At 38.1% G+C, this 72089-nt stretch overlaps 3 protein-coding genes across 4 annotated transcripts in view; 1 reads left to right on the top strand and 2 right to left on the bottom strand.

Moving 5' to 3' along the window:
* Positions 1-5427, top strand: part of LOC133872014 (protein ROLLING AND ERECT LEAF 2-like) — a 6896-nt gene extending 1469 nt beyond the window's left edge. Inside the window, exons 2-5 of one of the 2 annotated variants that reach the window (XM_062309518.1) lie at positions 269-1462; positions 2254-2465; positions 3149-3372; positions 4429-5427. In XM_062309518.1, the coding sequence (XP_062165502.1) occupies positions 373-1462; positions 2254-2465; positions 3149-3372; positions 4429-5146 (2244 nt within the window). In that variant the 5' untranslated portion in view covers positions 269-372 and the 3' untranslated portion in view covers positions 5147-5427. Of the gene's footprint in view, positions 1463-2253; positions 2466-3148; positions 3373-4428 lie in introns of both variants that reach the window. The other variant, XM_062309516.1, reaches the window with a different exon arrangement.
* Positions 5428-32480: 27053 nt separating this feature from the next.
* Positions 32481-33323, bottom strand: LOC133871579 (uncharacterized). Its single transcript, XM_062309008.1, has one exon. The coding sequence runs from the start codon at positions 33321-33323 to the stop codon at positions 32481-32483; it is 843 nt and encodes a 280-aa protein (XP_062164992.1).
* Positions 33324-37112: 3789 nt separating this feature from the next.
* LOC133871801 (mitochondrial outer membrane import complex protein METAXIN) lies at positions 37113-52648 on the bottom strand. Its single transcript, XM_062309221.1, has 6 exons — positions 52329-52648; positions 50994-51328; positions 50666-50742; positions 50456-50516; positions 39140-39305; positions 37113-37625 (listed from the first exon to the last, which is right to left on the bottom strand). Exons 1-6 carry the CDS (start codon positions 52498-52500, stop codon positions 37444-37446), a joined length of 993 nt encoding a protein of 330 aa, XP_062165205.1. The 5' UTR covers positions 52501-52648; the 3' UTR covers positions 37113-37443.
* Positions 52649-72089: the final 19441 nt, after the last annotated feature.

Here is a 72089-nt window from a genome sequence, read left to right as displayed (position 1 = left end):
TTAAAGCTAGTTGAGTTCTTGGGTTTGTGGAGAATTTGTAGAGAAGGCTCAACAGAATCTCCGTTTCTTCATTCTGCTTTGTAAATTTCAAATCTTTTGAAGCCATCTCTATGACTTGGTAATTAAGAAAAGCACCCAAGCCTTTTGAAATTGTTCTTTTTGCATGTCAATTCAATCTCAAGATATCCTTTTCCTGTTCTGCTTTGTTGTTTTTTTTGCTTGCTCTCCACATTTTTTGAGTTACTAAACTTCATTTCCTTCCAAAAAGGCCTGGAAATAATCCTTATGAGTCTGGTGGGAAATTTCCATTTCAATTCAAGGCTGAAGAAAAATTTGTAGAGTGAAAAGGGAAACGGAAAGCAAAAGTGGGAGATGGGATGTTCCACATCAAAGCTAGATGATGAAGAGGCAATACAGCTTTGCAAAGATCGAAAGAGATTCATCAAACAAGCTGTTGAGCAGAGAAGACGATTGGCTTCTGGACACTTGGCTTATATCCAGTCCTTAAAAAGAGTTTCAGCTGCTCTTCGTGATTACATCGAAGGAGACGAGCCTCGTGAGTTCTTGTTAGATTCATTCATAACCCCACCTTTCACACCTGTAAAGAAAACCAGTCCCAGCTTCATCACAATTTCACCCAAATGTTTATCATCAACACCAATTCAGTCTCGGCCTAATTCACGTTTGAAAGTAAATTACCTTAGACCGAGTGGAGAGCCAGCTGTGTTGGTTGAGGAGAGACCTCAATCACCGGAGACTGTCCGAGTTGAAGCTTACTCTCCGGCGCACCATTTTGGGATTGATGGCTTCTTTGCAATGCAATCCTCACCTATGAGTTCTTCATTCTTCTCTTATTCCCCGAACAATAGGCCTAATATTCCTCCACCTTCACCTCAAACATCCCAATGGGATTTCTTCTGGAATCCTTTTTCATCACTAGACTACTATGGCTATGCAGCACGTAATAGTCTTGATGAGACAGCCATGGATGATGACATTGGGGGTATAAGGCAGGTCCGAGAAGAAGAAGGGATACCAGAATTAGAAGAAGAGACAGAACAAGAAGAATCTGATAATAAGGTAAATGTGACAGAAGAAAGAGCTAAAATTGATCTTAATTGCTCTGAAGAAGAAATTGTTGAAGACACCGATGAGGGCGAGGATGAGGAGGAAGAAACAGATAGTGGAACTGAAACTGAGCATCAGGTGAAAGGCTTTCAATCGCATTGTGCAAGCACAAAAATATCAAAAGCTCAAGAAATGGAGGTTGGTGATCAAGAAGAAGCCAAGGAAGAAACACCAGGTTTTACTGTTTATGTTAATCAGAGGCCAACAAGCATGGCAGAAGTTGTCAAGGATCTTGAAACTCAATTCATGATTATTTGCAATTCAGCCAATGAGGTTTCGGCATTATTAGAGGCTAGCAGAGCTCAGTATGCATCAACCTCGAATGAAATAACAGGTATGAAAGAAATAGTGGCTGAAATATTCTTCTTTACTCTGCCTGTAATTTGTTGAGATTCCTGTCTAGCCCTTTGCATCCATGCCCATCTTTTTTCCATTTGCAATCTAATATATCAGCAAGTCTTTAGTAGTTTGTTACAGGGATGTTTGCAATTGGCAAGCTAGGAGATATTGTGGTTCCAAATGTAGCTATAGAGTAAGTAGATAGATATAAGCTTATTGTTATTAAATCACTAGTTGTCCCAAAAGCTTAAGCTTATAGGAAATGGTGAATTTAATCATTTAATTAATCTTGTAATCATCCCCCTCATGTGTGGTTTCAAACTTTTTCTAAGTGATGCCCTAAGTGATGCCTAACATGTAGAATATTTAATATTCTTTTTGGCATGTGGAAGATTTAACTGAAATTGGAGGTGACTTACAGAGACACTATTTGAATTTAGGACTTCTGCTCTGATTCTATATTAAATCACCAGTTGTCAAAAAAACTTAAGCTTATAAGAAATTGTCAATTTAATTGTTTAATTAATATTCTAACAATTGTATTAGTTCTAATTAATTTCTTGTAAGCCTAAAATTCTCATGGAATAGGTGAATCATTATTAAATATTATAATTTCTTTTGGTTTTGCTTTATATGGATAGTCTCAATTGCTTTCTTGAATGCCAAAATGCACTTGTAGTAGCAGAATCTTCAACAAAATATTATACCTTTTACTGGTTTTGCTTTATGTTTCCTCAAATTCTCAGGATAGGAGCTTAGAGTATTTCTTTCTTTCTTTTTTTGCAGCCATGAAAATGTTGAACCCAGTAGCTTTGTTCCGATCAGCTTCATCTCGCTCTTCCTCATCAAGATTTTTAGTTAATTCTTCGAGCTCTAGAGATGAAGGTTATGAAAGCAGTAGTGACCTCTCAGAAGAACCCTGCATGTATTCAGGCAGTCACCAATCTACATTGGACAGATTATTTGCCTGGGAGAAGAAACTCTATGAGGAAGTAAAGGTAATACTTTTAACCTCCCACCAAAACTTTCAACAGTCACTAAGTTTCTGACTCTTGAGATGACATTTTATGAGATGAAACATGTGCAAAATACCCCACTTCAACAATACTTCATTTCAACGTACAAAATTGTCCTATATTTGTACATTCTCTAAATTAGTAAGCAGGTGCTATATGCCTCCTGTAGAAATCACTTCAGTTGCGAATATGCCCAATCGGTGGAAGACATGATTTGACACCTACTGTTTGAGTGTGCTTATTAACTTGAACCCCAAAATGAATAATTGTTCTGAAATTCATACATAAGGCTACTATTTTTCTCAACCTAATCTTCAAGATGATCTGAAGAAAGGTGGAACATCTAACTAACTCAAGAAAAAATAATGTTATAGTGTAATCCCTTGAATGAAATAAAGCAAGAAGAAACCAGAAGCCAAACCTGAATTTGGAATGATATTTAGCAATTTCTCTTTCAACTCGGAATCTTTTCTGACTTTTTACCAGATTGAAATTGCTTCATTGGGGAAACTGTTCAACTCTCTCAATCACTTTTTCATTAAAAATAGTTTTCTTTTGTTTTTTTTCAAGAATTGTTGGAAAGCAAATAGTTCACCATGTCAATAATTATGTTCTTGGAGCAACAATGGGAACCTGACCACTGTGTTTGTTACCTTCACTAACAGTCTGGAGAACGGGTTCGAATTTCCTATGAGAAGAAATGCAAGCAACTCAGGAACCAAGACGTGAAAGGAGATGACCCCTCTGCAGTTGATAAAACAAGGGCAGCCATTAGAGATCTGCATACCCAGATAAAGGTTTCAATACACTCTATTGAAGCAGTTTCAAAAAGGATCGAAACATTAAGGGATGAAGAATTGCAGCCTCAACTTCTTGAATTAGCAAAAGGGTATGTCACTCAACATCTCATTATCATTTTTTGTACGATATGACATTCTTCCCTGCTATGTGGAGAGACCGTTTAGCATTTTGGAGATACCAATAATTGCTCCTTGTGTTCTATATATCATGTGTTTGCTGAAATTATCATGAATTTATAGAAAATGCCAGTCATTATCACAAACAACAGTGACAAACAAAATTACTTGCATTTGTGAAACTCTAAAGATTATTCATGTATCATAATTCACAGTGATGGCTCCTATTTGTATCAAAGGCCTCTTCTTGTTGGTTGATGATATGTACAATCAAATTCATGTATCATAATTCACAGTGATGGCTCCTATTTTGTATCATAATTCACAGTGATGGCTCCTATTTTGTATCAAAGGCCTCTTCTTGTTGGTTGATGATATGAACAATCAAATTCCTTGTAAAGCACAGCAGAGCCTTCACATCCCTTGGATTAAGACATCCTCCTTGTGTGACATATCTGCGTAAATTCAGATATTAAATTCTGCACACATATTACAGAAATATAAACATTTTTTATTCATGATGATTTGATGAAATAATTTTGTGATTTTTACTTAGGCTTTTTTCCTACGCTCTGTCAACTTCAATTTTAATTTCTCCGCCCCAAAGTGATTCATTCTTGAATCCCTATAAGTTATTTTATAAACTCTTGCTAACTTATAGCATTGCCATTGGATATATACTACGAAAAATTGGTGGATGAGAAGAAATTTTTCACATTATTTGCTGATTATGATCCTGAAGCTTTGATCAGGCAATAATCTTGTTTAAATTGCAGTGTGTAACATGTGTGCTACCATTGTTCAAGGGGTATACTAAAATTCAACATTTTTATTAACTCCTTTCACTCCTAGTTTACCACTCCTAGGTATTCAATTTATACTGAGAATCCAACATTTTTAAATTCTGCATATTGACATTCCCATTGTAAAATTGTCCATTATTAACCCAAATATAAGCATTCTATTCCAGAAGAACATGTTTCTTTTTAATATTTCTGATAAGATGTATGTATATTGGTAAACAACAGGCTGGCAAGGATGTGGAAAGTAATGGCAGAGTGCCATCAGTCACAGAAGCGGACACTAGATGAAGCGAAGCTTTTACTAGCCGGAATGCCTTCAAAACTGGACGGCAAAAGACACTCCTCCATGTCAATAACCGAGCCACAGAGGGCAGCCCGTTCAGCTGCCAATCTTGAGACAGAACTCAGGAATTGGCGAGCCTGTTTCGAGTCATGGATCACTTCTCAACGATCCTATGTGCATGCACTGACTGGCTGGCTCCTCCGGTGTGTCCAGTCCGATCCCAACACTTCCCAAGTACTTTGCTCTCCTCCCCGGTCCAGTGGAACCCTTCCAATATTTGGACTTTGCATCCAATGGTCCAAGTTTCTTGATGCAATCCTTGAAATGCCAGTGCTTGACGGACTAGACTTTTTCGCGGCTGGGATGGGATCTCTCTACACTCAACAGGTAAGAGAGGATTCTCATCGTGCACCAGTTGGGTCAAAGAGATACGGAAGTGGATTACTGGAGGAATCCGGTGGGAATATGAAAATGGTGGAGGTTGGTCAGGTAGAAGAGGTAATAATGACTGCAGAGAAAATGGCTGAAGTTGCAATAAGGGTGCTTTGTGCTGGAATGTCAGTTGCTATGAGCTCACTCACAGAATTTGCTGTTGGTTCTGCTGAAGGATACGCTCTACTTGTTAATCAATGGGAGAACAGCACCAATGGGGCTGCTTGAACTACGGATATGTTACTTAACAGTATTTTGTTGGATACCTTAGGAATGGGTGTAATTTAGGAATGGGTGTAATTAAAAATATAACTTGTTAGCTGATGTACAAGGTGTAGTTTAGAGTAATTGGCATCCCCACCCCATCTCTCCTTTTTATTTTACTTTATTTAATTTTCCAAATGACCAAGGAGGAGAAGAGGAAATAGGTTGTAATATGTAAATTCCAGAAATTTTCATTTCTTTTTTGCGATCCACTTTTTCAAGTGATCAGAGGGAGTGATTGATAATTATGCTCGTTATCCTATTTTCTTCATACGTAGTTAATGTAAATGGCCTGGTTGATTAATTCTCATCCAGTGCAAGAACTCTATTTAATTGATGGCCAGAAGCTACTTCTTCACATTGATAATCGAACTTCCATTTAAATGCTTTTTCCAATGGCACTTTTTTTGCGGTATTTACAGTGAAATGAATGGATCAAGAATCTGTGAACAGAATTGTGAAAATTCACCTCTCCCAACAACCCGACGATGATCAAGATCTGGTCCCGGAAAGCAATAAGAGTAAGGGTGTGTTGGAGATTGCGATTTCATAGACAAAAAATATGATTTTAAACCAAATCGCAGAAAATAAATCGTTTAGAAATTGCGCTTTTAAAAATTGAGATTTGAAAACGCAGAAAATTACTTTTTCAAATCACAGCCAAGGGAGTGCTTTTTTGAAAACGCAGAATTTTAAAAACTAATTTACGATTTTAAAGGTCAAACTGCGATTTTGCCAAACGCTTAACTGCGTTTTTAAAAAATCATTTTTTAAAATAGCACATTTTAAAATCATTATTTTTAAATCACACTTTTTGAAATTGAAAACCCCAACGGACCCTAAACCTTTGAACCTGGCATGTGAGGCAAAACTTCTTGAAAGGTTAAAGCTCCATTTGTTTTGATGTAAAATGTTTTTTGGATAACGTCCTATTTTGCAATGTTTGGTAAGACTGAAAATAGTGGTCAAATTGAAAACATTTTCATTTGACCAAGAAAACCTTCTTTAATTTCCGTAAAATATTTTCATTTTTTGCTCCGTTTTTTTTTTGACGTAATATATTTTCCGTTGTAAAACATTTTCAACGAAATAATTTTTTAGAAGAAATGATTTCTTTGAAAATATTTTTCGGCGTTTGGCTCATACAAAAAAATCACCAACGGCCAAAAACCACTGATGACAAGATTCCATTACTAGTCGGCAGGATTTCGGCTACTGTTGCAAGATTCCAGCGATGGAGGTTGGAATCCGGCAGCAATGGCCAGATTCTGACCAGTTTTACCTGAATCTAAGTTAGCCAAATTCCAGCAAAGGTGGCCGGAATCTAGCACAAATGGCTAGATTCCAGCCAAACTGGCCGGAATCTGGAGACGGTGGCCGTACGTCGCCAGATTCCGGTAGTGGTCACTAGAATCCAGCCAGTGCTGCCAGATTCCAACAATCAGATACCAAAATTCGGGGACCTTCGGCGGTAGATTCAAACTACCAACAAAATCCAATGCCCAATTAGGGGTGTAGAAACGAAGCGGTTATTAACCAAAAATAACTGGTAACCGTTAATAACGGCCAATAACCGCTAACCAAAGAAACCGAAAAATAAAAAATAACCGCAACCGGATGACCGGGTATCCAGTTGTGGTTATCGGTTATTACATTCTAAAAAACGAGTTAATAACCGGTTAACCGCAACCGGTTTTTATCATTATATATAATTTATATATATATATACTAACACAACAAGCATCAGTCTATCAACGAGTTCATCGTCATCACTCATCAAAGGCAGAAACAATATGCGTTGGTCTATCACTTCTCAGCGAGTTGTATAAACGCATAGGAGACTTCTTAATCTGCAATTGACCCAACAAGCTCTTTCCCAAGGTCAACACCAGAAATGGGTAAACGGGTTGTTGGAAGGCTCCTTAAGGTACTTGGATGCATGTGGAAACACCAGGGATTCTGTTCTCTCAATGAAAGAAACTATTCAAGAGCTTCAATCTGCTCTTCGCCGGAGAAAGGTTGGAGACTTGAGCGTCGAAAGCGTTGACTCTGCTTACATTTGCTTGAGAAGAAAGATGATTTTTTTTTTTTGAAAAACTCAACATATATGAAAACCGGTTATCAGGTTAATAACCAGGTTAAAATAAAAGGATAACCGGTGGTTGGTAAAAACCACAACCGGCCTACCGGTTGCGGTTGCGGTTATTGAAATAAGAATAACCAGGGACCCCAGTTGCGGTTATGAGCTAATAATCGTTACCGCAACTGGTTGTACACCCCTATGTCCAGTGGTGACAGATTCTCACAAATGTGCGTGCAAGAATGAAGAGTTTAAATTCAAAATACGATTTTTAAAATTGTAAACCCTCTTCTCCCAATTGGAGCAACCCTGGGATCATTTTATTTTTCGCTCAGAACCCAAAATCCATGAGCATCATTTTCTGAACTGTCATTTCACCATAGTATTGTGGAAAAAACTTCGTGGTGGCCAAGAAGCCAGGCCCAAGAGCAAATCGGCTTTGGAATCCCTAGACATAAAAATTGTGATTGAGCAGTGGAAGAAAGAAAGAGCTTTTATCACAGGTGAGGAACAATTCTTGCCACTCTTGCCCTACGTTTTTCTATTCTCCATTATCCTTCACAAACATCATTTGACGTAAGCATCAAAGTTGTCCCATGCTAGCACACTTCCTGTGCTTACCCCCGTTCTTGTTGCAGGTATTCTCAACCAGAGCCTTGGGGTGCAGTCAATTGTATCAACAACTCGATGACCATCATTTTATGGGTTCTGATCTCTATCATCGAAATATTTTTATTTGGAGAACATCATTTTACGAGCTTTAATTTTTGTTTCGAGGATTCATATTCCCCAATTTCTTCTATCAAGGATTTTTAGGCCCCGATTTTTATTATCGAGGATTTTTGGGTGAATTATGGAGTTTTTTTTCCAAGTCTCGTTAAAACGATGGCTTGAACGAAGAGACTGTTCATCATATTCTTTGAACCACCATTCGCCCAAACTTTATAATTTTCTTCCATTTTTCACTCTCCAAACTCTTCAAAACCCTAAATTTAACCTCTTTTCTCCTCCTTACATGGTTATGAGCCCCAAAAACCTAACTTTACTTTCTACTTCCCAAGATTCAAACTTTTTCCTCTTAAATCCAATTTTCCTCCAACAGACACCTCAAGATAACCCCTAGCTCTAAGTATTTGGTCTCATAATCCTTAAAGCTCACACATTTACAATGCATGACCCGTTTGGTAGCCTAAACCTTTGAAACGTTTCACATTTTCTCCCAAAGTTTGGGTTTTTCTTACTAAAAACTCTTTATTTTCTCCATTTCATACCTTAACCAACACAAACTCAAACACTCAACGCACACATACAAAATATACTTTAAACACAACTCTCCTATACACACTAGCATACAAAAATAAAGAGAAAATTGTGAGTTTTTACCTCATTGTAGCTTCAGAAAACCTCCAAGTTCTCTCTCTCTCTCTCTCTCTCTCTCTCTCTCTCTCTCTCTCTCTCTCTCTCTCTCTCTCTCTCTCTCTCTCTCTCTCTCTCTCTCTCTCTCTCCCTGGCTATTAGAAAAACAAATGAAATGAAGGGTTAGGATTTCTCTAGAGCTTGTAAAGCTCTACAACTATTTTTGTAGCGTTTTGGACCTATTTAATTCGCATGCAGGCCATTCTCGTTCGAACGGTCCGTGTCTCGTTCAAATGGTAAATTCAAATCATTTAAGATGTGGCGTCCTACGTGTCATGTTTGAATGGCTCGAATGACTTTCCTCATCCATACAAGCCTTGTTAGAATGCGAATCGGGCCGTTCAAACACCACACTTGATTCAGAAATTCCAAATATTCTGAACTCCATATTTCTTATATTCCAACCAAATCATCTCCAATCCTTCCCCAATTAACGACCCTAATCATTTATGTGCCTTAATCCCACTCTCTTAAATTGTTTTTAATTTATTTATAATTTCCATGTGTTTGGGTGAGGAGTTACATAGGACAGAAAAGACATGGCCTCGCCCCATGTACCTCAAGAGATAGGCTCCTAAAGATGTGGACACGCGGCACATACCAAAGCCTTGGCATCTCCCAAGCATTGAAGGTCCATGCCATGCACTCGGTATTGAAAGGCCAGAGGCAACCTCGATTAAGAGTAAAGACAATATTCCCAACACCCGACCAGCTAGATAGGTCAACCACGGGAATGGAGAAAAACTGATACTGATAAATAATTAAGGGCCCCACTCCAAAAAAAAAAAAAAAAAAAGAAAAGAAAAGGAGAGAGCGTAGGAGCCTCTTGCCTAGCACAGCTACATGCCTACCACATGGCATATAATCAAGCAACTTGAAAAATAAAGAGACTTCTAATTTACGGTGTGTGTGTGTGTGTGAACAATGTGTAACAAAATATCATAAGTGCGGAATTTAAATGAGATAGATATTTTGTTAACGAAGTGAAAACTTAATTAAGAGAAAAACCACTCTAAGGCAGCCAAACCCAGGAATTCCACACTTCAGAAGACAAAGCTAGTAACAAGACAGTAACACTCACATACCTTTATGCAGCGATCATATCTTGCACTCTGACACGTAACCCAACGTGAACGCCTCCCAACCAAGTCTCCTACTTGAAGGGGTCTTCAATCGATTCCTTTAACTTAGGGCTCCTCCCTAAGCTAGACTTCAACACGAGCAAGTCACACACTGGACAACCCTTAGAGAGCTAGCAGATCTTCACAATTTCTACCTAAACACCATCTCTAAGTACAGAAGAATTCAATACTGAATTCGTAAAAAATACATGCCTAGAGGCCTTTATTTATAGGCTTAGAAGACCTAAAACAAGTCTGTCTCTGATTTCTCTAGGTGGCGTCCAGACAGAAGCATAGAGCATCCGAACAGTGAACTATGCAACCGCCTTTCCATAACGCGCTTCATGCTCTCCATATTAAGGTCGCATCCAGATGGTGTTGCCCTAGAGTTCGGACAGTTGCAAATTGTTTGCATGTAATTTCCTTATCAAGGAGTGCGTCCGGACGGTGTTTCCCTGTTGTCCAGACGGTTGCAAGCTATCTTCCCAATCTGTGTCTGCAAAGGAAATTTGAATATTTCTCGAACTCTGATTGGTGTCCGGACGTGTTGCCATGATGTCCGGACGGATGCAACCTGGAGCTGTTCAGAAGCTTCTCGACACTGATGGGCATTTGGACGCATAACTAGGCCATCTGGATGCATCACTGGGCCGTCTGGACAGAAACAAAGGATCCGACTTTTGTTGAGTTGGAATTTGCACAAAATCTTCTTGGAACTCTGAAATAGCGTTCTTGAAGCTTGTGACACTGAAACTTGTCATAATAAGGCTCTTTCCATTTTAGAGAAATAAATTCTAATAAACTGGAGATTCTGAATAATACGACATCCCTGTTAAAACAACAACATTACATAATAGTGATTTTGTTAACAGAATGAAGCTAACAAAACTAATAAACTCTCCCTTTGGCCATTCTGGGGCAAAAATCACTTTACCGGTTTAAAAATACAATCCCGGTCCAAATAAAAAATACTCCCCATTTTTGTCTCAAAAGGATAAAGGGTAAACAGAATATAGAAAAACCATAGTTAAATAGTTCTAAAGTCCAAATAATCAGAAGTTTGTAAAACAACTGATAGAGGGAGGAACAAAAATCTTCAAAGCACCAAATCCTACTGATTCATTGAACCATGTGACGGAGAGAAATCCGTTCATTAATCTGGATTTGTGCCACATTGGCTTCTAGCTCCTGAAGCTGGGAATGCAAAGACTGAACACCTTCAGTCACTTGAGTTTGCAAAGCCTGAAACTAATTATCCGCAGATTGAAATCCTCTAGTCAACTAGTATGCAAGATAAATAAGAAGATTCACTACTGAACCTCTAGTTGGTGCAAATTTGGAGGAAGATGCTACGGAAGGCTCTACATGAGCTGGGGGAACAAGCTCATATAAATCCTGAGACCTTTGGAGTTAATCATTTAACTTCCACACAGTTAATTTTCCAAAGGGTCCATCTGTCGAATGCTGTGCTGGGAGCCGCTAGATGACATTTTCTGAAAATAATAATAATAATAATAATAATAATAATAATAATAATAATAATAACAACAACATAAAATAGAAATATTTCCAAAAATACCACTACAAAGAAATATTAGATCTTGTTAGTTCAAAAAAAAAATGTGGTATTATGACGGCTGTCAATTGAATGCCAAAAAAAATATAAGCAAATATTGCAATCCAAATGACATAGTTATATCAAATATCAACCCAACACATAGACAGAAAAGGATTTTCATGCACAATATCTCAACAAAATATTCCGCTCAATAAATATTCCATTATTCTAAAAAGCATAACAACTTCAAAGAACAAAGGAAAACAAAGAGAATATAATGGAATTCCAAAATCTTGGGAGAAATCCGCGAGAAAAACACACAACATGATAGAAATAAGAAAACAATGCAGTGTTGTGTGAATGGCAAAGAAAGTAAAGGCTTGCGTCCGGACGTGGTACACACTCGTCCGGGTGGTCCACTGCCAGATTAGCAATTGGCAGGGCTGCATGCGTCCGGACTGTAAGCCAAGTCCATCTTGACGTTTCACATTAGAAGCTGAAAATAGAGGAAAAATCTGCAGAAAAATAATTTTCCCTAAAGTTAGCTTCAAAACACGCATGTATAAACAATTGATAAAGCAATCAAATAGCATTTCAAAAATATGCAAAGATATAATTGAGAGTCAAGTATTCAATAGGCACAAATTTTCCTGCAGATAGAAAATTTAAATAGATTACTCAACTCATGCAATGTGTGTGTGTGTGTGTGTGAAAGTTTTTTCAATAAGGTATGATGTTTGTTGATATGATTTAAAGCAACTAAATTTTCTAAACAAGAGAGAAAATCAAAGATAGATTAGTCAAAAGTCAAACCTTTTTTTACTAGGGTCTAGCCACCCTCATCTGATACACTCCCCCTAAGATGCAGCACTTTTCTTTTACTTAGTCCTTTAGTGACTGTCTATTTCCATAATGATTTGGTCATTGACTGTTTCTTTAGGGATAAGTTTAAGAACAAATTTATAGCACAATAAGCAATGAATCTTTTTCATTATCTATTATTACTGAAATTTAAATGCTTTTTATCACTTAGTGTTGCAACCTAGAAAGAATGCCAGAATTTATGGGTTCTAGGTTCAACTAGCGAGTTGGTCAATTTGACCATCTTATCAAAAAAAAAAAAATCTCTCTTATCAGAATTTTCAGAAGTTAAAAATCAGAGAGTAAAAAAAATGTATCTTAGGGGAACTTTGGATAGTGAACAATTTTTCATCACATGAGAAAATCAACTATCTAAAATTAAGATGCAACAGGAAAACTTAACAGATATCAGGCATAAACTCTCAATCATACATAAGCATATTCAATCAATGCACAATGAATTGAGATATCAGGCAAACAGACATGCAATATCTGAAAAGCTATCAAAAGAAAAATAAAAATTCTGCATCTTCTCCCCAATTTATTTTTATTCTTTTTTTTTTCTTTTTTATATGTTGAAAAGAAAAATTAGAAAAATAACAAAGACATGCTTATGGAAAAGGAAATAATAACTAGTCCTAGCATGTACGGTAAGATCAAACTAGTCCTCACGAAAAGAGGTTTAGAAATACCAAGACAGAAAAGCAACCGTCCGACATGCTTTATCTGTCATCCCCAAAAACATATCTGCAGAAATTTCTCAAGACAACAAGAGAAAATATTGGGATAGAATAAATCGTTCCTTAAACAGAATGCTAGGTATGAATAAGATATGACATGATAAATAATGCAATGCAAACGTACCTGACATGCACTAGGATTTAGTAACCAAAATCCTAAGCATGATGAGACTACACCTCTACTAGATGCATCCACTCCCTCTCAAGGGGTGAATGGTTTCATCCTTCCTTACCCATACCTTATTTACCTGAGAGCCAGGGTTGTAAGCCATGTCCAATTTGTCCAAACTGACTAGGGCATTCTTCATCATGTAGACAAGCCCTTCATAGATTTGAATTTCCTTGGGCTTGTGAGGCTTCTCTCTGAAGTATTTGGCCTTGGTGTGGCTATTCTTACCACTATGATGGCATAAGGGAGAACCCCTTTGAGGGTATTGCCGCTTTTGACAAGAAGCATGATGAGGCATGGAAGGTTTAGAGCTAGACTTACCTGTCTTTGGCTCTTGTTTCTTAATCCAAGGCTTTTGATGCCAGATCTTATGACAGTGTGGCATGATGTGTCCTGTGACACCACAGTGATAGCAAGTAGGTTGACTTTGTTTGCTGTAATGCTTCTTGACAAGCTCATCAATTTTATGGTTAGCATTATTACACAAAACAAAGTTCTTACCTTCTTGAGATAAATGTCTGCTATGGGGCAGGACATATTTATCAAAAGAAGGATTCTCAATTTTGCCTTTTTTAGGACCAACCTACTTATTCCAAGGGTTGTGGGATTTCAACAAATAAAAATTTGGTCTAATATGACCAATCTTCCCACTATTATGATAAGTAGGAACAAACTTACCTTGTGTTACTGATTCCTTGGACTTAGGCTTCACACAGTCATTCAAGCAAGAATTTTAAAGATTATCTAAACAAGTTGTATCTACTATCATAGGCTTAATAACAATATAATCTAATTCAGAATCAGAAGCATGTGAAGTAGAAGCACTCAAATCATCAACAATTAAGTCAGGCTTCTTAGAAATATATGTATGAATACTAAGCATGCCTTTTAAATTATCACACGAGAATTTTTTCAAGAAATCTTCAGATTCTTTTAATTTATTATCAAGTGTATCAATAGTGTTAAACAGCTTGGTATTCTAAAATTTCAAAGAGTCAATTAAAGCATGTGATTTAGACAATTTAATGATTAAAAACTCTTTTTCTTACTTAACTTTTTTGTGCTCTTTATTGGATTTTTTTTGAGATTTTACTCAATTTAAGAAAATCCTCAAGAAGCTCATTATCAGAATTCTCTTCAGATAACATAGAAGAATTCATAATAAAAGAAGTCAACAAAAATATGAATCACACTAAGGAAATTAATCCAAACACGAGTGTACCCGCTCTGATACCAATTGAAAAATAAATAGTTTTCTAATTTACGGTGTGTGTGTGTGTGTGTGTGACCAACGTGTAACAAAATATCCTAAGTGCGGAATTTAAATGAGACAGATATTTTGTTAACAAAATGGAAACTCAATTAAGAGAAAAACCACTCCAGGGCAGCCAAACCCAGAAATTCCACTATTTAGAAGACAAAGTTAGTAACAAGATAGAAACACTCACATACCCTTATGTAGCGATTGTATCTTGCACTCTGACACTTAACCCAATGTGAACGCCTCCCAACCAAATCTCCTACTTGAAGGGGTCTTCAATGGATTCCTTTAGCTTAGGGCTCCACCCTAAACTAGACTTCAACACAAGCAAGTCACACACTGGACAACCCCTAGAGAGCTAGCAGATCTTCACAATTTCTACCTAAACACCCTCTCTAATTATAGAAGAATTCAATACTGAATTCGTAAAAAAGACATGCTTAAAGGCCTCTATTTATAGGCTTAGAAGACCTAAAACGAGTTTGTCTCTAATTTCTCTAGGCAACGTCCGGACAGAAGCATAGAGCATCCGGATGGTGACCTGTGCAACCGCCTTTCCAAAACGCGCTTCATGCTCTCGATATTAAGGCCGCATCCAGACAGCATTTCCTTAGAGTCTGGACAGTTACAAATTGTCTGCACATAATTTCCCTATCAAGGACCGTGTCCAAATGGTGTTGCCCTGTCGTTCGGACGGTTGCAAGCTCTCTTCCCAATCCGTGTCTGCAAAGGAAATCCAAATACTTCTCGAAATCTGACTAGCATTCGGACGTGTTGCCATGACGTCTGGACAGATGCAACTTGTAGCTGTTCAGAAGCTTCTCGACACTGATGGGTGTCTGGACGCATTACTGGGCCGTCTGGACGGAAACAAAGGATAGGACTTTTGCTGAGTTGGAATCTACACAGAATCTTCCTGGAACTCTGAAATAGCCTTCTTGAAGCTTGTGACACTGAAACTAGTTATAATAAGGCTCTTTCCATCTAAGAGAAATAAATTCTAACAAACTGGAGATTTTGAATAATATGGCATCTCTGTTAAAACAACAACAATACATTATAGTGATTTTGTCCACAGAATGAAGCCAACAAAACTAACACAACTCTACCATGGACCACCTACAGGGGCCTCACATTAAAAGGGTCATCATCTTCAAAAATAAATATGTATAGTACTCTTTTACAACGCTAAAAAAAAGCTCACCCCTTCCACTTGCCTCAAAATTAACTCTAATGTGGCTGTTCAGGATTTTTTATTTTTTAATTCTCTCTTTATGCGTGGCTATTTGTCAAGATTCTGGTGGGTGCGTTCTTAATATTTGAACAAAAAAATCCCATCTAGTTGGTGAAGCTAGGTTTGCCCTCTTGGCTACTAAAGAACCCTAAGCTTTACAAGAGAACAACCTACTGTTGAAAGGAGACTCCATGATTCTTATCGTAGTTTGCTTTTTTTATGATATCTAGAAGCATGCTCACGTCATCACTCTCCTTGTAATTGCAATTCTGTTAAGTAACCTAAACCCCCATTAGCCCCCATGTGCTCCTCTTTATGTTTAGCTTTTCTTTATTTTCCTTTCTAGGCTTTCTTTTTTTGTAGGTTTTTTTTTTTTTTTTAATTACTTGTATTTTTTTTTTCTTTTTGTGTTTTGTGTTGTCTTTCTACTTGCCTAGAAGAAAGATGAAAAATTGTTAAGTTGGTCCTGGTCGTTTGACCTTGTAGTAAATAAATTTATGTAGTTTCAAAATAAGCATATAAATTCTTGTGGTATGCCTATTGTTGGGATAGTTTTCGGTATGGTGGTGACAGGTCACTCCTTTGTGATGGACTTGTCGTCTGGTTGCTGCAAAACAAACAGGGTGAAAAAGATACCCTGGGGGTGGGCCAGAGTTCCTCCCTCCGATCCCTAAGTCAGTTGATGGGATTGAGTGTAATTTTCTCGTAGTAAAAGAGAGTGTGTCTCATACCTGGAATGAGTAGTATTTACAGACCTTTATTTCTGGTCTGTCTTCCACATTAAGAAAGGCATCTTTGGTTGCATTTACTACACCAGCAGGAATATCCCAGCACTATCCACTGTTAAGCATTGGGAGGGACATCCTGGTGTATCAGGGATATTCTTGAGCCGTCCACTATCACTTCTCTGCTCTGGCAAGTACATCCCGAGGCCGCCATTATCCTATGCACCTGCAAGGATAACCTGGTGCAGATATTCTTGGCATAGATATTTTCTTTGCACTGCCACGATCACTTCAAGCTTTTCAGCTCCGCAATTCACACCCGAGCGCAGGATAGGCCACCTGTTATGTGTTTCGGGCTTGGGCCTACTCGGAGTCATTGGCTTGTGGCCCGTGGTCCTCTTATGGGCCGATCCGGGCTCTGGGGCCTTGATGGTCCAGTCCAGGCCTTGGGCCCAAACCCTTTAGCAAGGGCCTTTGAGAGAAATGGTAACTAAGGTGGGCTCATAGGCTTCAACGTGGGCCGACCCAGCCTGAGTGGGATTTATTCCCAATAGTTACCCCCAAATTCCCTTATCCGAGCTTCGAGCTTGGATGATGGGAATTATTGCCATTCTTGCAATCCAGGTCTTGGTTTTCCCTAGACTATCACTCTCCGAGACTTCAGTTCATCCAGAACATTAGGCGGCTTGTCCCAGGTCTTCAAATGGTTCGTCTTCTCTCCAGAACACACCATTGCGATTCCCATGTGTTGTCACTCTAAGTTACTGCCAGTTGTAGTCCTCGAGACCCTAGGTTCGTGACGCAAGCTGGGACATGTGTCCTATATTCGGTGCTGCGGCCTTGAATCATGATGGGCTATCTCTGTACTTCATGTGTTGTTTGGTTCATCTGACATTCTGACCATTACACTTCTCAATGTTCGACTTTCCAGTTTTCCATGCGACACGTTCAATGATTACCTGTCGTTCTCCGTTACGATGCTGCCACGTATCCCGAGAGACTGAAAGGTCACATCTTGGTGTGCTGTCACCATAAATTCCGTTGTCGCCCGTCTTTCGATATTTTGATCGTTGCCCTACCTGGGGTGTAACGGTCGAATCTTTATCAGGGGCACTTAATGACAACCGTTGCGATCATGCCATGCGTCCGGGTTTTCCATTATAAATAACCCTCTTCTCTCTTTTGAAATTTTCTTTTTCACTTGTGCCTTTGCTTCTAGAAAATTTTCTCTCCTTTCTTTGAGCTCTGCACCCCAACCCTCCTCCGACGAAAAAAAAAAGAAAAAAAAAAGAGATGTTTTCCACTGACAGCTCGATGGAGGCTCTCTTTTAGGAAGCCAACCCTGTCTCCAACCCTATGCTTCTCGGTGTCAACCAATCTGAGCCAATTATTGAGGGCGGAGAAGCCTCCGACACGAGCAAGGTTCCGCTCATCGGAGATGTCCCACCAAACATGGACTACGCCCTCGGGCTTTGTTCCATATATTTTTCGGCGAACGAAACCTTCCTTCGCCACAACTTTGATATCCTGGCATCCGTGAACCTTCATTTTCCAAGACTGAATAGGACTGTCTTCCCCTAGCCTGGGTCTGGATATATCTACCTTAACAGGCAGATGCTCATGGCGGGCTTTCGTTTCCCTCTTCAATCCATCATCTGGGAGTTGCTCTCTTTCCTCCAACTGTCTTCGTTCCAGATGCTACCTAACAGATGGAGGTTGTTTCTTGCGTCATATATGACCTAGCCAGTGATTCATCCTAAGCACACAATGTCTGTTCCTAAATTTATCACCCTTTACTGCTCTATTTTCAGGGAATCTGGGAAAATGGCTTTCGCGGCTCGGACGAAGCTGGGGCTTGTTTGGATAGATTCAAAGGGTCCTTATTCGAACAACAAGCAATGGGACTAGGAGTTCTTCTATGTCTTGGGAGAGTGGGAGTCTCCTGCTGGTGAGGTTTCTATTGAGGAGCAGAGGGTTCCTCAGCAATGGGGCACACTGAAGAAGGAATGGGATGAACTTCCCATGCTAACTTGGGACCAGAAGAAGTGGGTCAAGGCATCCCTCAAGTTTACCGTAGCCAAGACGAACGCCGAGAGGGACTTTGATACTATTGTTACCGATGCCGCCCTCTGGGAGGTGTTTAGATATCTAATCCAAGAGGGAAAAGTCCAAATGATGCGACAGCAATCAAAAAGCAAGACCCTGGGTCTTCTAGGCTGGTGAAATAGAAGAAGGACAAAGCCATCGGAGCGTCGTGGCCACCTACTCCCAAGGCATTTCTAACAAAGAAGCCCCCAAAGAAAAAGGTTCCGTTGGATAAGAGGATCCTGAGCTTGGACGACCTTCTTCCTAAGTCGTCAACTTCTCCGATTACAGACCGGACCCTGCCCAGATCCCCCGAAGCTATTCCTTCGCCACCGTCGAAGTCCTCCTCCACACCTGGGGAGTCCCGAGTGATAGGCTCTACTGAGCCCAGGCAACGCAGTCGGTGCTCCTGTAAGTGACCCAGTTGGTGCGCCCATCCCACTGGAGCGTGTTGGCAGTTGGCATACTAGCACCCATTTTTGGTTCGATCCTAAGGAGCCAAGGTGATGATGATAAAAATCAAAAGATTATGTGATTGTCTCCTCTGACTAGGACTCGGATGAACATGAGGAGGAGGAGACCCAGCTAGACCGAAAGCGCAAGGCAGACAAAGGGAAAGAAAAAGCCGAGGAGTCCCCAAAGAGACCCAAGCTTGGTCTCCGGTCACAGGAACTCGAGAGCATCCTTCTTGAGATGAAGGGGTCCTTTCCGTGACTGCATTTCCCTAGGCAAGGGAATCCTGAAGTTTTGGCCCGTCCAGATGCCCTGGGGACAGCCTTGAAATAATCCCGATGACCCCTATGGTTCCGGAGATGCGCCGGTTTTGATTGAGGCTCGCCCTTCCAGCTCCCCACCGCATGAGGGTGATGTCTCCTGGGAACTTCCGATAAATCCTTTCCCCTTTCCCCTGTATTCCAGTGCTTCTAGGAGCTCTAGTGCTGTGTACAGGGGCCTCCCGATGAATGGGCCTTCCGGGCGAAGGGCGCCTCCGCTCCAGTCTCTCAGGGAGGGGTTGGAGGGAAACCCCCTTGATGTTCTGACCAAATTCTTTCCCTCGTATCACTCTACAGAGGCCAGGAGAGTGACACCGAAACGGATGGTGTACATGCTTCTTTTCAAAAGTATTAAGGTTAGCCTTTTCACATCCTTTCTATATCAAGTTATTTTTCTTCTTCCGGAGCTAACCCTCAGCTACTTTTCTGCATAGTCAATCCTTCATTAGGTGGAGCTTTACAATGACTTCGAGGATACGAGGAAGGGGCGACCCTCGAAGGGCATAAAGCTCTGACATCAAATAATGGTGCTCTCTAACCGGATGGAGGAATTGAGGGGATCCATGGTGGTCAAAGACCGGGAGTTGATGGTGAAGACCGCCCAGGTCAACGACTTACTTGAGGATAACCGAATACTCAAAGAGAAAGGCATTCGTGCTGAGGGGGAGACTTCTTGGGCCAACACGCTGGATGACACAGTGAAAGCTCCACAATGGTTAACAGGTAGCTGATGGGTGATGAGAAGAAGTTTAATGCCGACATCAACAAGGTAGCCGAAGAGCACGACCGGGTCCTAATGAAAATGGAGGACTTAAAAGCTCTACTATTCGAGTTTGAGAATGCCCTGGTGAAGCAGACGACTTAAGAGCCCAACTGACCGAGTCCGAGACAACCACGAACATCTTCAAAGCCCAGCTGGGCAAGTCGAAGAAGGCTAAGGACGCCTTGGAGACCCGGCTGGTTGAATCGAAGAAGGCCCTGTCGAAAACTGAGACAACTCGGGCAGACGTTGAGAAAGAGCATGTGGATGTCGAGGCTCATTCAAAGGTCACCAAAGCCTCGCTCCAAGAGTCTGAGAGAGCTTGCCAGAGACTTAAACTAATATATGGATATTTGAAGGTAAAGGCTCTCTGGGCAATGAAGTAGTTGACTTTTGTTCCATGACTACGGGACACGGCATGGGTTCGGGGATTCAAGTGGGGTTTCGAGGCCTTTCGGTGTAATGTTTGAGACATTATTTAATGTCTAGATGTAAAATTGGATAAATAAAATGAGTAAGATTAATAGGATGTCAAAAAATGGCTTAAAACACTTAGAATAGTGTTTCTGCTTCTGGCGTCCAGACGACAAGGACTAGTGTCCGAACAACCATGTGGGCGTGTCTAAAAGAATCAGATAGAATAGCAAAGAAAGAAATTAGAAAAGAAAATAGGAAAATATAAATAAAAGATTAAATTAGAAAAGATTAAATGAAAAATAAACCAAATAAGGGAGACAAGGCCTGTCGGCCATTGAAAGAAAATAAAGATAAGTGTATAAAAGTCAAACTAAAAGACAAATAAAATATAAAAGAAAAAGAGAGAATCAAATAAAGGAAGGAGTTAAATAAAAAAACAATGAAAAGAAAGTCAATGGGACGTCTCCTTCTAAAAAATAAAGAAGCAAGGAGCACGCCCGGACAACCCTTGCGCTATCCAGACTGCACACCTACAGCACACCTATTTTAGAAATAGGGCGTACGTCCGAACCGCAATTTATCGCTGCCTGGACAACACTTCAATTTAAGAGGCAGGTCACCTATTTTCTTCTCGACAGAATTGGATCCCCCTTCACATTTTCATATTTTCCTCTCAAGGGTTTTCATGGAAAAACCTTGATTTACGAAAATCTAACCATTCAATCTCAAATCCAATTTCAGAAACGTGATCTACGAAGCCCGATCTACGTTTCTACCGATCGTTTTGAGGTAAATCGCAAAACTTGTATTTTTGAGATTTTTGATCAAATCTTGTAAAATATGAGTTTAATCAAATCTTTAGGCTTTGTACTACTTGGAGCTTGCAAAGATCCCCCAAGCGCCGGGTATTGTTTGGGTACATTTTTGGGTAAGTTCCTTTAAACCCTAATTTATGGATATTTCATTTAGATGGTATTTTGGGAGTTTAACCCTAAGATTCTCTTATGGGTTAATGTTGTTTTAAATATGTTAGTGTTTCAAGTTAATGGGCTAATATTTATTGCGATTGGGTTATTGAAGATAATTTGAGGATTAGTGTTTAATGTTATGAGCAATTAGGATGTGAATTTAGTGTCTAACCCTAAACAAGTGTTTTGGGTTAGTAGTGTTGTGATTGAAATTAGTGAATAAGGTTTATGGGTGTGTAATTGGGACCCTTAAAATATTAAGGGTTTTCCAACTATATAGCCTTGAGCGATTTAAGTACTAATTAGGGTGTTAAATTATTTTAGAGTATTAAATGGTGCAATGTGTTATTCCACAATGACGCATTGCAAGGTGGTGCCTAGGAAACCTAGTGCTTAAATCCGCGCAACTAAAGTGAGTATTTTACTCACTAAGAAACTAAAGTATTTTTATGGTTACTGTATTTTAATAATAACTGCCAAGTCAATGTTACTTTTGGATGATTATTTTGTGTATAAATTTGTTTGCTATATCTCAAAGAATGACAAGAAAGAATATAAAACTGAGTTGTAGGATAAGGAAGACAAGTAGGAATTGATAGGAAGAAAAGAGGATAGGAGAATAAATGAAAAATGATTGATGTGTTGTGTTTGATTGCAATAATAATTGAATGAAAGAAAGGTTGAATTGATATAATGAATTTTTAATGGATGTATGCAAACATAATGGATGAATGAGAAAGGACTAGTAGGAATGCATGAAATTGGATGATTTGCATGTGACAATGCATGGACACAGGGATAGGTAGTGTAGAAGCACATAGTAGGAACACAAGGCACGAGTAGTGTTGAAGAACCTAGGATGGACAAAAGCATAGATAGTGTGGACACACTTGCATCACGAAGCACGAACAAAGAACGAACCCTAGGGTTGATGCCTCATGGGTGGTAACGAAAGGTTGATGCCTTATAAACAAAAGGGTTGACACCACAAAGATAAAAAATGATCCCTAGGGTGGATGACTCAGGGGTGGAAATGAAAGGTAGACGCCTTAGGAATAGGGTTGATGCCATAGAACGAGGTGGATGACTCAGGGGTGGAAACGAAAGGTAGACGCCTTAGAAATAGGGTTGATGCCATAGAACGAGGTGGATGCCTCATAAAGGGTTGATGCCACAATGTTAAAGAACGATCCCTAGGGTAGATGCCAAATGGGTGGACTCAAGAGGGTTGATGCCTTAGAAACATGGTTGGTGCCTCAGAAACAAGGTTAATGCCTATAGGACAGAAACGAGAAACGAAACGAAACAAAAACATGCATAGCATTGTGATGGATGAATTGATTGTGCTAGATGTATTGGTATGCCTATGTTTCTTGGTATGGAACAGGGAGCATATGTATAGTGATATCGGACTAGTTTGTATGACATTGATTGTGTAGATTATTTGTGTGCATTGTATTGATGTAAGGTTTTGGGAGGTTAATATGCACGTATTCCCCGAAGGTACGGAAGATATGCACGTGTCCATGGCCGAGACGCTATGTCAATTACTCATTTACGATGCATGTTTGGGAGTGTGCGTATATTAGGATTCCCCAAAAGTATGGATGATTCATTTGCACGTAAGGCTGAGACATAGTGTCAACTAAGTCTCATATGCTCCCGTATGCTTGCATTTCCCCAAAAGAACGAAAAGCTTGCGTATGGGAATGTCTGAGTCATATGATTTATTATTATGTATTGTTTTAGTAAGCCATTTTATCATGGTTTACTTTATCGGCGATGAAACCTTTTATAAGCTTATCATGTCACAATTAGCCAATATTGTACACGAATGGTAAAATATAAAGGCTGGCTCACTGCGAAATCCAATGAGTACTATACTGCTGAGACCTCAGTATTTATACTGAGGTGGTAAACTCATACTTTCACCTGTATGGATGTGATTAACCCCCCAACTGTATAGATTCTGATGCTTTGGCTGTAGGTTTAGAGGATGTAAAAGGTGACCCCGTAGCATAGTATTTGGGGTACTGCGACTAAGGCATATAGCTGGCGTTGTAATGATATGGACTCGGATGTCCCCTTTTGATAGACTTTTGAAGTTTACTCGTGTCCTATGTGACACTTGTATTTTGTAGAGCCAGTCTTTTCGGTATGTAACTAAAGTAACATGTTTTAGAAGCCTTAAACATATAGACTTGTAAATGGCTCTTGCTGTTGATTAACAATTATGTTTAAATAGATGTAATTCCGCTACTGATATGTGTTCTGCTGCACATATATTATTATATTCCGTTGTTAAATGTAACTGTGATTATCAGATGCATGTTTTGGGGCATGTATCATATGTTGGTTGTGCGACATGCAATTGTGCCACTGTGATGATCCATTTGTATGTTTATATATATATATATATATATATATATATATATATAAAAGAAGAGAATGGGTCGTCACAACAAATGGTAACAGAGTTGTTAGCTCTAGGATTGGTTAGGAAAAGCGGAAAAGCAGAAGTTTAGGATTGTGTTAGAATTTGAGAATAACAAAAGAGCCGTTAGATCTTAAAATTCTTATGTGCATTGCATGGATCTTGTAATGCATCTGTCTCGAGTAGTGTTGTTTACGTGGCATAACTCTATGTAGACAAAGTCATGCCACCTAGACAAATACCTCCAATACGCAATGAGGAAAAGGATTCTTCCATTGGTAATAGAGATGGCGGTGACTTACCTCCACCTCTACCTCCACCTCTAGCTCCTCCTCCTCCTCCTCTGTCAAGGAGACAATTCTTTATTTGTGGTTCAAGGCCCTTCGGAATGAGGGATACCTTTGCGAGCCGCTTCAGCGTCACACAGTGCACCAAGTCTGGGAAGCCATGCTCGTGTGTGTGTGCCACGTGGAATCACGGGTATGCTTTTAGTGTGGTAAACCTGGCCACCTCGTAAAGCGACGCCCCATGTCAGCCGCTATGAGTCAAAGCAGCTCTAGCGTTGCACAATGTAGTATGTGTGGGAAACTACACAGGTGTATGCCGTAGGGGATCTAGGGCATACTTTAAATGTGGCCGAGAAGGCCATTTCGCTAGAGATTGCCAACTAGTTTCCGCCAAAGTCAAGGACCTCAAGCGAACAACTATTAGCTAAGACAGTTTGCTCAAGTAAGGGTGTGCCCACTCACACTGAGCAATGTCGAAGCTGATGCAAATGCTACTGACGTAGTTACAAGTACTATACCTATGTTCGGTAGTGATGAGTGCATCTTTTAATTCTGGTGCTACCCATTCATTTGTCTCATTTGTATTTTAAAAGTTATGCAAATTGAGCATCAAACCCCTTAGATTAGAACATATGTGTGGCCACTCTTGTTGGTGACGCATTCACTTGTAGGAAGTGTGTGGACAATTGTTTGGTAGTTATAAGAGGAAAGACCCTGCCAAAGAAGCTAGCAGTGTCATGCACGTAGAGCTCCAATGTTTGGCATGTTTAGCTTCAGCATTTAGTATGTTAAGCTGCAGTGTTATACATGTAGGACTTTAGTGTTCAGCATGATGAGCTTCATTGTTTAGCATGTTGAACTACGGTATTAACTTATTAGGGCTTTGATGTCATTCTAGAGTGGATTGACTAACAAAGTGTAGAGCAGACGTAGGTTGTCGCGAGTTGGAAGTTACATCCTAACTTCACGACATGATAGTAGAGTTAAGTTCTGTGGGTCTCGTGTACAAGATACTCTGCCACTTCTCCCCGACGTTCAACGATGAGTGTTTGAGAGAGTACACTAGTGTATTTGGTTTATGATCAAGCCAAATCCAAAGTCAAGTTTAGATTGGAAAACATTTTGGTAGTTTTGTGCTATCCAAATATTTTCGCTATAGTCACAGGTCTATGCGATTGTGCATAGGCTATCGTGTGCAAGGCAGAATGATAATCAATTGGAGGTATTCCTTATTCAGAATCGACGACTTGATCGATCAACTCAAGGGAACTTCAGTATTCTCGAAGATTGACCTTCTTTCAAGATACCATACACTCATGGTGTAAAAAGAAAATGTGCCAAAGTCAGCAAACCAAACACGGTATGGCCATTACGAGTTTTTGGTGATGCCATTCGGATTGATATATACACATTGGTATTTATGGACTTGATGAATCAAGTATTCCATGAGTACTTAGACTTTGGTATAGTAATGCTTACTGATGACACGTTAATCTATTCGACTAATTGTGTTGAGCATGGAAGACACTTGGTATTAGTGTTGGAAGTGCTTGAGAACAAGAACACACAAATGCACCTATGCTTAAACTACTCACGAAAATTGTTGGGTATGTGGTTTGTACAAATACATCACAATAGGGTTAGGATGCGTCCTAGTGCAACAAGACCGGGATGTGGCCTATGCTTTTGGGCAACTGTGAATCATGAGAAGCACTATCCTACTCATGATTTGGAGTTAGCGATAGTAGTCTATGCCCTACTGTCTTGTAGGCAATGTCTCTATGGTGAAGTGTGTGAAATTCACACTTATCACCCAAGTCTCAATGCACTCCTGTGTTGAGAGACTGGAATGTGAGACAACGATGATAGCTTATAGTGTGGGAAGATCGTGAATGCAAGATGTTCCATTATGCAGCCTAAGCCAATGTCGTGATTAGTACACAAGTGGGAGTCTCATGATGGCGAGATTAACTCTCTTAGCATTCATTGCACGGCTAGCATAACAATTTGCGATTATGCAAATTGTGGATATGCTAAAACAAGCGAACTAGTAGCGGATATTGTTGTAATACCTCCTAGTTTGACGGGCATTCACAACGATTTACTCATCCTTTAGTTGCAACAATGTGTTTACGACCCTTCACTTGTGATGAACCTCTTCATATTTAACCAAAATTGACTTATGAGGAGCTATAGAGCGAGTGTTAGATCATAAGAAACATTAACTGAGGACTAAAACCACTCCGTTAGTGAAAATTCTGTTGTGAAATCACGATGTTGAGGAAGCCACATGGGTGCTTGATCGTTAAATGCGGGAGCGATTCCCCATTGATCCAAGTAAACCCAGGTATGATTGCTTTATCATAACACCTTCACACATTTGTTTCGCGCAAAATGCATACTTTCATGTGTATTGCTACAAAAATGCATGCTTGTATGTGTATAAAACAATTTAGAGTCCAAATTTCGAGGACGAAATTTTTATAAAGAGGGAGGGATGTAATGTTTAAGACATTATTTAATGTCTAGATGTAAAATTGGATAAATAAAATGAGTAGGATTAAGAGGTTCATCACAGAGGTTCACTTGTGATGAACCTCTTCATATTCAACCGAAATTGACTTATGAGGAGCTATAAGAGCAAGTGTTGGATCGTAAGAAACATTAACTGAGGACTAAAACCACTCTGTTAGTGAAAATTCTGTGGTGAAACCATGATGTTGAGGAAGCCACATGGGTGCTTGATCGTTAAATGCGGGAGCGATTCCCCATTGATTCGAGTAAACCCAGGTATGATTGCTTTATCATACCACCTTCACACATTTGTTTCACACAAAATGCATACTTGCATGTGTATTACTACAAAAATGCATGCTTGTATGTGTATAAAACAATTTAGAGTCCAAATTTCGAGGATGAAATTTTAATAAGGAGGGAGGGACGTAATGTCCGAGACATTATTTAATGTCTAGATGTAAAATTGGATAAATAAAATGAGTAGGATTAATAGGGTGTCAGAAAATGGCTTAAAACACTTAGAATAGTGTTTCTGCTTCTCGCGTCCATGTGGGCGTGTCTAAAAGAATCAGATAGAATAGCAAAGAAAGAAATTAGAAAAGAAAATAGGAAAATAGAAATAAAAGATAAAATGAAATAATAGAAAATATATTAAATGAAAAATAAACCAAATAAGGGAGACAAGGCCTGTCGACCATTAAAAGAAAATAAAGATGAGTGTAGAAAAGTCAAACTAAAAGACAAAAAAACAAAATATAAAAGAAGTAGAGAGAATCAGATAAAGGAAAGAGTTAAATAAAACAAAATGAAAAGAAAGTCAAAGGGACGTCTCCTTCTAAAAAAGAAAAAAGCAAGGAGCAATTCTAGACTGCCCTTGCACTGTCCGGACTGCACCCCTGCAACACGCTCATTTTAGAAATAGGGTGCGTGTCCGGACCGCAATGTACTGCCGTCTAGACAGTACTTCAATTTAAGAGGCAGGCCGCCTCTTTTCTTCTCAACAGAACCGGATCCCCTTCACATTTTCTTATTTTCCTCTCAAGGTTTTCATGGAAAAACCTTGATCTATGAAAATCTAACCATTCAATCTCAAATCCGATTTCGAAAACGTGATCTACGAAGCCCGATCTACGTTCCTACCGATCGTTTTGAGGTAAATCGCAAAACTTGTACTTTTATGATTTTTTATTAAATCTTGTAAAATATGAGTTTATTCCTGATTATTCTTTAGGCTTTGAACTACTTGGAGCTTGCATAGATCCCCCAAACGCCAGGTATTGTTTGGGTAAATTTTTGGGGAAGTTCATTTAAACCCTAATTTATGGATATTTGATTTAGACGGTATTTTGGGAGTTTAACCCTAAAATTCTCTAATGGGTTAATGTTGTTTTAAATATGTTAGTGTTTCATGTTAATGGGTTGATATTTATTGTGATTAGGTTATTGAAGATAATTTGAGGATTAGTTTTTAATGTTATGAGAAATTACTTAGGATGTGAATTTAGTGTCTAACCCTAAACAAGGGTTTTGGATTAGTAATGTTGTGACTAAAATTAATGAATAACATTTATGGGTGTGTAATTGGGACCCTTAAAATATTATAGGTTTTCCAACTATATAGCCTTGAGCGATTCAAGTGCTAATTAGGATGTTAAATAATTTAGAGTACTAAATGATGCAATGTGTTATTCCGCAGTTATGCATGGCAAGGTGGTGCCTAGGAAACCTAGTGCTTAAATTCGCGTAGCCAAAATGAGTATTTTACTCACTAAGAAACTAAAGTATTTTTATGGCTAATGTATTTTTATAATAATTGCCGAGCCAATGTTATTTTTGGATGATTATATAGTGTTTGAACTTGTTTGCTATATCTCAAAGAATGACAGGAAAGAATATATAAATGAGTTGTAGGATAAGGAAGACAAGTAGGAATTGATAGGAAGAAAAGAGAATAGGAGAGTAAATGAAAAGGGATTGATGTGTTGTGTTTGATTGCAATAATAATTGAATAAAAGATAGGTTGAATTGATATAATGAATTGTTAATGGATGTACGAAAACATAATGCATGAATGAGAAAGGAATAGTAGGAATGCTTGAAATTGGATGATTTGCATGTGACAATGCATGGACACAAGGATAGGTAGTGTAGAAGCACAAAGTAGGAACACAAGGCACAAGTAGTGTTGAAGCACCTAGCATGGACACAAGCATAGATAGTGCTGGCGCACTTGCATAACAAAGCACGAACGAAGAACGAACCCTAGGGTTGATGCCTCATGGGTGGTAACAAAAGGTTGATGCCTTAGAAACAAAAGGGTTGAAGCCACAAAGATAAAGAACGATCCCTAGGGTGGATGCCTCAGGGGTGGAAACGAAAGGTAAAGGCCTTAAAAACAGGGTTGATGCCATATAACGAAGTGGATGCCTCATAAAGGGTTGATGCCACAATGTTAAAGAACGATCCCTAGGGTAGATCATCAAGAGGGTTGATGCCATAGAAACATGGTTGATGCCTCAAAAACAAGGTTGATGCCTATAGGATAGAAACGAGAAACGAAACAAAAGCATGCATAGCATTGTGATGGATTAATTGATTGTGTTAGACGTATTGCTATGCCTATGTTTCTTGGTGTGGGACAAGGAGCATATGTATAATGATATCGGACTAGTTTGTATGACATTGATTGTGTAGATTATTTGTGTGCATTGTAATTATGTAAGGTTTTGGGATGTTCATATGCACATATTCCCCTAAGGCAGGGAAGAAATGCATGTGTCCATGGCCGAGACGTTATTTCAATTACTCATTTATGATGCATGTTTGGGAGTGTGCGTATATTAGGATTCCCCAAAAGTACAGATGATTCATATACGCGTAAGGCTGAGACATAGTGTCTACTAAGTCTCAGATGCTCATGTATGCTTGCATTTCCCCAAAAGAATGGAAAGCTTGTGTATGGGAATGTCTGAGTCATTTGATTTATTATTATGTATTGTTTTAGTAATCCATTTTATCATCGTTTACTTTATCGGCGATGAAACCTTTTTATAAACTTATCATTTCACAGTTAGCCGATATTGTAAACGAATGTTAAAATGTAAAGACTGGCTCACTGCAAAAACCAGTGAATACTATACTGTTGAGACCTCAGTATTTATACTAAGGTGGTGAACCCATACTTTTACTTGTACGGATGTAGTTAACCCCACAATCGTACAGATACTGATGCTTTGGCTGCAGGTTTAACGGATGTAGAAGGCGACCCCGTAGCATAGTATTTGGGGTACTGAGACTGAGGCATATAGCTAGCATTGTAGTGATGTAGGCTCGGATGTCCCCTTGTGACAGACTTTTGAAGTTGGCTCGTGTCCTATGTGGCACTTGTATTTTGTAGAGCCAATCTTTTGGGTATGTAATTAAAGCAACATGTTTTAGAAGCCTTAAACATATAGAGTTGTAAATAGCTCTTATTGTTGATTAACAGTTATGTTTAAATAGATGTAATTCCGCCACTTATATTTGTTCCGTTGCACATATATTATTATATTCCGCTGTTAGATGTAACTCTGATTATTAGGTGCATGTTATGAGGCATGTGTCATATGTTAGCATAGAGACATGTAGTCGTGCACTGTGATAATTTGTTTGTATGTTTATAAAAATAAAAAATAAAAAAAGGTCGTCACATTCGAACCCTGATCCGGGATCAGTACGAGTTCAATCCAGCCACTGTTAAGGCAGACTTCTTTTCGGTACCTGTGGAAGCAGGGGAGGAAATGGAGGCAATTGGGACGAAGCTACTCCTCGATGTTCCCGTGAGCAACATTCATGGGAATTGTCCACAAGAAGTTGAGATTACCCCGCCTCCTGCTGACCTCGAATAGTCTTCCCAGGATGAGGCTGCTCCCGTGCCTTGATAGTGCACTCCTATTCTTGCATTTCTTCTTTTCTTTTTCTTTTCTTTTTCTTTTTTTTTGGTTTTTTGCTTTTGTTGTAATATTCCGGATTTTTTGAGTGAATGCAGAATACTCTTCTGACTTGTCTTCTTGTAATGTTGTTTTTGTTGTATGCCCCATAATCGTGGTTGCATATTGACATTCACCCGGGCTGGAATGAGAACATGAAATGCATGCAGTAGAAATTTCATTAAGTACAGAGCATGGGTCGAAAAAATTTAAAACTTTTCTAAGGGTCGATCCTACCCTGTCGGATCCTACCCCCAGCCCTCCCTCAAGACTTGGTTTTGGATAAAAAAAAATAAATAAAAAATAAATAAATAAATAAAAAAAAACCATGTTTGAGAGAACCCAGGTCGAGAAGACCCTGTACTAGGGTGAAAAAACGGCCCTCCTTCGAGACTTGATTTTTGAGAAAAAAACCTAGTTTGAGAGAACCTAGGCCAGGAAGACCCTATACTAGGGTGAAAAACCAGCCCTCCTTCGAGACTTGAGTTTGAGAAAAACCAACCTGGGCCTTCATGATTCGCTCCATGTTTGCAGTCCAACCATGTTCCCTAGCTGCCGAACTAAGGGGTTCTCTGGGCTGTCTTGCTGTCCTCTTTTTTTTTTTTTTTAGCAAGGTTGTCTCCTTGTCTTGTTTTTTATAGAGGTTGTCTCCCCATTCGATTTTTTGTATAGAGGTTGTCTCCTCGTACTATTTTTTATAGAGGTTGTCTCCCCATCCGATTTCTTGTGAATAACAAATGCTTCAAAAGATTCCTCATTTTATTGATGCCGATATACGGTAATGGTAACATAACCTGAAATACTTCGATCAACAAAGAAAACAAAGTACCTGACCTTCCTGATAATATCTCCTCAAATGCTTGGTGTCCCAAGGTTGGGATAGAGGCCTTCTGCCGACCGTTCAGAGGTAGTAGGACCTTCCCATTTGGGTCCAAGCTTTCCAACTGTTGGGTCACGAGTGGCAAGTGTCGCTTTTCATAAATCAAGACAGGAGGGTCTATTCCTTGCACGTCCTTATGGCTCAAAGCGAAAACACTGTTCTGCCTGAATCATTGATCGGGGCTTCTTCTAGCTCCACGATTGGCTCCCTTCTTTATAACTGCTATCTTCCAGTGCTACATCCCTTCCTGGAGGTGGCTCTTTTCGGAGCGTCCTTTAGAGTCACGTTATAATAGTTTCGAGCCGCCCACTGGTTGCCTCTGACTTCACTAACTCCATTCTCGGTGGGGAACTTCATTTTGAGGTACGGGGTGGAGGTCACGGCTTCGAGCCAGTTGAGAACCGCCCTTCCGATAATGGCATTGTATACTGACGAACAATCTATCAACAAGAATTTAACCATCACGGTCACCCACTTCGGGACTGATTCGACTGTCAGCAAAAGCTCAATCGATCCTACTAGGTGCATCTGTTCACCTGCGAATCCCATTAACGGAAAGTTGGCCGGGACTATTCTATCCCGGCTCAACTTCAGCTTCTTAAATACTGACTAGTACAATATGTCAACTGAACTCCCAGTATCTACCAAGACCTGATGGACATTATGGTTTGCTATTGTCAACGCAACCCCTAGGGCGTTGTTGTGGGGCCAGGAGATTCCTTCATAGTCATTATCTGAGAATCCTATCATCGAGGATTCTCTCATTTGAAGCTCCCAGGGCCTTTCTACCATGTACACTTCCAAGTTCTTCACCTGCCAAGCGTAAGCCTTCCTTAATGAGTTGGACTCGCCTCCTCCCACGAATCCGCCAGATATAGTCCGGATCTCAGCAACTATTCTCGGGGGTTCGGATGGGCTTCATCCTTCTCCCTATCATGGTGTCAGGGAGGCTCTCGCGAACAATCATCTTGAGGTCGCCTATCCTTAGGCAGATATTCCTGAGCCTCATAGTTCTAATGGTCTCGAGGCTAGTCTCTAGGCCGGTCATTCGCCTGCTAGGATATACTCCTCGGTAGTGTGGCCCGTTGCTGCATGGTATTCGTAATACTTATCCTTATTACGGGGAGAGGAAGTCCTTGTTATCTTCGGAGGCCAACGACACTCTGGGTCTCCCTTCATCATGGTGAGAACTACGGCTGCTCTCGCATTGATGGAAGTGAAGTTGTAATCTGCGAATCTCTTGACCGGCTTCAACTCCTCCTTACCTGCTTTCTTTGCTTCCTTCTTCTTGTCCAAGGCTGATTCTTGAGGCCTCCTTATGCTGATCATCGCCTTGAGGGTCTCCTCCGGGTTGATGAACTCTTCCACTTTATCCATAAGTCCTTCCAAGGTAGCCGACTGTTTCCTAGTCAGTTTCTTCATCAACGGTTCCTCCAGCGACAACCCCTGATAGAGGGCTGTGTAAACCATATCGTCGATCGGATCCTCCATCGCCATCTTTTCCATGTTGAAGCAGGCCACAAAATCTTTAAGAGTCTCTTCACTCTTTTGTTGCAGTGTGAGCAAGTACCCTGAGGGTTTCTTATGCATTCGGGCTACCATGAATTGCCCCAAGAATTCTCTGCCCTGTCCTTCAAACGAGTCGATGGATCCCAAGGGTAGCCTTCTGAACCAATCCCGGGCATTCCCAATTAAGGTCAATGGGAACGCCTGGCAAGTGACTTCGTCTGGGGTACTGTGAAGGGTGAGGTGGACCCAGAAGTTCTCCAGATGCTTGACCGGATCCCCAGTCCCATCATAACTCTGGATATGCAGGACTTTGAACTTCTCAGACAAGTGATACTGATAAGTGTTGAATATTGCATATCCAAGCCCCTTAATTTTCATATGTTAATCTTTGTATTGTTTTTGTGTTTTCTTGTGTTTTATAGGTTTTGGAAGAAAATCCATCAAATTCCAAGATTAGAATGAAGTCGACAAAATCACTTTTGAAAATATTCAACTCCAAATCAATTTTGAATTTAAGAAAAGAGAAGTCGGCAAAATCTGTTATTATTGAAAAGAAGTTAGAATGAGCATGTCTCTGTATTTTAATCATAATTTTATGCTCAAGTATAGGATTGCAATGAAATTGGTGGCGTTGGAAGCTAATACAAAATGAAATAAATATGTCAAATATAGGTTTTTCCTAATTCGAACGTTTACTATGCTAAAATTGCCCCGCAATAAAAGACCACAAATCTAGACGAATTTGGAATCATTTTCCTACTTGGATTGAATTTCCAGTTTCCTACTTGGACTAAGAGACTAATTCTGATTTTTTTAAGATTTCTAGAGCTTTTCGGCCTCTCCTAATCTCTATAAATAGGCCTATAAACATTGAAAAAAGACACACTGCTACATAGAGCAAATTTAAAGAAATACTTTTTGAAGGCTTGAAAAGTTGAAGAGAAGTAATCATGGCAGGAGGCCATTGCAGCAGCGTTATGAGCGGCTAAAAACCTCTGTAGGGTATTGATGTAACCCTATCCAAGCACAATGGTTTGATTGTATTTTAATTTAGAGAATTTTAGTTTATGCATGTTAGTTTTATAATTATGAGAATTGCTACAATTTGATATTGTTCTTAATCTTTTAATGCAAATATTCTTCAATTCATAATCAATATTGGTAGAATTCTTCTCTTGTCTTAGAAAGCTATTTACCTTTATTGAACTCAAATCATTCTTATTTTTTGTGATTATAATAATGATGATTATAGAACGGGTTTAATTGACATATGATCAAGAGGACTAGATAGGTCATGCCTAGGAAAGACGGATTATACTACACCCTAGTTTAGTATAATTTAGGTAGATGATCCGTGCCAACTGAAAATGAGTTATACTATTCCATTGATTGTATGTATCCTATTAAATACGTAGCTAATTCATACCTAGGGAAGACGGGTCGTACTGCATCTTAGTGGCTAGGTGGACAATCTGTGCCAACTGAAGATGGATTATACTTATTCTTTAAAGGTAATTTCTTATTTATTTATAACATGCATAGAATGAATTTCTCTAATTAAATATGATTAACCATTAATGTGTGGATAACAGTGAAGTCAATACTCTACTTTCACTCTCTCTTACATTTCAATTATCTTTTACATTTATTTTATGCATTTTAGTTAATATCAAAATCAACAATCTTTTCTTTAGTCATTTTTAATCTTTATAAACTTGATAACAATACCCTTGCAGTCCTTGAGGTTCGACACTCTCTCTATAGCCTTATCCTACAAGGATTCGTTCTATTGTGAGTGGTTAATTTATTATTGATATATTTTTGCTTTCAAAAGACCACATCAGGTACCCAACCACCCGTCGGGTGAACAGGATATTGGATCCCGTCAAGAGCCTACAGCAGCAGCTTCGCCCTTGTCTTTTCACTCCATCTCCCGGGCTATGGTGGCGCATTGCCTCTCTAGGCTGGCAATCTTTCTGTCCAAGTTGTCAGGTAGCCATGTGAAGGAAATGGTAGCTCCTTCAAGACCCCTCCTTACATTAGCCCCACGGTTATGTAATTCTGGGGGCTCGCTTTCCCAGCAATCCTCTCTGTCGAGATAGTCCTCACAATGGGTTCGGTTATTCACCCATCTACAATGCTCCTTGACCACTTCCTGGTTAACCTCAGATTGAGATTGTTCAGGGATTCAGAGTAGTGACTCTGTGTTCTGCCGTGTTAATAAAGCTACCCAGGTCTCCAATGCTGCTGCCTGGTTGCATCTCGCGTCATTAGGGGGAGGGGTTTGCACAGGTGGGGTGGACTGCTCTGGCCTTCTGAAGGAGGGTTCGGTTGAGCCGCTGAATTCGATGCCGGTCTTCTTAGTCCAATGACTCGGTCGTTGGAGCAGGTGGTCATTGCCATTCCGAATATATATTTATTTTTTTTAATGAGAACGAAGAACATGTTCCCACAGACGGTGTCAAACTGTTGGGACAGTTTCCGGTATGGCTGTGACAGGTCACTCCTTTGCGATGGACTTGTCATTTGGTTGCTGCAAAACAAACAGGGTGAATAAGATACCCTAGAGGTGGGCCGAAGTTCCTCCCTCCGATACCTAAGTCAGTTAATGAGATTGAAAGGCATCTTTGGTTGCATTAATTGCACCTGTAGGAATATTGTCCCACTGTTAAGCACTAGCAGGGACATCCCTGTGTATCAGGGATATTCTTGAGTCATCTAGTCACTTTTCTGCACTGGCAGGGACATCCCGAGGCCGCCATTATCCTCTGCACCTGCAAGGATAACCTGGCACAAATATTCTTGGCGTAGATATTTTCTATGCACTGCCACGATCACTTCATGCTTTTCGGCGCCGCAATTCACACTCGGGCCCAAGATGGGCCACCCGTTATATGTTTTGGGCTTGGGCCTACTCAAGAGTCATCAACTTGTGGCTCATGGTCCTCTTATGGGCCGATCCGGGCTCTGGGGCCTTGATGGTCCGGTCTGGGCCTTGGGGCCCAAACCCTTTATGAATGGCCTTTAAGAGAAATGGTAACTAAGGTGGGCTCATAGCCTTCGACGTGGGCCGGCCCGGCCCGGCCCGAGGAGGATTTATTCCCAACACCTATGAAACAAAATGATTCTTCCATACAAAATTTGGCCATTTTTTCCTGACAAAACCTTTATGAAATTACAATTTTAATCTAAAATAAAGAAAATAGAAAATAAATAAATAAAAATAAAGACAGGACGTTTTGGAGTGCCTCTTAGGGGTGGCTGACTAGTCCCAAAATCAACCTCTAAAGGGTTGTGTGACCACCCCTAGCACTGACTGTTAGGGTTGGTCGAATCATCCCCAATGGCGGTTGGGGTGAAGCACTCCCAAAACCAACCGGGAGACGGGGGGCCGCCACCTCCAAGGGCCTATAGGGATGGTTCAGCCACTCCAAACTAAATTAATTTTTTTATTATTATTATTATTATTATAAATTTTATTTGAGGATAAAATTATAATTTCATAAAGACTCTATTTAAAAAAAAAAAAAAAAAAAAAAAAAAAGGCCAAAATTTATACTAAGTAATCATTTTATTACATAGGCATACCACAAAAATTTATAATCTCATTTTGAAACGACAGTGATTTATTTGTCAAAAGGTCAAATTACATGAATGAATTTAGTAATTTTTTCAGAAAAAGAATACAGAAAAAATAAAAAAAAATTAAAAAAAAAATTAAAAATTAAGTTGCAATAACTTTGAACATGATACTTCAAAAGTGTCCGATAAAATCACTGGAACCAATGTCGTAACGCCCACTAATTAAACCATATAAACATTAGACAAGCCCCCAAAATAACATCACACCCATAATGGTATTTGAAGACCTTCGTGCCAAAATACATACAGATATCTTCACTTTTAGACAGGCCCCAAAACTCTAAGCATCATATTTTACCATGGGTTTTTTCTTATAAGTAATGTATATTCATTTCATGTGCAAAGGAGCACAACCCTAGCATACAGAAAGCATACATAAGAACCCCTTAAGTATAGAAAAAGAACAAAAATCCAAACACTTGGGAAAAATTGGAGACAGACAAACTATTCAACGCCACTATCCATGTATAAAGGGATTGTAGCATCATCCTTGGTACAACCCCCCCCCCCCCCCTTTAATCCAAATTAACAAAAAAGTTAAATCCAGATCTATTATTTTTCCAGGGAAGGTACAAGGAAATTTTAGCAAATGAAAATACAAAATGTATACCACTTCAAAAATGAAATGCTAGAAGAACCTTATTTCTTCTGAACCGCACAAAATACAGCTCGATCTTTTGCATAAATGTATATCAATTGATTTGAACGTATATTTATTTCCCAAAATTTCAGTCTGAAACTTGCAACAAATGAAGAATAAGGAGAAGTCCTTCCTATCCGGCTGCTAACCTTGGGTGGTAAGCAAGGGCAAAATTTTGAGTATTGAGAATGCAACACTGTAGATAAATGAATGCTTTCAGTCATCATAACCATAGCCTTCGTCATCCTCAAGCTCCACTTCATCATCTGGTCTATTCATGAAAGTGAGAAAAAGTAGAACTGCAACAATCTGGGTCACTACAAAATATTTGGCCCTTTTTCTAAAAGTTTTTTCTTCCTTTGTCTTTTGCTTCTTGGGTTTGCTCCTGGGCTTCGAACCTATTAATAGAACATCATAGGTTATGATACTCCAAAATTAGTGATAACAAGAAACTATCAGCAAAGATACCAATACGGCAGAGACAAGAACTCCGCAAGATAGGAATTCATGCAACTGAAGCATAAATTATTTGTAGAGGAATGTTATTTAGTAGACTGTCATACAACTTGATGATGTACCAGTGAAAATGCCCTTGAATCATCACTTGTACAAAAAACCACAAAAAGAAAAAGAAAAAGAAAAAGAAATGGCTGATTTTTACTGTCACGTCATCCCAATTGTATAGTAGTCTACTAAATAGCATTACTCTTATTTGTGTGTACTACCGGTAGAACTTAGCAATACCATTTGAGGTCAGAAATATTTGTTTAACTATATTGATACCTTGCATAAAACCAAAAACAATTGAGGGACTAATTATATGATAACTCATGTGGCTAGATGGATAATCAAACTCCAAAAGCAACTAATATGTGCCCTTGGATAGAACAGAAAGAGAACGACATATCTGATATCCATATGACTCCAACATGTTAAAGTAGCGAGGCAATTATGGTGGCCACCATACCATGGGTAGACATAACCTTGGTCATATATTAGTACCAGCTTCATTTGTTTATGCAATAAAGTTCCTATTTTCCACATGAACATAAAGTTACAAAATTGTAAACTGAAGTTTTCAGTTCCATCTGAAACCTAAAATAGGTCCCCGTTTTGTTTAGCAGTTTAAAAATAACAATTTAAAAACACAATTAATGAAAACGTGATTTTTAAAAATGCAGTTAGCATTTGGTAAAATCGCGGTTCGATCTTTAAAACTGTGTGTTTTAAAAACGTACTCCCTTGCCTACGATTTGAAATTGTGTATTTTTCCACGTTTTCAAATGGCCATGTTTTTCAAACACGCTCCAAATTGGAACACTTTCCGAAATTTGGTTTAAAAATGCACTTTTGGCCTGCAAAATTACAAGGCCAAAGGAACTCTATATTTCTACTAGTGCACAAATTGTTCTCGTCAAACGATCAAAAGGAAGAGAGTCTACTGTCAGAATGAACTGTCAGGATTGAAACATTTCCACTTAAAAACAAGAGGAAAAAAAATATATATACAAATTGAATGGGAACAAGTTTGTATTTATTCATGACTTAGGCTGTGTTTTGATATATTTCCAAGGCATGTTAACCAAATGGTCCAACATATTGGACCTCATCAAAGTTCCTATAATTTTCATTTGAATGCTCCTTTTTCCAGCTATGCATATCAGCAATGTACTGGGAAACCCCAAAACACCAACAAGATCCTGTTAATACCCTTAAAAGCCGGTTTATTTCCAACCATTAATTTATTTGAAGCATTTGAAAACCAATAACAAACTTGATCTACCATATAAATATGAAAATGTAGTCTGGACTTATAAGGCACTTAACCTACCAAAACAAAATCAATTAATAAAAAATTTAAAGGAGAAAAGAAACAAAAAAGAAATAATTCTAGAATTGAAAATCATCTTACTCGAGTTTGATGGACCTCTTCTTGAAGCTGATGATGGTGGGTCTGACTGAAAATATGAGGCAGAAGAAGACGAAGAACCAGCCTCTACAAACTCCATCTTAAGCTTTTCAGCATATTTTACAAGATTACCATGCTCTAAAAGTTTGGTCCGCAGTACTGATGATTCCTGATAGTGATTGCAGGAAGCATGCTTAAAATTCTTCACATAATAATAATACTGGAAAATATATTTAGTACTTCCCCCATCCCAAAATAGATTGTGGTTTGAAATGATGCAACTATTAATGAAAAGGCGAAAAACTATATGATCTTCATAAAATGTCCTTCATATTAAAGGTGGCACAACTTTTTATAATACCCTTGTTTTTCGAAAATAAGTGAGCATAACAAGTATGAATTTTCAACATGACAATCCAAAATAGAAAACACATAATTTATTGTGAGATAGAGAGAGTATATGGAAAAATCCACGATGCTGAGCACAAGCATTTATACCAACAGCAAGATCAAACTTCAACTGATGCATAGTTACCATAACAAGTGAAACATTAGGCAGAAACAATTTATGTAAAGAGAATTTTTCACATTAATTTCCATATACCACTACAAACGGAAAAATGAGAAATTCAAACATTCTCAAAACATGCTCTCAATATTCCATGAAGAGGACTAAAAATGCTGGATCAATATCTGATTTCATCAAGGAGGACAAAATGGAAAGTTGTACCACTATAACTTGAATCTTAAACATGGATATTCCCTCTCAACTCCCCCACCCCAAGTATCGTATCCTCACAAATACAAGCACATATAAGAAACTAATACCTATACATTACACATACATACCTATGCTCGCAGGTTATCCCCCTAAACCAAAATAATAAATTCCTTGTGATTACTATACTTCAGACTTCATGGCAAAACCAAGAATATGCATGTCCTTAAACGGCCAAAATATTTCCACCAGGACCACGATTTTCTTGTAGACAATATTTCTTGAAAAGGAAGAAAATCTAAATCAGGAGGCAAAAATCACCATGCATAATGCAACGGGCACAAATGATGCATCTTATCAAGAAAATAATAGATTGACATATAATCCAATCACTCAACTCAACCAAATACCTTGCACCAACTGCTTACAACAAGCTACATGAATTTTGTTCTAAAGCTTCATAAAGAACCAACCTTCAAGTAATTAAAGGCCATCATGTGCTCCTTTCCTAACAAATAATTTTTTTTTTTATTAGTAATAAAATTTTATAAAAAAAAAAAAAAACATAAGACGCCCCTAAGTACACAGATAGTATACAAGAGAACAACTAAACCAGCCCAAAAAAGAAAGAGACCCAAGTGAACCCGCGAGACCCTAAAAACCCAAAAAACCGAAAGACCTAAGGCCCACGAGAGGCACTCAACACTACATCTTGTAAGCCTTGCCTTTCTGATGCCAGGAGGTTACATAATTATCGCCATAATTAATGGAGCTTTTCAAATTCAACACCTCCGTCCTACCTTTAGTCTTTTGGCGCGCAATCATTGTTTTTAGATGAAACTCTTCTTTGTTTACATTGGCATCCAAGAAAGCCAAAAGCGGAACCACATCCTCTTCACCATCCGCTGCCCAATCCAAAGGCATGTCGGGCGCCATCCTCCCTATCCCAGACCTCATCGCCCTGATCCCGAACAACAACCTTTCCAGACGAACCAAAACCTACCGGCCACTTTTGAGACTAGATCAGACTATTCACCCTTAGGTCCTCAACCTTATTAACAGCTGGAGTGACGCAACTACCCAAAAAAGGAGCCCCTACCGCCTAGTCTTCCTTTACAACTAGAATCAACGATGACGCGACCGACACTATAGGCAAAGCTTGCACTAACAGACTCGGGTTGAGAAATCCCCTCCGTAAGAAACCTCTTGCTGGAGAAGTTTTCTTAGAAGCAACCTTCACAGGAGTTGCCCCATCAATAACCTCTAACTTTGAGCTCTGCAGAAGTTTAGACTCCTTTGGGCTCAAGGGTTCCCCTGGCTCTAGCACGAGAAACGCCCAAGAGAGGAAAATGAGTAGTCACACCAGCAGTATCAACCCTCATCACCTCCACAGAATCAACAACTAACCCCTCATCCAAATGCACTGCTCGACCTTCCCTAGCATTCCTACAATACTTTTGGAATGGCTTTGAAACCAACGACTCTAGAATAGAGAGCCGTAGCCTCTCTCCCAACTCAACTGCCCCTGAATTAATGACACCAAAATCAACAAATTCAAAAATAGAGCTTGTCGGATCTGGAGAAGACCCTGCATCCTTGAGAGAATCTTTGAAAGACACCGAAAACAGCGCCTCCAGTGAAGCTGGATCTTGCGCAAGCAGTACGTCGGTGCTGGACTGAGAAACCGAAAAGACAGAGCACACCGGGTCGATCCCATCTTGAATAGTGGAGTCCAACACCTTTGACCCTAACTCTCCTACCTGACCCAACGAACAACACCTAGATCCTTTGGCCTGCTAAGAAGATCTAAAAAGGAGCTTAAAACCGTTACCCAATGACTTGTAAACCAATTTGAGCTGGAGTATGGGCTTCTTGCTGACAGCTTTGGCCCTAAAGCCTTTGGGCTTGGAACCCGACCCAGATACGCAACCCATAAATCCTCTAGCCCGATCTAGCTCAAATAGGCACAGCCCTAGAAGCATCTTCACCAAGCGAACAACGAAACTACCCTTCGTCTCTCTCGCCTTCTTCGCTATGTTGTTGGAAGTAGCTGCCAACAAACCAGGGAGCCCAAGTTCATATTTGTCGCAGCACAATGTCGTTCGCATCTCCTCACCTCCATTCGCCAACACAGTCGGAAACATATCGACAGGAGTCACAGACAGAGTCTCTATCTTCAACTTTTCTGCTACGTTGTAGATGGCCGTCAACAAACCAGAGCCCCTAGATCGAGGGAAGTCACGAACACCGGCTTAAACCCCACAAACTTCTCAACATCTCTGTCCACCAAACAAAACACAACCGGGTAGGAGCAACCGGACGAAACATCCCCTTTTTGTTTCCCCACCGTGAAAGGATCCTTAGAAACCAGCGGCCACTCCTTTGCTTTGAGAAAAACCGGCAACTGACGCAACTCACCCAGTATCCAAGACCAACCCCAACCCTCACAGCCTTCAGGGAGCCAAATAGCCCCTTTTCGGCCACCCTCAACGTAGGCAACCACCTCTAGGAAACAGCCAGCCTTGTTCCCACCTCATTGGACCATCAAAGCTTTCACATCCTCTCGAAAATATTTGACAAATTCCTTCACTGGATCTTTCAAAGCCTCCTCTATTGTGGCCATCAACCACGCAGAGTCCTAGAGACCTAGAAAGATAAACCCACAAAAGTCCTTCCTCCTGTCCTCCAAGCGAAACTCAAACAAATCTGCCTTCGCCAAAAAAGAGAAAGCTTTTCTTCCATAGAGAAGCGACGCTCCATCTCTGCCTTATCTCTAAAGCCTCAAAAAGAAATACCACGAAGACATACCCGCGAAACAAACTATCGGAGAAGACAAAAGAAAACTGACCCAGAAAAGTTTCGATGAAAGCTCTAGCCCGATGGTGAAGATGAAGAAAACTGACCCCAGAATAGCACCGATGGAAGCACCGCTGGACGTTGAGCACCGAAAAGGCTGAAAGAAGCAAAGCCCTAGCGTGACGCTTCTCCACTCCTACTGCTAGGGTGGAGAGAGAGGAAGAGAGGCGAGGGGTGATAGGAAGGAAATCTGTTAAGATGTTGTGCTCATTTAATTTCTTTCTCTGGTTTTTGGAAGTTAGTTCCTTGTTGATAGGTTCCTAACAAATAATAACAAAGGTCTACGCACTTTCCAACCTGCCTAAACCCAAAATTTATTTCAGCCTTTCCACGCCCCACCACTAGGGTGGAGAGAGAGGAAGAGAGGCGAGGGGTGACAGGAAGGAAGTCTGTTTAGATGTTGTGCTCATTTAATCTCTTTCTCTGGTTTTTGGAAGTTTGTTCCTTGTTGATAGGTTCCTAACAAATAATAACAAAGGTATACGCACTTTCCAACCTACCTAAACCCAAAATTTATTTTGGCCTTTCTCTTCATGACAGGATCTACTCATGCCTCCTCAACTAACATCATGGTCTATTAGGTCAATTAGCCTATTAGGTCAATCAACTTTCCAACTTTGCTTTTTAAATTTCCATAAAAGTGCATTGGTACAATGAGATATTTCAAAGGGATCTCATCAAGGGCAAGGGAGATTTCAATCAAGAAACATCATTTTCAAGAATAAGGCTTCCAAACATCATTTTCAAGAATCAAGAAACATCCTTCTCCACTGCGACGTGGCTTCTGTTGTATGGAATTCTCTCTTTAGCCATTTCGGCGTGTCTTGGTTTATGCCTAGACAGGTTATTGACTTGCTTGCATGTTGGTAGTCATCTGGCAGATCAAGCAGTGCTGTTGTTTGGAAAATTGCACCTATTTGTATCTTCTGGTGCCTTTGGTGGGAAAGAAACAATAGAAGTTTTGAAGACTTGGAAAGAACCTTGGAAGAGACTCTTTCTTTGTTCTATCATACTTTGTATTGTTGGACTTCGGCTTATGTCCATCCTTTGTTTATTTCTTTTTCTGACTTTCTGACTTTTCTATTTCTAGTTAGGCGTTTTCCTTGTATACTTCTAGTGTACTAAGGGGCGCCTTATGCTTTTCTAATAAAATTGATCTCTTACCTATCAAAAAACAAAACGTACGTAAAATTTGGATCCTTATTAATGGGAAAGTGGCTTACAAATGATGTTTGCTATTTATCACTGGCAATACCAAGCCTTAATCAATTTTGATTAGTGCTTGATTGGTGATAATTTTTGCATTAAATTATAAATGGAAAGACATCCCCATAAGTCATCACTGCTATTGCTCTTTCTCCTTCATGTTTTTTTTTTAAAATAAAAATAAATAAATAAATAATAATAATAATAATAATATATAGGTATTAAATTTCATTGGAAGAAATCAAAATAGTTGTACCACCCTATAGTACATTAGAAGTATACAAGAGTGCAACAAATTATAACTCAAATTAACATCTGGAATTTAACAACTCTAAAAAATCCAAAATATTTGAAAAAGAAAAAACAACCCATCACTACAATCAATCATATAGCATTCTAAGAAACAGAAGTCTCATATCCAAAATTGGAACTTCCTACCCCTCAAACATACGGATGTTTCATTATCCCCAAATGCACCACCTAAGAGCCAAGGCATTCCAAGTCATGGCATTTTTATGTCTCCCAAAATGACCTCTCCAATAAGCAAGCAATTCCACCACCGAAGGCATGACCCACATAACCCCAACAAGTAACAAAAACAAACAGCCAAAGTTCTCCCATGACAGAGCAATGGAGGAGATTATTCACAAACTCACCACTATCCAAAGAATATCAAATTTCAAATGTTTGTTTCCCGCACCTGTTTTTTACCACCTTGTCTAGAAAATCCAACATTGCATATGTTCAGTCCATTTCTCAATCTACACTCAACGGAAATGCTAATTCCAAATGAAATACTAGAACATTTTCCTTTCCTATATATATCAAAAGTGAGGTTCATTAACGTATAACATCAGATATCCCTCGTTCAAAAGTGTGGTGGCTGAGAAAGTCTACTTATAGGATTTATGAGAAATGGATAAAATTAATATTCAAATAAAGGTTGATTTGGAGATGTTTTTAGTTCTTTGGAGGCTAAAAGGTACTGGACAGCGTGAATTTAAAAGATAGAAGATCGTATACATGTAAGGTTAGGGTTTGTGGACAACAATGAATAGGTAAGAAATTCCGCTTAAAGATAGGCTGGTTCATGAGTAAACTTTTTTATAGCAATGCAGGAAATATAAAAAAGAAAACATCTTCCCATACAATTAGCTCAACTGGTGGGACATACAATTCAAGAACTATGAAGTTCAAGTTTCAAGTCATGCACTAACCTGATGCACATTTTTTGAGAGTGGGATTGTGCATGTAAGGTTTACGAAAGCCCACCCATCAAGGTGGTCCTAGGTTCCTCATTATCAAAAATAAAAATAAGAAACAAAATCTAGTTTATTTTGGATGAAAGAAACAAAAAACTACTATTTTAATGAGTTCTTCGTGTTCTGGGGCCTTGGTGTTGTGGGTTTTTGCGGGTTAGCGTTGGTTGTTCCTGTGTATACTTCCTGTGTACTTAGGGGCGCCTTACGCTTTCTTTAATAAAGTTCTTCTTACTTATCAAAAAAAAAGAAAAAAAAAAGTTCAAAGCATCAACTTTAGTCCTCAACAATCAGTGGATTTAATGAGCCTTTCTAAAATTTTTCTAGAGATTTTGCTGACATTGCTTCCCATAATCCATTCATTCCCTGCTTTTTTATCCCTCCCAAGGAAAAAATTTCAAGCTCCATGTAACCAGTGTTTGCCTAAATCCCGACTATTATACGCATTGGCAGAATTCACAGAGGCACTAGGACTATACCACTTCACAACAATGGCAGCATTGTGGATGATGCTACTCAATGAGGGAATCAATAACACTGTAATGCTTTTCTGGAAAGGTATACTCATCCTTGCTTTATTTGAAACGGTGTCCTCTGTCTTTCTTCTTGTGCTACTCTAGTTTCACTTCTTGAATACAGTCATCAAATATTAGGTTACAAAGTTATCCACACAAAGAAGTCTCTTCCTTAAAGCCTAATATCTTTTTTTATTAAATATTATTTTATTTTATTTTTGATAAGTAAGAGAAATTTCATTAAAAGCGCAAAGTGCGATCAAGTACACAGGGAGTATACAAGAACGGCAACTAAGAAGAAGAAAAATATAGTACAAGAAAATCATTAAAACTAATCACAAAAGGGGCAAGGAACGCAGCCGTCCACGAGTACAAAGAATAAAAGAAAAAAGAAATAAGCTCCTCAATGGTTCTTTCTTTGTCCTCAAACTGTCTATCGTTATGTTCCCTCCACAAGCACCACAAGAAGCAACAAGGAACCATCTTCCACACAACCGTACTCCAAGAGCGACCACCCGTCCACTAGCAAGCGAATAGATCTACCACCCGACGAGGCATAACCTAAGACTGACTGAAGCGACTTAAGATTGCATTCCATAAAGCGCAAGCAACCTCAGAATGGAGAAGAAGATGATCCACAAACTCCTCATTCATTTTACACATACAACATCTATCAATCACAATGACTCGCCTCTTTCTGAGATTGTCCAAAGTAATGATCTTCCCTAACGCTGCCGCCCAAGCGAAAAATGCCACTTTCAAGGGAACCTTAGTCCACCAAATACTTTTTCAAGGAAAGTGAATTGTCTCTTTGTAAGCAAGAGCCTTATAAAAAGATCTAACATCAAACTTCCCTTTATGAGAAGGAGACCACCAAAGCTGATCTTCCCCTTCACGATCAATTCTGATGGAATACAATAAGGTGAAGAAAGAAGCCAAGACATCCACCTCTCAATCGTGGACCGCTCGAATGAATCTAACATCATACTGATGAGAACCTCTCTCCAAAATCAAATGAGCTGCAACGAGTGCATTCTTGTCGCAATCTACGTCATACAAAACTGGGAAAGCTTCCTTGAAGGGCATCTCTCCGCACCACACATCATCCCATAATCTGATCCTGGATCCATTGCCCAAATTAAGTCCAATATGGCTACAAAACAAACTCCACCCCTTCCTAATGTTCTTCCAAAGCCCCACTCCGTGAGATCAGGGGAGTCTAAAGAACACCAACCAGCCCAAGTAGAACCGTACTTTGCATCCACAATGGATCTCCACAAAGCCTCTCTCTCATGCACATAACGCCACAACCACTTTCCTAACAGAGCCTTATTGAAAATCATCAAATTCTAGATGCCCAAAACACCTTCTGAAATAGGGGAACAAACCGTGGACCGTCTAACCAGGTGATATTTGAATTCTTCACCTACACCTTCCAACAAAAAATCTCGTTGAAGCTTCTCTATACGACTAGCTACATTGGAGGGAATAGGGAAAAGAGAAAGGAAGTGCGTGGGGAGATTAGATAGAGTACTCTTAATAAGGGTAACTCTACCACCCTTTGATAGATACATCCGCTGCCAACTAGCCAACCGCCTTTCAATCTTGTCAACTACATCATCCCAAATGGACTTAGCCTTAACAGGGGCCCCCAATGGAAGACCGAGATACTTTAAAGGTAGAGAGGAAACTCCACATCCCAAGATGCCAACCAATTCATCCATATTATCCACTTGACCAACAGGAACCAACGCTGACTTGGCCAAATTGATCTTTAAACCTGAAACAGCTTCAAAGGACAAGAATAAAACCTGTAGATAACGGAGATGATCAGGAATAGCCCCGCAAAAGACTAAAGTATCGTTTGCAAACAATAGATGAGAAATATTAAACACCTCGTTGCTGCCAAAACCCACTGAGAAACCTGATAAAAAGCCCCTGTGAACAGTAGTAGTGAACAACTTGCTTAGGGTCTCCATCACAATGACAAACAAGAGAAGCGACAGAGGATCACCCTGTCTAAGACCATGAGAGTTGCTGAAAAAACCAGAAGGAGTGCCATTCATCAAGACAGAGAAACGCACTGAAGAGATACAATACGCTATCCACGAACACCATCTCTCCCCAAAACCACATCTTCTCATCACATACAGTAAGAAGTCCTAGTTGACATGATCATATGCCTTCTCAATATCCAGCTTGCAAAGCAACCCTTGTTCACCTGATTTAATATGACTATCTAAACACTCATTAGCAATAAGAACTGAATCAAGAATTTGCCTACCTTTCACAAAAGCATTTTGAGGTTTTGAGATAATCTTATCCACAACCTTTCTAAGTCTGTTTGCGAGAACTTTTACAATGATCTTGTAAACCCCACTTACAAGACTAATATAGGCCGAAAATCTTTAAGATCCACAGCCCCAGACTTCTTCGGAATTAGGGCAAGAAAAGTGGCATTAATGCTTTTGACAAACTTGCTATGAGTGTGAAAGTCCTGGAATACCCCCATGAGATCTATTTTAATCACATGCCAACAATCTTGGTAGAATGCTATAGAGAACCCATCAGGACCCGAAGCCTTATCACGATTCATGCCTTTAATCACCTCTAAGACCTCATTTTCCTCAAAATGAAGTTCCAAGGAAGAGGCCTCAACCGCATCCATAGTGTCAAAAGCAAGGTTGTCCAACCTAGGCCTCCAACTGTAAGGTTTTGTAAAAAGGGACTCATAAAAATGAGCAACATGATCCCTAATAGCCTGCTGATTGGAAGAAGTAGAGCCATTGAAATAAGTACAATCACAATCCCCTGTAATTTTGAGTAACAAAGTTTATCTCCATACACTTTATCCCAGTACTATGTATTCTGAAAACTTTATTTACCACAGAATCTCCTCTTGCTTCTGGCTAAATAATCACTAATCCAATCCTGTCAACTAGAACTTTGTTGTTTAAACACCAAGGAGTTCTTCTTCCCTTACAAGCCTAATAAGCTCATCAACAACAATGCACAAGAATAATCAACAGTCATCAATAACATTGTAACAATGCGTAAGAATCAGAATTTGCATCCCACATGAAGTAACTTCATTTGCTGCCTTGCCTGATATATTATCTTTTGTCTAGAATTTAAGAGGTACACATCCAACAATGAGCATATTGCTCATCAAGTATGCTGAATTTTGGAAAACATAAGTGAAAAAACATACAATACACTGGTTCCCCCTTCGGTTGATTTAGAATTCGGTAATACTAGCTCTTCCTTAAGTTGATTTAGAATTCTGAAAGTAATACCAGAAAGGAGAGATGTTCATCATTTTTAACCATTCCTTTCAGCAAACTTCATTCATTGCCTACCAAGATTATCTATGGCTTCACATTAAACTTCAATCATTATCAATTGTGGAAGTCTATGAAAGTTAATAAGACCTTAGGTCATACAAAGTTCTGTAAGTCTAATAGCAAAAACTTCAATTGCTATAGAAGTTAAATCAATGAAATCTAGCTAAGGTAGTCTGGGCACCAACCCCCTTAGGTTGGCTACCAACTATTTCTGATGATTGAACCAACTGGTGCCGGCTATTGGAGATCATCCCCTAAACTGACTGATTTGGAGGCAGCTACCGGTGTCAATCACTGATCAGTCGTTTATATCAATTCTAGACATAACCAAGAAAACCAAGGCAGAACCATTTCCTTATCCGTTGGGAGACACTAAAGCCTCATTATTGTTGGAAGATTGGCAAGCATAATATCAATTGAGACGAAAACTGTGATCCCAATGCCACAACTATCAGCCTTGAACTCCTACACAACACCTGAGGCCAATCTGGTAGAGTTTGAACAAGGATAGATACCATAGGACAACATGGTAGTGGAGCACGTCAACAAGGGAGGTGGAAGAGTGGTGGTGCATAAGGTGGAAGAACGAGAGGTAAGTGCTTTGAAAGATGAGGAGGGTGAGGAAGGTGTGCTGAGCAAGAGGCAAACAAGTCGTGAGAATGCCCAAGGGGCGAGAGGGAGAGGCAGAGAACCTTTGAGAGAGGAAGGAGTCGATGACTCAAGGTGTCTATAGTTTTCATTTTTGCAAACACTTAGAGAAAAAAGGTATATAGTACAAAAAGTCAGTCAAGATGGTATGGGTCGGTTTTTCGATGCCTAAAACCAATCACAACCCAACCAGGTCGATTTTTCAATTTTCTAATCAACAATCAACCCAACTCTATTGGAAACCTGTCGATTTTTCAATTTTGGTTGGCTTTTGATCGGGTCGGTCAGCTTGGTCAATTTTTGGGCATTTTTCACAGCCTAATTTGAGGTCATAGTTTTCAATCCCACTGCCTGCCATCTACAGCTGTCAGCATATAATGCAAAACGATGCTTGGAAAATATACTCCTTTCAGTGAAGCAATCAATTCTGTCACTGAATTCGGGCACTTTACTCATGCCTCTAGCCCTAGGAGTCCTACTCTAGCTGGCTAATCATCTTCCAATAGTAATAAAAATAATTCACTCAACTTCCTTGGAATATCAAATTTAAGTCCAAATTTATCCATGCTAGGAAACTCCAATTCCAGCTGGCCACTCACACTTCCCAGCATGCTCAAAGGTTGGTTGTTTCCCTAAGATCAATTTTTTTTATTCTGAACATGAGATTGGAATCAAGTTTAAGAATGTAATCAATTTACTTTATCAATCACAAAAATATTCACAATTAGCTTCCACAAGATCACAATTACATTACAATCTGTAAGATAACTCACAGGTAAAGCTTGAAGAGTCAAAAGCACATGCGCAAGAAAAAATGCATCCACACTTGATGGCCTACATAAAAAGCAACAATTCATTTAGTTACAGTTATATCAGCATGTTATAGTTGGCTGAACTTCATATAAAAGAAACAATCTCGAAAGCTCCTACACTTTGTCGTCAAAGGAAATAAATATCTGAGGCAGGATATCCAGAAGAGTTACCTGTTCTCAAAGAGAAAGTTCTGCTCCCCTAACCTAGTTGACAGAGCTCCATAGGCAATGTTTGCTCTCTTGTAAATCTGTGCAATAAAATGTAATTTCAAACAGAGAAAAATTCTGCTAATATAATAAGTTAAGAACAAACAGCGGAAAAGGACTATTAACATATATTTTAATGAGTTTTGCTACTAGTGCAAATATAATTTCCCAAAATGTTCATGTACGGCCATGCATGTGTGTGTGTGTGTGTGTGTGTGTGTGTGTGTGAGAGAGAGAGAGAGAGAGAGCATATCAAATCGGACACAAAGGAAGATCAAGGAGAATATGGGACCTCTTCTTCCATTTGCTCAGCATTGTCCTTAGTTATTCCAAGTCGCTGCTTCACAGTGTGAACTTGCTTCAAGAACAGAACCTTTCCTATTGGCCATGGCAGGTCAGGATAATAGATCTTCTCAGCAGAACTACTATCAGAACCCACCCAGAGTTCATACATAATTGCATCTCCAAGCCAGGAACAAACCATTGCTTTTGTTGATATCCATTCTGGGACTGAGTAGAATTCATTGTCCAAATCAACAATACCGTCTTTTTTTAAACTTTCAATAACCCCACCATTCTCATTATTATAGGCCACGTAATCACCGGACTCAATATAAGGAATTTGATCTAACAAAGAAAGCAACAAACAGCAATGTGATAAGATTGATTATTACTTGAATGTGAGTACAAGCATAATGTTTTTATCTCTTCCAGGTAAGTATCAGAAATAAGTCTAAACCGCATAAGATCATATACAGATACAGTTAAAGACATATACCTCCACAGATACATGCAGGATAAGCATAAACATGCATGCATGTTCAGCAAATAACAGAAGAATCAAGCTTTAAGTATATCAAAGATTCAATAGACATAGACCCAAATAGTACATTCAATAGCAACTAAACAGATCAGATATGAGCAGGCAAATGGGTATAATTTGATTGATATAATTTGCAGAAGAACAGTGTCATTTGAAACTTCCAAACCAACATAAAGCACCTCATTTTAGGTTTCAACTTCTAAAATGCCAACAAGAAAAGAAAGTGAAAAAACCATAGATGACTAGTATTACTCGACCAATAGTTCTCACAGGCAACCCCAAATTAGAGGAGCCAAATGATAGCAAACGATGAAATAACAACAACATACATGTGCACACATATCTCCATTCTAAGTAGCCCCAATCAGCTAGAATATTTCACTATTGACACGAAAAATCAAGGCAATCGGAAGCCAAAAGAATAGGATCAAATAAATACATTACTATGTACACACACAAAGAATGGTAAGCGAAAGAATCGAAGGAACACAGCAAGATTTTGAAAAACAAAACAAAACAAAAAATATAAATTGAGAGAGAGAGAGAGAGAGAGAGAGAGAGAGAGAGAGTGATACACCCTTAATTATAGGTAAGCCAGACAGCAGCCTCTGAACCCAAAAATACGCACAGTAATGTATTTGATTAAACAATTTTTTAAAAAAAAAACAAAAAAATTCAAACTAATGAGACGGCAATCCAGAGCCTCAAAATCCACCACCCAGAATCTCTAATCACCAAAGCTTCTTTAATTTCCAGGACCCAAGAGAGAAAACAAAAATAAATAAATAAATAAAGCGCTGATACCAGAGTCAGGGTAGGTAGAGTTGAAATCCAAAAGGAAGGGGAGCTGAGCAAACTTGAGGTAGATGTAAAGAGAGAGGCATGAAGGGCATGCTGTGGGGAGACCAAAACAGGGCTTCCTTACCACCAGAGTGTACTCTCCTCTCTCATTATTCACTTCCTCCTCCTCCTCCATACTTCCAACACCAGAAACTTTGTGGGTTTTGCAAGCCTCAGCAGCTCTACAGTTTTCTCAATCTCAGGGGTTTAGAGGAAGAAGCGAGGATGTGGGGTTTCTACTTTCTTTGGGGCTTGGAATTTTTTCTTTTTTAATTACCTTTTCACTTATTTACACCTTTTCTTGCCCGCCCCGATCAATTAAAGTCAGACCGATCACCTTCCAAACGTCAAACAAAAAAAAAAAAAAAAAACTGTTTGAAGGTGGAGCAGCCACCTCAAGGCCTTACCCACGGACACAAAAGCCACCTCAGGGCCTTACCCACGGACACTTCGTGGATTTGGACTCTGGAGTAACCCGTGTTCAGCAACCCACAACCGGGGGTTTGGAATGCCCCGTAACAGCATTCTCAATGCCTTAAGTATATTTTAATATAAAATAGCTAATCAAAATCCACTTTATCTAGTTTAGCTAATAGGTTTTAAAGGGCACCATATATTCGATTATCTATTCTTAACTCTCTTTTATCTAGATATGATTTTTTTTATTATTTTTTATTACTTTTGTAATTATCGCATTTTTTTACTGTCTTTTTTTTTTTGTTTTTCAAATAGTCATATTTGTCGACGGTCATTTTGTTAAAACGGTCATTTTTATAATGCAAATTTTTCAATGGCCATTTTTTCTCAAACGGCCATTTTTCTAACGATCATATTTTTTTTCTCTATGAAAATCAAACCAAACCAAAACCAAAACCAAGCCTAGATTTGTTTATGAAAATTATCCTTTATCAATCATCTGATCAAAGAGAAACTCTACTTCACCCAATTTCCCAAACTTGTATTGCTCATTTATCAAAAAACGAAATGGATTGGATCTCTCATTGCCCATTTTTTACGAGAATATGCCTTTCTAGAATTGCTCCAAATTTTTAATAGTCAATTTTTCCAACAGAACACTACAATAATGGGTCATCGACTGCTCATCCCATTGACATGCTCCTATTATTCTTAGGGATATTATAAAAATATTTTTTATTCATACCAATTAATTTAACTATAAATTACCCGGCCAAAGTTTGGCATGCCAGAGAAAGCCGTGATCCATGAGTTTCCTCCGTTAATCGTTCAATATTGCCTCGCATTTTTTGCGCACAATAGTTAGTGGAACGGGTCACTTCATCTACTAAAATTAACGACTTCAACTTCAATTAAGGGCGGACCCATTAAGGGGCCAGGGGCCTGCCCCCAAGCCCCTAAATTTTTATCAAAAAAAATTCTAAAAAAATGTTAAAAAAGTTTTAAAATTTTACCCTTAAATTTTTTATTTTTTTTAGTTTTGCCTCCTCTAAATTTTTTCTTTTCAATTTAGCCCCTCCAAATTATCAAGTCTAGGTCCGCCACTAACTTCAATGGAGGCTAAAGGAAGGGCCCTGGAAACAGCATAGCGTCCAAGTTATTGTAAAGTTTCACACAAAAAAACAAGCTTTTTTTTCACAATTCTCTAAACTTTTTTTTTTTTTTTTTTCTACTCTTTGAGGATCTTTCTTTTACAAATTTTGACTCTTCATCCTCCGATGATGAGTTGGATATCATTTTGGCTTTTTCTGCTAAGGAAGAACGGTTGCGTGATGAAAGAGGAGCAACATCGAGCCTTGGTTCTATTCAACGCCATAGGTTCATCCAGCGTAATTCTTTGGAAGGCCACCAACATCTTTTCTTAGACTATTTTGTAGAATCGCCAGTCTATCCTCCTACGAATTTCAAATAAGGTTTCTAATGCAACGTTCTTTGTTTAATCGTATTCAAATTGCGATAGAAGCTCACGAACCATATTTCGTCCAAAGAAGAGATGCTATTAAAAAACTCGAACATTTTTCCCTTCAAAAGATAACTGTCGCACTTAAGATGCTCGCTTATGGAATATCAGGTGATTTTATGGATGAATATTTGAGGATTGCAGAAAACATGAAGATTGCAGAAAACACTGCAACACAGTGTTTACAATATTTTGTTAAATCAGTAATTTCAATTTATTCTAACAAGTACTTGAGGTCACCAAACAGCAATGATATATCTATACTGCTAGAGGTGAACACAAGACGTGGATTTCCAAGGATGTTGGGGAGCATCAATTGTATGCATTGGAAATGGAAGCGTGCATAATATTGCATAACATGATTGTTGAAGATGAGCGACATCTATACCTTGGAGCAGATGATTTTGTTTACGATCAATTCGATGAAAGTCTTTACGAACCAATGCCACACACTACGAATCAACAACTTACGGACTTCATTGAACGTCATCATCGCATTAGCGATAGGGGGACTCATTCTCAGCTACAAGCAGACCTCATCGAGCATTTATGGCAAATACATAGCCAATCGTAATTTTAAATTTCATTTCATATAGAATATGTGGATTATTGGGTCAATGCTAATGGTTGTTGTTGTTTTGATTTCTAGGATAATTTCTTAATTTGTCTATTTCAGTTTTGTGTTTTTGAATATGGGGATCGCGATTATATAGGATTATTTTATAATTTTTTCTTTGCTAAACCCACCTCCTCCGCCCAAAAAATTAAAAATAAATAAAATAAAATTTGATTGAGGCTTTTTGTTTTATTTTAACCAATTCACTAGTACCAGATGTAACCTTGGTTTTTTTTTTTTGGTAAATCCTTAAAAATTGGTTTGGTATTAATTGCATAGATATACATTTTATTTTGACCTGATCGATGTTTATTTCTGATTTCTATGGCATCTGAGGTGTGTTTGGAATTATTTGACTCTCTATTTGGGGCATTTCTATACAATTTGTTTTTTCACTTTTACAATATGAATCCCACCTTGACTATAATAAAAGAGTTGGCCTAGGAATAAATAACACAAACTAACTATTTAGTCCACAACATAGACTTTGAACAAAATACAAAACACAAAATACATCAAATACATGTAAAAGCATTTGGTCAATCTCTAATGGGAATGACCGTACATTGTTCAATGATTTCCATTTGACGTGAACGAAAATATGTTTTTCTCATTGGAGACATGTTGCTTGTATCCATACTCATAATTTCTCTGTCCTCTCTCGATTGCTCCATCTCAAGCCTTTTCTTACTAAGAATATCAGCCTCTTTTTCCCTTTCCTCTCTCTCTTGCTCAAACACAAGCATTTCTTTTGTAAGACGAATATACTCTTGTCGTTCTTCAATTCTCTGATCTTGAGATTTCTTATTTTCTTCCTTCATACCATTAATTACCTCTACAAGATTCGCAGACATTTGGTCTTGCCTCCTTCGTGTTTTCTCTCTCTCTTTTTGGGCCTTCTTGCCAATTGGCCTATCCAAATCTACAATCACTAATGGAGACCCATTGTCATCCCCTAAATGAATCAAATCTAGAGCATAAGAAGCTTCTTGTGCAACTGTTTTTCTTTTCCTTTTTTTTGACTCCTTCGGTCACAGTTTGTTTCCATTTTGGATGAAATCTCAATGTATTCCAACAATGTTGAAAATTGAATGAGCCACTGTGGATGCTGTGATACATCACCTTCGCTTCCTCAATCTGAAAAATTAACAAAGATTCAATAATTTAAATATTTATACTAATTAATCAATTGGCTCATTGACTTTAAGTTATAACAATTTATCCATACCTTGTCTTGCTCGGTAACGCCACTTGGATGCCTTGCTTTGATTTAAGCTAAACATCCACAAAACTTGTTGGTGGCAAGTTGGATCGTTGACCTCCAATTCGTTAAAGAGTTCACAGAACATTCACAATAGTTAGGCTTCTTATGTTCATCATATTCCGCATGAACTCTCATCCAAAATTTTGAAGCTTTTTGATTGATACCATGAATTGCGTCCATACTAATAGTGAGCCAAGCCAATACTAATACGTTATCTTCTTCCACACCAAAGTTTCCTTTCCGTGGAGTTTGTTCAGTAGTTGATTATGTTTGAGGTTGGAGTTGAGTGCCTTGGGAATCAATGTTCTCATGAAAAGAAGCCGGCGTCGTATATGCATTGTAACCATATTCTCCCTCATGTATGAGAGGAACGAAGAATGTATCCTCATTCAAATCCATCATTCAAAAGTTGTTGCTAGAGGTGGAATCAAATTAAACATGAGCATAAAGTCAGGAATTTAACAGACACAAGCTGGAGAAAAATTCCAAAATTTCTTTAATATTACTAAGCGAGCTTTCCTTCTCACCTTCTCCTTGGAATTTAACAGACACAAGTCAACTGGCATATTTCAGGTGTTGATGCAAGAAGATAGATGGTTGGCGATGTACCCAGTTGGAACTCTATGCACGAGTGAGTATGGTTATTGGGGAGGTGGTATACCTGGGCAAAACATCTTGAAATTAAAGCAATGGTCATCTCTATTTGATCAATGGCACTGGCGTTATTATAAAGAATATGACAGATGTCTCTTCTAAAGAAAAGGCTTTGATATGAAGCAAAGAAGACCTGCGGGACTCCGTTTGAAACAGAAACAAGAAACTGAGGTATAAATTTAGGCATTTTCAAGGGGCTTTTTTTTTCCCCTTTTGTCATCATCTAATAAGTGCACTTTCAAGAAGCTTATACAAAAATAAAAAAACTAAAGAAATGAAAACTTAGCTCCATCACAAACCAATAAATAGCTCAACAGTTACAAAAAAAAAAAGGGAAAAAAAATAATTTGATAGAAAAAGCAAATAATAGCAGAAACACACAATACTTCGCAAGTGCCACTATTCAGCAATCAAAATCATATATCAGGCTTCATTTCATTTGCAAGTGCTAAATTCAAACTACCAATAAATCCAATGCCATAATCTTCCAAACGTAGTTCACACTTCCCATTCAAGCAAGTGGGCAGGTCTACCTAACTCAATCTAAAGGCTTGAAATCAGTAAGCTCTAAATCCTCATTTCTTGTCACTGCTCGTCCAACCCAAAAAACCCAAAACAAACGTAAAATCAAAACCACGCTAGAACTCATAGATCGGCCACATAAATCATCCAGTTGCTAAAAATCACATAATCCACGCTAGAACCCAAAAATCATCCTTCAATCAACTCCTAAACAAAACTAATTACAATAATTTAATCAAACATTAATCGGAAAAAAAAGAGAATAACTCACGTTTACGCCCGATAGCCCAAACGTTGAGGTCTTATGCTTCAACTACCCATCATCCAATCTTCCAAAGCACCAAACACCAAGATTCTTGCATCAAAACAGAAAAGAGAGACCATAGAGCGTGAGAAATTAGTAACGAGCGAGAGAGAGAGAGAGAGAGAGAGAGAGAGAGAGAGAAGACCTTCAGAGACAGAGAGAAGATGGGGAATGAAAATGAGCTCAAAACTTCAGATGAATTAGATAGAAACAGAGACACGCAGAGAGGAGAAAAATAAGCGGGAGAGAAGATGAGGGAAAGGGAAAGGTGGAGGGAAAGGAAAGAAGGTGAAAATGCAACGCCCATTTTCGCCTCTATAGCGTTGGTCGTGCAACGCTGCAAGTAGCGTTCCGCTATTTACGGAATTAAGGAAAAAGTATTTTAGAGTAGGAATACATAATCCAATGGAGTATCTTTTTAATACTTTTATTATCTATTATAGTTTAAAGTTGCAAATACATAAGCCATTGGGAGTGCTCTAACATCGCCTTGGGTTTTTACTGAGTCCTGACCAACGTATCACGTATGTCGTGTTGACTCGCCTTTTAACTTTTTCTTTTTTTTGTTTTTTATTTTCATGTCCGCACAAAAATAAATAAATAAATAAATTTGAACTAGTAATCTTTATTTAATGAGGCATGATCCACAGTCAATTAAGCTACCCTTTGGAGACTTGACTCGTGTGTCTTCAGTGACTCATATCCAAGCCTCCTTTTCTCTTTCTTTTATACATTTTTTTGGTTTTTTTTTCCTCTTTTACTTTGTATTTTTTTTTCCTTTATATATATATATATATATATATATATATATATATATATATATATATATATATATATATATATATATATATATATATTTTAATTATTGTAATTTCCTTTTTTTAATTTTTTAATTTTCCTTTTTTATACATTTTTACATTTTTTTTTCTCATTTCTTTATTTTTCTTAGTTTTTCCTTTTTTATTTTTTTTTAAAACAAATTAAAAAAATAATAATAACTTTTTTCCCCTTTTTTGTATTTTTTAAACTCTAATGGTATTTAAGTGTATTTAGTTTATAAACTACAATTTCATGCTCTTTTAACAATTTGAAGTTAAAGTTTTGGTACTTAGACTAGTTTTCAAATGTTGTATTTATTGAAGAATAAAAACACTAATTCAAAGTGCTCGTCGAGCTACATCAAAAGAGAAAAAACCCCTAATTATTAAACACACACAACTCTAATAATCAAAGAAAAAAAATATTAAAATTATGGGAATAGAATTTGTAATGATCCTTTGTTAAAGAAAAATAGTGTTATGAAAATAGAAAACTTTAAAATAAACAAAGACTTTATTAAGAATATTATTATTAATTTGATGGGACGATCAATCACTACTCGAAGGATGATTGACCGGTACAACATCATTGCCTTATCCGTAGGCATCGATAGATCGGTCCAGACAATGATCGATCGATTTTAGACTAATATGCCAAAATAATGCGTTCAAAACACGGAAAAACATTGGGCTCTCATTTTAAAGCCCCAAAAACCTTAAGGGACTCATTTTCTCGTTCAATCAATAGCCAAGGGAGAGAGAGAGAGAGAGAGAGAGAGAGAAGCCATTTTTATGGTTTCTTAAGGCTTAAGATGACGAATCTACACCATCAATATGCATAATCTGAAACTCTAACCTTCATTTCATGTTTATTTAATTTACATTTTGATTATATGTTGTTTAGCTTGTTAAAATTGTAAATCAAGTTGGGAAATGGGTAATTTAAAAAATGGTTTACGACTTTATGTGCCATACAAACTTTCTTGATGTGATAATCTGAAATTTGGTCTAGATTAATGTTCTTCCACACACAACCTATTTCTTGGGTTAATGTTGTTTAAGATCCTAAATTGGTAAAAAAATGTGACACCTTTAAAGAATTTGTGTTAAAGTTATGATTATTCGAGCTTAAATGTGTTCTAAATCTGTAAAGTTAGTACCTTCCTCTTATCAAGAGATATGCCCTTTTGGTGAGATGTGTTGGATTAAGCTTATATTCTCGACTGAAAACCTCTTGCTCTTTCAACTTGGTTGTATGGATTTATCCCCTTTCCCTATTATTCCCACTTTATCAAAAAAAAAAAAAAAAAGGTTAGTACCTTTAGGAACTCAGGACACTATAGGAACGAGTGGATTTTGGTAAAGTTATAAATTTCAACTAAAGAATGACTATAAAAGGATTATGATCGGTGCTCAACGTGTAACCCGCTTTTTACAAAAGAGCGTAAGTAATTATATATGAATAATTACGTGTCATTAACCTTTCAGAGACGACAAATCTCGCAGCGGAAAATATGAATATCTTTTTTATTTTTCTTTTTTTCTTTTTAAAGCAACAGGGACAATTCCCTTTTCAACATACATAGAGATTTGACTGAAATACCTCGATTTGCATTATGATAATAAAAATGTCTTACAAATAAAAACACGCGAAAGCGATAACATAAGAGCCACATATGGCTCGTGACCTACATAATTGTAATCATATTACAAACCATAAAATACAACACAAGTTGTTTAGGAAGTACATAAAATGAAACCTAATATCAACATATAAGATAGACTATTCAGCAAGTCCATCACAAAAAGGGGACATTAGACAATCTCATCTATGAAACCAGGATCATCACAAGGATCCTAAAAATCCTGATACTCATCAGTGTCAGTACCTGCACAATCATCTATGAGATGGTATTTATTACCACAAACCCATAGTTTCATAAGTGAGCTAACTGTCACTCAATAATATCAATGATTTATGCGTTATTTAAGGAACATAGATAACATAATGATTAGGTGACAGTTTTCTATGCAAAGTTTAACAGTTCAATATAGTCATTGTACTCCTCTCGTTTAGAGCTGTTACCTGTCAATTTTGCTTTATTTGAGACGTTCGACGACGTGTCTCCTACATTACATTTTATTAGCATCATTTCGCACTAGCAGAGTACGTTCCACGTCACTATACTAGCACTTTGAAGGACAATAGCAATCAATATGAATTATTGGGCTTTCGGTTTTAGGCACTATTCCCATCCTGAACCTTTGGGAGATGTTCCTCCCAATATTAATAGGTTGATTATTCACAGTATGCAATAATCAGTCACACGCATCCAATTAAAATAAAACATAAACACAACACTATTGAAATCTAGTACTACCCTCAGTAAGTAATTTATACTTGCAGTCCTTTGCTTCCATGGGGTCCACAAAAATATCAACTGCAATGTTATATTCATGAAATACTAAATCAATATATAGTGCTAAGAAAAATTATCATCTATCTCTATTCCTTCTAGTCATTTATTAGATGAAATTATTATTTGTTCAGATATCTCCATAACTACATTTTAATCACAACCTTATCATTTTATTCTAACAAATGAGATCATACATATATATATATACTATTTCATCTAAGTATATCCATCATTAATATTATATTTTGAAACCTTTAACTTCTTGTATTTAACACTTCAATAAATAAGTACATATATATATTCTATGTAATGCACCATCCTTACATATATATATATACACATAACTATATATATTATTATTTTTTTAGTACTTAGTTTAAGCAACCCGTGGACTTCCCATGTGTCTTCCCTTAATCTCCTTCAATTTTCGTTCACTATTTTACACTAAATTCTGTACACTAACAGCATGTGCACTTAAATCCACACACTTGCTACATGTCCACACACACGACTTTCACTACTAAGCGCACTCCTATATATATATTTTATCCCACCACCATATACATACATGTTCACCACAAAACACTCCCACATGCAGCACTTTACACCTAAACACACACTTGTACACTCCATCATAGCACACACGGCTTCCACTTTTTGAACACAGCACACACTTATATTTTTCTACTTCATGACAGCACACACTTCACTGTTTCAGCATCTCATACACGTCCACAACACACATTATCACTCATTCACACTCTCCAACTCACACGTTTCAGTTCTTTAGTATACAAGATCGGTTCATCACAGCACCCACACATAAGTCATTTTTCCAGTTCTGCTATGTACATATATATATATGTACATACATATATTTACATACAACAAAACATGCCTACCACTTCTCCACCTAAACATTTATCTATATATACATATCAGGTTATTCTTCGACTTTAGGAAGCTTACCCGTTTCTTCTTAGATGAAATAAGTGCTGCACTTATCTCTTTTCTCTGCTGTTGTCAACCGAATTCAAGAGTCTCTAGCAACCATATAAAAAGAAGAACAAGTGAGGACATGATTATATGGTGAAAAAGAGAAGGTTTCCTTTGTTTGACTAGGTAAGGAGAGAACCTACTGTGATGGGTGAAAACCAGTAGTTGCTGTCCAGAAATCAAGGTTGGTTTGAGAGTTCAAGTTGAGCTTCTCTTTGTCTCTTTAAAGGCTACTGACCGAATGAGTGATGAATGAAACTAAAACTCATGGTTCATCTCTCTATTGTATACTGAACATACCGTGAAGGGACAAGGTACAAGGTGTATCACTTGTTCTTAAGAACTTCAAACAACAAGGGAAAGAGGAAATGTAAAAACAGAGAGTTGAAATTCTGTTTTTCTGTTGTCTTGATACTGGCTGGTTAATATCACAAGGAGGAAAAGATGTGTACAAATCTCTGGGCTCTTCTCCATGTTTTAATAACAAAAACGGCAATGAGTGGTTGGTTTTAGTTCTGGTTTTTCTGCTCTAACCGAAGGTAGGGAAGGTTGCAGAAATTCTAATACAGAAATTGAGTTCGGTCGATATTTTTTCCTGAAAAATGGCTTAAGATTGAATTCATATCTATAGAGAATGTGAGGGGTCCAGATTCATTTAATCAAAATGATCTATGGTTAGGGAGCAACCAAGTGTTCGGTGAATGCTTTATTATGATAGAAAATCATCATTAGATTTCTTAAATATCTCATATCCCTTCTAATTATAATTTGAATTCTAACTAATTGAGCTAACTAATCATTTTCTAGTTTCACCCAAACTAAGACCTCTCTCACTTATTTTCCAACTCATATTTCACCCCAAAATATCATATTAGCAGTGATGATTACTAAATAAAAATATCACTTCCAACTAAGCGTTCAGCACTGTTCACTCAGTAACTTCCAGCTTATTAACTCTTGTATCCTTCAACCACAAATTCTAGTTTAACCCTACTACCGAGTCCATTGTATGGCCTGGTTTGTTTCTGTTTAGCTGAGTTTTATAGGGTCTATGATGGTGGTTTACACTCTTAAAAATACCATAAATATCAGTGTTTCATACTGAGTTCCCTTAAGCTAGTATATCGGTGGCTCTAGGATTCATCATCTTTATGTTTGTGTTTATCAATCCGGGTGGTCACACACACACACACACACACACACACACACACACACACACATATATATATTTATATATCTCACTCAATTATATATTTATATAACATACCCTATAATTAGAACTTATTACAAGAATTAATTAAACACATATATAAAATTATATAGATTAATTAAGTCTAACATTCACACACGTGCATATTCACTTTTATCCAAAGATATATATATATATATACATATATACATGCATTAACTAAGCCTCTATTCATCTAACATTTCAATACATTTTTATTTTTCTTGGGCGTTACACGACGACCGATAGATCGGTCTCTGGCATACTATTTGTGATTGATCAAAGAATGCCAAAAAATAGGATTAAGGTTTATAATTGAAATTATGATTTATGTTTTAGAAGAGTGGCTAATAATAAAGTATGATTTTTTTTAACATACATGATTCCTTCTGAGCATATATTGCAAGCCCTAATATTTTTAGAAATGATTGATTTAAAACATGTTGTTATTTGCTATGTTATTCATAAATTAATTATATTCCTAAAACTGTAAATTTTAATACATGTGTTTGTGTGCCGCCATTGGAAAAGAAGTGAAGAATTTGGGGCACTGCACATTATTGATATGAACTTGACCCTATTGACCATTATTAATTTAAATATTATCTACTATGGATCCAAGGGTTATAGTGACCGGCACAATCACTCATGAGTGAAGGTCACACTTGTGGCATCACTAGTTGCGTGCACATATGAGGCATCGACCTAGTCGAGCGACTAGAAGGTGGCTAGCTATTGTTGTTGGAAATATATATTAAATAGATACGATGGAAAATTCCCAAGAAATTGCATCAGAATACACAAAACAAAAATGAGCGTAGCGAAGGCAGGTAACGATCCTTCTATCCAATAGGTAAAGATACCTTTTGGGTTCCTCAAACATCTTTCAACGATATGAGCTAAATCAAGGACAAGCAAGGAAAGAAAGAAGACAGATGAGTGGTCTCGTGCACGCACGTAATAGTACGTACACATATATACATGTACGCGCACACACCACGATTCATCTTAAACTAACGTTTTGGACCTTGCATGAACTATCTATCATGAGGGGTCCAAAACTCACGTTTATTACATAGTTAGAAACCACACCTCCAAAGTCAGTTACTTGGTGTTTATGGGGTTGATTAAATCCTATTGCTTTGCATGGATAGGGCTAGTGTTTTGATACCTCTAAACCTTCTTCTCAATTATGAATTTGAGAGGCTCTAATGCCTACACAAGATTCCTTTATATAGGCATGTAAATCCTTGTGGAGGTAGGACTAGTTTTCCTTGTCAAAGTAGGACTAGGAAAAGTATGGCTGTAATCAAGTCGAGCCGAGCCAAGCTTTAAAATTTCAAGACTGGCTCGTTTATGAGTCGAGCTTGAAATCGAGTCGAGCTATGAAATATTTTCGAGCTTGACTATGAAATGTGTGTTCAAGCTCGGCTCGTTTAAAACTCGGGCGAGCTTGAGCTCGTTGAGAATACCATTCAAGCCGAGCCAGGTACTTGACAAGCTCGGCTCTACTAGAGCTCGAGCTAGGCTATTAAATTTTTTGATGTGTGATCAAAGCGGAGTTCAAGCCCGAGTTTGTGAACACCCTTTATACATTTATTTATAACATAAATATCTAATATGTAACTATATAAAGCATATTATAAAATACAGTACATGACTATTGTCTATAAGTAACATATTAACAATCTGTTATTATATATAAGTAGATAGTATAAACTATGGTACATGTATAATGTGAGCAAGTGACAAGTCTAATATACTCAATATAGCTAAGTAACTATAGTATAAGCATAATATATAACTGTTGTTAACCATGTTATATATATATGTCAGGTGTTCCCGTCTTCTTGTTCTCAAGGATTGGCATCTTTTTGTTCAACCAGGATTGGAACCCTTTACCTACCTAATAAGAGGTGGTGAAATTGATGGCTTAAGTCCCGGGGCCCAGAAGCTCAATTGCTTTCCTCTAGTACAGCTATAGGACTTCCTTCTCAACTGACTTTATCTATTAGATAGGATAGGGAAGGAACAATCGATTCCTTGAAACAAGATGTTATTTACTAAGATCGGTTGCTACCCCAAAAAGTAAGATGCCTTAGATTAGCCCAGTCTCCAGGGAAGGTTTTGATTCCTCCCTTATCGAGCTAAGAGTCACTAGCCCAGGGTTTAATCTTTTCATACATAGTTACCTAGGAAATAAGGATCGAGAGAATTGGGGATTTCTTTTTTGGAACTTAGCAAAGTTTGATCTAAAGTGTTTCTTCAGGGCACCTTTTGTTATAAAGTTATTCCTGAAGCGGGTGCAGAGGGCTATGAGAGCTATCTTCAATGGTTTTCAAAAGTAGAATCTTTTTTTTCTCCCATTTTGAGTGGAAAATCCATTTATGCCAAAAAGATGGGTTTCATACAAGATTCTACTTTTATCTTACTTCAAGAGAGATTTGGATTCTCCTTCAGTTTTATTGAGCTTATCAACTTGAATAATCTGGTTTTTTTTTTTTTTTTTTTTTTTTTTTTACCAGTTATCGTAAATGGGGCAATGCATGGTTTTTTCAAGAACTCTCGGGGTCTCAAGCACGGTTGGTTGATCAAAACCTTTCTCCCGGGGTGGATGCGTATGGAGTGGACTCCCCTCATCTACTTCCCAAGATGCATCCTCCTCCCCGGGACTTCGAAAAGGTACTTTTGGAACACCAATAGGCATTAAATGAAAGAAAAAAAGAATTAAGTACTATATCTTACTTTGATGTGGAAGCGTAAAAATGAGTTTATTGTCTGAATAAGATTTGTTGGTCTGCCTAACAATCGCCGTTCTTGGTCCTGTGGTTTTCCCTTCACAAGAGTACTTGCCTAATCCTTCTAAAACCCTGGTCAAGGAGTTTTATATACAGGGCAAAAATGGAGATTGGCTAATTGTGATGGTTGAATATGATTGGGTCCTTCCTATGTGTAGTGCTTGTAAGGTGTTTGGTCACTCCTTGGCAGCCTATCCTAAGTCTAAGAAGATAACACTGCGGAGGGATTTCCCTTTGAAGTTTTGAGTCATCCAATGCACAGTTTCCCCTAGCTCTTATGGACCCATGGCAAGTTGCTCTTATCACATAGAAATATATATACTAACTATTAATAACTTAATATGTTAGTTTAACATACTAAATACTATTATCAAAGTATTATAATTAATACGTAACACTATATTTACTCTAGTATACTATATGCTTATTTAACACACACACACACACACACACACACACACACACACACACACACACACACACACACACATATATATATATATATATATATATATATATATATATATATATATATATATATATACATAGTGTTAGTTTTATTGGCTACATTTTGTTGACAAAATCACTACCATGTTAGTGTACTGTTGAAACAAGGACACTGCAATTATTCAGAGTCTTCAAAATATTTAGAGCATTTTTTCTCAACTATGTAAAGGCCTTAATATGACAAGTATCAGTTTCACAAGTATCAAGAAGGCAATTTCCATATTCCAAAAAGATTCTACGCAGTTTACAACTCAACAAAAGTCGGTTCCCTAGTTGCCGTTCAGACGGCACAGAGAAACATCCAGACGCCCTTCAGTGTTTGAGAAGATTTTAAATAGCTCAGCAGACACAGTTGGTGAAAACAGCATGCAACCGTCGGGACGCTAGGGCAACACCATTCGGACGCGAAGATTGAAGTTTAATGAAGAAACACATGAAGCGCGTTATAAAAGTCGGTTGCTGCTTGCCATTCGGACGCCCTCTGTCTAAGTCCGGACGCCGCCCAGAGAACCCCGAATCAATGTTGTAATAGGTCTTCTAAAGCCTATAAATAAAGGTCTCTAGACTTGTATTATTTATAGAATTCGGTAGTGAACTGCAGTGTACTAAGAGAGGGTATTTAGGCAGAAATTGTTAGATTTGCTAGCTCTATTAGGGTGTTTGTGTGTGATTTAATCAACCCGTGAAGTCTAGCTTAGGGAAGAGCCCTAAGCTAAAGGAGTCCATTGAAGACCCCTTTAGGTAGGAGACCTGGTTGGAAAGTGTTCACGTATAGGTATGTGTCAGAGTTGAAGGTATGACTACTGCATCAGAGGTATGTGAGTACGAGTGTTTTGTAACTAGCTTTGTCTTCTCAATAGTGGATTTCTTGGATTTGGTTGCTCCGGAGTGGTTTTTCTCTTGATAAGAGTTTTCATTTCGTCAACAAAATATTGTCTCTGTTGAATTCCGCATTTAATATTTTGTTGCACAATTGATCACACACACACGTTAAATTAGAAGTCTATATTTTTTCAATTGGTATTAGAGCGGGTACACTAGTGTTTGGATTAATTTCCTGAGTGTGATCCATATTTTTTGTTGACTCCTTTTATCATGAATTCTTCTCAGCTATCTGAAGAAAATTCTGATAATGAGCTCTTTGAGGATTTTCTTAAATTAAGTAAAAATTCTAAAAATTCCAATAAAGAGCTCAAAAAGGTTAAGCAAGAATTTTTTTTTTTAATAATTCAATTGTCTGAATCACATGCTTTGATTGACTCTTTGAAATTTGAGAATATCATGTTATTTAACACTATTGATACACTTGGGAATAAATTAAAAGAATCTGAAGATCTTTTTAACAGATTCTCTAGTGATAATTTAAAAATTATGCTTCGTATTCATATAGATAATTCTAACAAGTCTGACATAATTGTTGATGATTTGAGTGCTTCTACTTTACATGCTTCTTATTCTGAAATAAATTCTCTTGATTTTAAGCATGTGATAGTAGATACAGCTTGTTTGGATAGCTCTAAAAACTCTTGCTTAATTAATTGTGTGAAGACTAAATCCAAAGATTCAGGAACTCAAGCTCATGGTAAGTTTGTTCCTAATTGTCATAATTGCGGGAAGATTTGTCACATTAGACCAAATTGTTTTCTGTTAAAAACCCACAAATCTTGGATTATAGAGAATGCTCTGAGGAAAGGTAAAGTTGAAAAACCTTCATCATCTATATATGTCCCGCCGCATAGGAGACATATAAAAAGTAAGGACAGTATTATTTGTAAGAATGCTAACCTTAATTCTGCAGAGACTGTCAAAAAGCATTCAAACAAAAGAAGTCTGCCCACTTGTCATCACTGCGGCATCACCAATACTCACATCCAACCCAAATGTCCACAGCTCTAGGCTCAGAAGTCGAAGGTTCAAAGGAATTGACCAACAAAAGCTATATCAGGCACTTTACCTCTGGTGGCACATCAAGCTCCACGGCATCAGCGGCGAAATCAAAAGTTTGTTCTTGCCAATCAGAGTGGTAAACCAAAGAATAGCAAATCAAGGCATTTCAAGAGAAAGCCGTAGAAGCCCAATAGGAACCATAGATATGAGGGGGTTATTGAGCTTGATACAAGGTATGCTAAGAAGAATGGACAACATGGACAAGACCCGCAAACCACCTCCGTGGGTCAAGCAGGTATGGGTCAGGAATGATGAGACCATTCACACCTTGAGGGGGAGTGGACTTACCTAGTAAAGGTGAAGTCACACCATGCCTAGGATTTTGGTTCCTAAATCCTAGTGCATATCAGGTATATTTGCATTGCATTATTTATCATGTCATATCTTATTCATGCCTTGCATTCTGTTTGAGGAATCATATTTTTTATCTCCAGATTTTCTCTTGTTGTCTTGAGAAAATTTATGTAGGCATTTTATGGGGATGACAGAGAAAGCACACTACTACTCTGACTTGGTAATTCTGAACCTCTCTCCCTAAGGACGAGTTTGACCTTACCTCATATGCTATGACTAATTTTTTTTTATTTATTTTTTTTCTCATAGCATGTCTTTGTTGTTTTTATGTCTTATTTTTTTTTCAACATAAAAAAAAAAAAAAAATGGGAGAGAAGATGCAGAATTTTGTTTTTTGTTTTTCTTTTGATAGCTTTTCAGATATCATATGTATTTTTGCCTGATATATCAGTTCATTGTGCATTAATTGAATATGATTATATATGATTGAGAGTTTATGCATGATATCTGCTAAGTTTTCATGTTGCATATTAATGCTAGATAGTTGTTTTCTCATGTAATGAAAAAATTTTGTACTATTCAAAACTCCCCTAAAGTACATTTTTTATTCTCTGATTTTTAACTTCTGAAAATTCTGATGGGAGAGAATTTTTTTTTTTTTTTTTGCTAAGAAGGTCAAATTGACCAACTCACTAGTTGAACCTAGAACCTATAAATTATGGCACTCTATAGGTTGCAGCACAAGCAATAAATAAAGCATTAAAAAAAATTAGAAAATCTAGATTCAAAAGATTCACTGTTGAATGTGCTTAAAATATATTCTTGAACTTGTCCTTATAGAAATAGTCAGTGACCAATTCATTGCGAAAGCAGACGGTCACTAATGGACTAAATGAAATAAAAAGTGTTGTTTTTTATGGGGGAGTGTATCAAATGATGGTGACTAAGCCCTAGTAAGATAAGGTTTTACTTTTGACTGCTATAATATTGAATATTTCTCTCTTGTTTAGCAAATTCAGTTGTTCTAAATTATATCAGTAAACATCATATCTTATTGAGAAAACTTTTATACACACACGCATAGCATGAGTTAAGTCATCTATTTAAAATTTCTATTTGCAGGAAAATTTATGCTCATTGATTACTTGACTCTCAATTATATATTTGCATATTTTTGAATTGTTATTTGACTGTCTTATCAGTTATTTATACATGTGTGTTATGAAGCTAACTTTAGGAAAAATTATTTTACTGCAAATTTTTCTCTGACTTTCAGCTTTTCAGTGTGAAGTGTCCGGACGGACTTGGCTTAAAGTTCGGACGTGGGCGGCCCTGTCGATTGCTGATCTGGCAATGGACCGTCCGGACGAGTTAGTAACACATCCAAACGTGTGCCCTACAGGTATAAAATCTGCATTTTCTCTTCCAAGCTATTGCACATCACTTTCTTTTCTCATTTTTCCTTGCCGTTTTGTGCGGTTTTCTAGCAAGTTTTCGGCTTTTCACGTCATTTTCTGCATTTTATCATCTCATTCCAGGTATTTCTATTGTTCCTTTTATTCTGTCATTAGTGTTAATACTTTTGAAATATTAGGACTGCTTATTTTGGAATAATAATGAGATATTGTGGATGAAAATTTATTTTATTGCCTGTTGGTGTTGGTTTTAACATATCTATTTTATTGGATTGCTATATTTTCATATGTAAAATTTTTGGGCTTCCAATTTACAGCCGTCATAATGTCGAAATTTTTCTAGGACTAATAGGATCTAATTTTGTTGGTGTTATTCTTCTTGCAAATATTTGTTTAAATTTTTGCAGGACAATGTCGGCTAGTGACTCCCAGCGCAGAGTTCGCCAGAGGACTGAGGAAGGTCATGAGGCTACCAGAGCCAGGGTGGAGCACAGGCAGGTGATCATCGAGAGAAATGTCGTCAGAGCCGACGTTATTGTTAGTTTTTGATTGGTTGCATTCTGTTGACAAAATTACTATCATGTAATGTTGTTGTTTTCACAGGGATTCCGTATATTCCAGAATCTTTAAAGTATTTAGAGTTTATTTCTCTAAGAGGGAAAGAGCCTTATTATGACAAGTTCCAGTGTCACAAGCTGCAAGAAGGCTATTTTAGTGTTCAAGGAAGATTCTGTGCAAATTCCAAGTCAAAGAAGTTGGATCCCAAGCATCCGTCCAGACGGCCCACTATAACGTCCGGACGTTCATCAGTCAGCAACATTCGTCCTGATGACGTGTTAATATCATCTGGACGCCCATCAGTGTATAGAAGATTCGAATTTTTCAAGCTTGCATCCATCCGGACATCTCAGCAACGCGTCCGGACGCTCTTCAAAGTTCCAGAAGAATCCAGTGTTCAAGTGCATACGTCCAGACAACGTGGCAATACCGTCCGGACGCTAGTCAGTGTTAGATAAGTAAAAGGATTTCCTTCGTAGACATATATATGGGAAGACAGCTGCAATCGTCCGGATGTTAGGGCATCACCTTCCGAACGCTAGTCCTTATTATGGAAATTGCGTGCAGCAAAACTGCAACAGTCCGGATGCTAGGGCAACACCGCCCGGATACGGCCTTATTCAGGAAAGATTTTCAGTGCTTTATGGAAAGTCGGTTGCACAGTTCACCATCCGGGCAGCCTCAGCTTGGATCCGGATGCCGCCTAGAGAAAACCGATTCAAACTCGACTTAGGTCTTTTAAAGCCTATAAATAGAGGTATCTAGGCATATAATAATTATGAATTCAGTATTGAATTCTTCTGTACTTAGAGAAGGTGTTTAGGTAGATGTTATGAAGATCTGCTAGCTCTCTAAGGATTGCTGGTGTGCTATTATTGTGTTCGTGTGAAGTCTATCTTAGGAATGAGCCCTAAGGTAAAGGAATCCATTGAAGACCCCTTCAAGTAGGAGACTTGGTTGGGAGGCGTTCACGTTGGGTTACGTGTCAGAGTGCAAGATACGATCGCTGCATAAGGGTATGTGAGTGTTACTGTCTTTGTACTAGCTTTGTCTTCTGAATAGTGGGGTTCCTGGGTTTGGCTACTCCGGAGTGGTTTTTCTCTTCATTGAGTTTTTACTTCGTCAACAAAATATTTGTCTCCTTTAAATTTCGCATTTAATATTTTGTTGCACACGTTATTCACACACACACACACACACATCATAATTTAGAAGTCATTTATATTTTTCAATTGGTATCACTTGTGTTCGGATTAATTTCCTGAGTATGATCCTTATTTTCTATTGACTTCTTTTATCATGAATTTTTCTACGTTGTCAGAAGAGAATTATGATAATGAGCTTCTTGAGAATTTTCTTGAATTGAGTAAAAATTTCAATAAAGAGCTCAAAAAGGTTAAGCAAGAAAAAGAGTCTTTAATTATTAAATTGTTTAAATCACATGCTTT

This window comes from Alnus glutinosa, chromosome 6, assembly GCF_958979055.1.
Source record: "Alnus glutinosa chromosome 6, dhAlnGlut1.1, whole genome shotgun sequence".
In the NCBI taxonomy this organism is placed as follows: domain Eukaryota; kingdom Viridiplantae; phylum Streptophyta; class Magnoliopsida; order Fagales; family Betulaceae; genus Alnus; species Alnus glutinosa.
This window is presented reverse-complemented; position numbering and strand designations above follow the sequence as displayed.

What these genes read in the sequence shown, in the direction of transcription:
- LOC133871579 (XM_062309008.1), bottom strand. Translation starts at nt 33,323, where the DNA reads ATGAAAATTAAGGGGCTTGGATATGCAATATTCAACACTTATCAGTAT.
- LOC133871801 (XM_062309221.1), bottom strand. Translation starts at nt 52,500, where the DNA reads ATGGAGGAGGAGGAGGAAGTGAATAATGAGAGAGGAGAGTACACTCTG. An exon ending in CTCTACCTACCCTGACTCTG is followed by an intron (nt 51,329 to 52,328) that starts GTATCAGCGCTT and finishes TTTCTTTGTTAG; the next exon opens with ATCAAATTCCTTATATTGAG. An exon ending in AACTTTCTCTTTGAGAACAG is followed by an intron (nt 50,517 to 50,665) that starts GTAACTCTTCTG and finishes CTTTTTATGTAG; the next exon opens with GCCATCAAGTGTGGATGCAT.